Source organism: Triturus cristatus, chromosome 2_1, assembly GCF_964204655.1.
Source record: "Triturus cristatus chromosome 2_1, aTriCri1.1, whole genome shotgun sequence".
NCBI lineage: Eukaryota > Metazoa > Chordata > Amphibia > Caudata > Salamandridae > Triturus > Triturus cristatus.
Window position 1 is genome coordinate 209,692,567 of NC_140581.1, and position 72,089 is coordinate 209,764,655.

The window sequence follows — 72,089 nt, forward strand, 5'->3', positions numbered from 1 at the left end:
AAGGGCTCTCCCCCGCCGGGTGCCGATCGCCCCCAGCTCCCCCAGGCACTGGCTCCACCCCCTGCTGGGTGTCTGGACACCTTCATCCCGGACCCTCCGACCTCCATGTGCGAGGGTCCGGACATCAAAGGGCACCAGCCCTATAAATGAGGCAGCTCCGGAGCAGGAAGGCAGTTGTATCCTGGAGTCGAGAGACACCGAGTGAACTCAACCGTGACGGTCTACTGGCGCTGCCGTAGCCGCTCTTGTGAACCATCGTCCTGCCTGCTGGCGCTGCCGCGGCCTTCTGCAACAGTCATCTTCCTGGGACCTGCTGGCGCTGCCGCGGCCCGTTGTAACGACCATCCTTACCGGGACCTGCTGGCGCTGCCGCGGCCTTCTGCAACAGTCATCTTCCTGGGACCTGCTGGCGCTGCCGCGGCCCGTTGTAACGACCATCCTCACCGGGACCTGCTGGCGCTGCCGCGGACCGTATATCTTCCGGGGACCTGCTGGCGCTGCCGCGGCCCGTTGTATCGACCATCCACACCGGGACCTGCTGGCGCTGCCGCGGCCCGTACCACCTAACCACCAAGCTCGAGGATTGTGAGCTCATCATCCTCTCATCAGAACTACCTGATTGGTAAATAGACTGCCCCGCTACCTCCTTCCCTACCTTGCGAGACTATAATCGAGGGGACCCCTGAGTCCAGACCTCCTTGTATCATTCCACCGTACCTTAAACAAGTGCTTATAAAGAACACTGAACCTTATCCTTGTGTGGCATCTGTCTGTGGGGGGGAAGTTACCTATCTGTACGATCGCTGGAGACGGCTCTCCCCGGAGACCTCTCCTCCTGACCCCGGCCGACCCTCCCGGTCCGTCTACCTTTTCTAACAACCACACACACACAATCACACACACACCACACACACAACCACACACACAACCACACATACAACTACACACACACAACCACACACACACAACCACACACACACAACCACACACACAACCACACACCCACACACAACCAAACACACACACAACCACACACACAACTACACACACACAACCCCACACACAACCCCACTCACAACCACACACACAACCACACACACAACCAAACAACAACCACACACACAACCACACACACAACACACACACAACCACACACAACCACACACAAACCACACACACACAACCACATACACACAACCACACACACAACCACACACACACAACCACACATACACACACAACCACACTCACACAACCACCCACACAACCAACCACAAAACCACACACACAACCATACACAACCACACACACAACCACACACACCACACACAACCACCCACACAACCACACACACAACCACACACACACCAGCAGCCACACACACACACAACCACACATGCAACCACACACACAACTAAACACACAACTACACACACACAACCACACACACAACCACACATCCTCACAACCACACATCCATACACATACCCACAACCACATCCACATCCACAACCACTCCCACAACCACACTCACACAACCACACACACACAGCCACAACCACACACAACCACACACACAGCCATACACACAACCACACACACAACCACACACACAACCACACACACAACCACACACACACACAACCACACACACAACCACACACACACAACTACCCTCACACAACTACCCACACACAACTACCCACACACAACCACACACACACAACCACACACACATAACCACACACATAACCACACACACAGCCACACACACACAACCACCCACACAACCACACACACACAACCACACACACTACACAACCACACACACATAACCACACACACATAACCACACACACAACCACACACACAACCACACACATACACAACCACACATACAACCACACACACACACACAAACACATAACCACACACACAACCTCACAACCACACATCCACACACATACCCACAACCACATCCACATCCACAACCACTCCCACAACCACACTCACACAACCACACACACACAGCCACAACCACACACACAACCACACACACAACCACACACACAACCACACATACACACAACCACACACACACACAACCACACACACAACCACACACACACAACCACACACACACACAACTACCCTCACACAACTACCCACACACAACCACACACACACAACCACACACACATAACCACACACATAACCACACACACAGCCACACACACACAACCACCCACACAACCACACACACACAACCACACACACTACACAACCACACACACATAACCACACACACATAACCACACACACAACCACACACAACCACACACATACACAACCACACACACACACACAAACACATAACCACACACACACACACAATCACACACACAACCACACCAGGCATTGGCATAGCCAATAGGTCTCACCTTTGGGAGCTTATAAGTGTTTAGCCACACAACAGTTGATGTGGTTGCACCAAGGATATTGTGCTGCATATCTAAATACTTAGAAGGTCCCAAAAGTGAGACCTATTTTCTATGCCAATGCTTGTTGTATTTTAGTGTGCTGTTCATGATGTTCAGTCTGGCCACAAATAAAACCTGCAGGCAGAGGTATATAGCAGGGCTGTTGTTGCTCTATGTTGTTTGGTAGAGCACTTGCACTATCTTTTTTTGCCTCTGCATTGTGAGCTCGCCCACCGCCCTCTAGCCAAGATAAAGGCAAACCTGAACTCTAGGCATAACTAGCATCTGCTGTTGATTTTTGTGGGCGTCTGATATTTCATTGTAGAAAGGAAGCCTGCATGATACACAGGACTATGAGCGCATCGGTGATGAGGAAGAGCACCCTCCAGCCTGCCTTCTGTGATATTCTCCATGTAACTATGCACTGCTCTCTTGACTCAGACAGGGTGTCAGGAGTGTACAACAAACGTTTTGTATTCTTCCAGCGATACCCATGCCAAAGAAGTGTACTGTTTAATGCATACTATACCTCTGCGTCAAACCTGTAGGGCCCCACTATTCTTTGCAGCTTTATATACTGTCTTCTTCCTTAAATAGATTTATGTATGTACTTTTACCATCGCCTTCTCACACAATTTATTTCTTGGAACCCTACACATATTATGGGGGTCATTAGCATGGCGGGTGGATCAACACCGCCTGACTGGCGGTGGCGATCCGCCCGCCAAAACACCCCCGCTGGACGGTCTGATACCCCCCCGCCACATTAGCATGGCAGGGGGTACCACGGTGGATGGAAAGACTGTCCTTTTCTGCCCGATAGGCAATCGTGACGATTGCCTACCGGCGGAAAAGGCCCACAATATGGTGATGGTGCCTTGCAGGCACTGCTATCCATATTATGATGGCAGTTTCATGCCATTCCATGCCGGAGACTCCGCCATGGAAATGCATGCGGGAATCGCTTTGGGGGCCCATTTTGGACCCCCGGGAGGGTGGGGGGCTGCACTTGGGGGTACCCACGGTACCCCCCTACATTGGCATACACGAGGTGGCAGTTCATGCATTTACAACATTGTGGCGGGTGCTGCTCACAGCACCACCCGCCACAATGTTGTAGATGCGGGATGCGACTGCCACGGTGGCGGTCACATCCTAATTGGTGGTGCGGGACTGCCGCACCACTGGCAGCCGGTCCCAGCACCGCTAGGGTGCGCCCGCCATCCTAATGGACCCCTATGTGTTTGTATTTATTTCATTGCAGAGTTTTTTTGTAAAGCAACACATCCTAGTACTTATTGATGGATGGCTGTACTTCATGCCAAGCCACTGATCTGCAGTGTGATATTTTTATTGTTTGACAAATCCTAGTATTTGAGGTGCCCCTGAATGAAGTGCTCACTAAGATATATTGTCTGATGTCCAGGTGACGGTATTGTTGGCGCTTCTCTTTCAATGTGTAAACATGTCTGCATTTTTCTGAATTTCCTCTGCTGACTGGGCACCCCATGCATCTCGTATTCTCTTAATTCCACCACTTTAATGTGAGCAAACAAAACTTAAAATTTAAGTTTTCATCACAAAATACTACTCATTGCTGCAGGTCACAATATTGCTTAGACTGTATTCCCTCAGATTTACCTACAAGTGTTAGAAAATTTCTGAAGTACGACAACCTTGTCACAAACCCCCAGTCCCTGAGAGCTTGCAAATATCATAGTGTTGGACATGTTTGCATCAAAACTGACCTCCTCTTTTTACTTCTGACACACAAACATGGCCAGACAGTTTGTTTTGCAACTATGTTTTGTCTACTAAGTTTCACTCATCCAGAAATTAATGATTGTGGCTTTCTGTAACCAAGTTTTTTTAACTTCACATCTTGTTAACAATAGCAATATTATTCCCAGTCTCCAGTTTTCAGCCATAAATCGCAATATTTGCACCACCATCTTCAACCTTCTGAAAGCCCTTAAGTCAAACGCTGAGTCTCACATCTAACCTCCTCCTACAACCTCACTCTGCAGTTGCAATATCACAAACAACCTCACTGACAGTTATGGTGTTATTTGCACTTGTCTATAATATCTGTGCCTTAACCACTTCCATGCTCATGATGGAACGGTTCCGTCATGAGCACAAGTTCAAGTGTGCTCATGGCGGAACCATTCCGTCATGGGCACTCTTTAAAAAAATTCCTCTGCTTTAAACAGCAGAGGGATTTCCCATTTTTATTTTGCTTTGGGAGGTGGGGAAGAGCTTACCCAACCTCCGAAAGCATGGTTAGGGTTTTCATTGCAATGACAATCGCGCACATGGGGCGCTGTCGTCATTACAATGTAAATGAAACTGAAATTTAGTTTCAGTTTCACAGTTTCACAATTTCGGTGCTTGTGGGGCTATCTCAGCCCCCCGAGCACCGGAAAACATGGGACAGGTATTTTTGGAAAGAAAGGAATCTCCCCTTTCTAATGACACCCTTCCCTAGTGTATTCCTGCTTGGGGATTGCCCCAGGAGGGCAATCCCCAAGCAGGGATCCATCCACTAGCCACCAGGAATGGCGGAGCGGCCCCTTGGGCAATGTCTTTGCTCCCCTATACAATTTTGCAATCCGCCCCCCGGGAGCAGAAAGCACCCCAGAACCAGGGATATTTTTTTATAGGCCAGGGGTGGGAGCTGCCCAGAATGGGCATGTCAATACCCCCACTTTACCCCCCAAAGAAGACATAAGACCATAAGACTTTCTGCCCCCCCTGGGAGGCAGATGGGGAAATAGCCCCTTATCTGCCCCCGGGGGGGGGGGGGGGGGAGCAGAAGGCCCACTAAGTACCAGGGAAATTTTATTTCTCTAAAGTTCGGGGTAGGGGCTGCCCAGAATGGGCATGCCAATGCCCCTACCCCAAAAAACGTTTTTACATTCTTTCTGCTCCACCTGGGAGGCAGATGGGGCAATAGCCCCTTATCTGCCCCCAGAGGGGGCAGAAAGTATACAAGGCACCAGGGATTTTTTTCTCTAAAGTTCGGGGTGGGGCTGCGCAGAATAGGTATGCCAATGCCCGCACCACCCCCCAAAAAATGCCACAGTCTTTCTGCCCCCCCAGGAGGCATATGGGGCAGTAGCCCCTGATCTACCCTCCGGGTGGGGCAGAAAGCCCACTAGGCACCAGGGATTTCTTTTTATATACTTAGGGGTGGGGGCTGCCCAGAATTGGCATGCCAATGCCCCCACCCCCTCAAAAAAATGCTATTGTCTTTCTACCCCCCATGAAGCAGATGGGGCAGTAGCCTATTATCTGCCCCCACCCCCCAGGGTGCAGAAAGCCCCCTAGGAACCATGGATTTAATTCCTGTGAAGTTCGGGGTGGGGGCTGCCCAGAATGGGCATGCCAATGCCCCTACCTCTCAAACAAATGCCACAGTCTTTCTGCCACCCCCCTGGAGGCAGAAGGGGCAGTTGCCCTTGATCTGCACACCGGGGGTGGCAGAAAGCCCACTAGGCACCAGGGATTTTTTTTTTTTTATACGTAGGGGTGGTGGATGCCCAGGATGAGCATCCCAATGCTACCACCACATTCTTTTCTGTGGGGGCCACAGTCTTTCTGCCCCCCTTGGGGGCATATTGGGGCAATAGCCCTCGATTTCCCCCCTCACCAGGGCGGCAGAAATCCAATAGGCGCAGACATTTTTTCAGAATATGCCTACCTGTGGATTTTGGGTCCCAGCGCAAAGTTTGAGTTTTGCAAGGGATTCTGGGTAACAGAACCTAGTGAAAGCCAGACAAGTCACCCCATCCTGGATTCCCCTTTGTGTCGCAGAGCTAGGGTTCAAAATCTACAGCTAGGCACTTTGCACAAAAAGGGTCAGTTCTCACTGCGAAAATGTGGTGTGTCCACTTTGCGTTTTGGGCTGTTTCCTGTCGTGGGCACTAGGCCTACCCACACAAGTGAGGTACCATTTCTTTCACAAGACTTTGGGGAATGCGGAGTGGGTAGAACTTTGTGGATCCACTCAGATTCCAGAACTTTCCACCACAGAACCTGGTGAGAGCCAGACAAGTCACCCCATCCTGGATTCCCCTGGGTGTCAGAGTTTTCCAAAATGTATAGGTTTGCTAGGTTTCCCTAGGTACCGGCAGAGCTAGGGTTCAAAATCTACAGCTAGGCACTTTGCAAAAAAGGGTCAGTTTTCGCTGTAAAAATGAAGTGAGTTTTCATTGCGTTTTGAGCTGTTTCCTGTCGCGGGCACTAGGCCTACCGACACAAGTGAGGTACCATTAATATCGGGAGACTTAGGGTAACACAGAATTGTAGAGCAACTGTTATTACCTATTGACTTTTGATGCACTTCTGCCTTCCAAATGAAAGACAATGTGTAAAAAAGAAGTCACTTTGTAAAATATCCTTTAGTTCTCATTGCTAGTATGGCGACTTACAATTTCAGAAATGTGTAAATAGCTACTGTTTCTAAACACTATATTTTGTTCCAATTTCAGAAATACATAGGTGTTTTTCATCCCGATTTTTCACTATATATATTTTTCAAAATTAATTGCTGTATACCTGGTACATAAGAAAAAAAACATTACAAGACGCTGCTCGGTTATTGGCTCTGGGTATCGTCGGGTTCTTGGTGAACCTACAAGTCCTATATATCCACACAGCCAGAAAGGTCCAGCGGATGTAACGGTATATTGCTTTCAAACATCTGCTATAATTATAAGAAGTTACATGTGAAAACTTTGGTACAAATGGCTGCTTTTTTTAACTCATTTTACATTTTTCCTATTTTCAACTGTTAGTTTCTATAAAGAAACCTTGAAGGATCTACACAAATGACCCTTTGCTGAATTCAAAATTATGTCTACTTTTCTAAAATGTATAGCTTTCCAGGATCCATTATTGCTTTCATACCCATTCCTACCATTAACTGAAAGAAGGTTGAAAGCACAAAAAATAGCAAAAATAGGCTATGTCCCAGTAAAATGCCAAAACTGTGTAAAAAATGTTTGTTTCTTGACAAAAATCTGTCAGTCCCTGAAAGCTGGGAAAATTGTGATTTCTGCCGCACAAACCCTTTGTTGATACCAATTGCCGGGAAACAGCCAGAAGCTTTCATTTGTAGCCCTTTTATTCCCATTTTTCGAAACAAAAAGAAATGTAGCTGTATTTTGGCTAATTACTGGGTCCCCTCCAAGGGAATCCATAAACAATGTGTACCTTTGGAATCCCCATGATGTTGAAAGAAAAGAACGCAAATTTGGCGTGGATACCTTATGTCTTCAAAAAGTTACAGGGTCCTAAGCGCAAACTATTCCAAAGAGCACAAAATGGCTTAGCACGGGAGGGGGTGAAAGGCCTGGCAGCGAAGGGGTTAAATCTTGTAATTAGCATTGTTTACTCAAAGGACATGATAAATAGAAACAGACAAACATCTTCATGAATGTTCTGAAGCATACAAGCAGTTTTCATTCTCAGACGCATTTGCCTGCCTCTTTTAATCCTGCTTACTAAGAAATCCATGATGGTAGAAATTGAAATTGTTTCCTCAGTTCATTTGAAATACTATGAAGTGGTTATTATCATGCACAGCCCGTGACAGACGCAAGTGTGTGGCATGCAGATAATTCACACCAGTTTATTTCTGTGGAGCTGGCAGGATACGGAGTTATATCTTGAGAACTCGTTGGGTATATTGTCAATTGAGTCTGTGAATTTGCAGGTTTGGGTTTGTCTTCAAAATTTTCAAGTCATTTTCCATCAATGTCAATTCTAATTCAGACCCTAGGTAGTTGTTCTTGTTCTTAAGTGACAGGCAGGTCCTGAGACAGTAGGACCGCTCCTTGGCATTGTTCTGATGGCTGTCTCAGTTAAATAATCTGCTCTTGACAATAACGTTACAAATGGCGTAGTTTCTATGATTGGAGTGTTTCTCACTTTCTTATCAGAACTTAACAATTAAATGTCAAAGGTTTCAAATCAAAATATACCAGATTTTTTGTCGGCGGGGCAAAGTGGTAGGTGGTGGGCCGGGGGGGAAGGTCCCTCTGTGTACTTCGCAGGCGGGGGCCCTCAAGTTTTGTTATGCCACTGAGATGTAATGAAATGAAAGAGACACTTATATAGCGCATGGCTACCCGGGGGCCTCCCAGCGCTGTGCTAGACTAGTGACCAGTGAAGTTCATCCGAACACAGATTCCTATTGGCCTTGTAGGGGCGGATCATGGTCGAAATTATCGGCCCGTTCCCATGCAGAGACTTGTGGACTGCACAGAGGGCCTTAAAGCTAATTCTTTCTTTCACTGGAAGCCAATGAAGGGAGCGAAGGGCAGGTTTAGCCAAGAGGCGATTGGACATTCCTGACAGAAGTCTGGCAGCGCAGTTTTGGACCGTTTGCAGTTTTGTGATTACTGCGATTGGGCCCCTAAGTAAAGTGCATTTCCATAGTCTATCCTTGAAAGTATCAGAGATTGGACTAACATTTTTTTGGCCTTGGGAGGAAGAAGAGGAAGCACTTTCCGGGCCATTCTGAGCAGGCCATAACAGGTGGCCACCGTCTTCCTTGCTTGCACCCTGAATGTCAAGTTCTGATCTAACCAAATGCCCAGACTCTTTATCTCGGTCTTAGGGACCAGGACTGGGCCCATGCATGCTGGCCACATAGTCCTCAATGTAAAGCTTGAGGGGTTGCCCAGGAACATGATCTCAGTCTTTTCACCATTGAGCTTCAGGTTGGACGCTCCCATCTACTTAGAAACTTCCTCTAAGCATGAGTAAAGGCCATTAGGCAGCTGCTTTGATTGATTAAGCACCACGACCAATTGGGCATTGTCGGCATAGGTCCCCATATGGATTCCAAAAGGGGCCACGATAGCTGCCAATGGGGACATATACACATTAAAAAGAGTCGGGCTCAGCGACAAGCCCTGAGGGACACCACACAGCAAAGGCAAGGGTTTCAAAGCCATGTCCCCTTCAAATATCTGGAAGAATCTTCCCTCCAAAAAAGAACGCAACCATTGCAGTGCAGTGTCAGCTAGCCCTATATTTCTGAGACGGTGAATCAAGATACGGTGATTCACCGTATCAAATGCTGACCTCAGGTCAAGTAGTATAATGGCTGATGACCCTCCTGAGTCCAGGATCTTTCTGCTTTCTTCTACTACCGCTAACAGAGCAGTTTCCGTACTTTGTCGTGGGCGAAATCCTGTCTGGGAGGGCTGAAGCAGATTATGGGATTCTATAAAATTTGAGAGGGTATGGTTAACATATTTCTCAGCGATTTTGGCAATCCCAGGAAGAAGAGAGATGGGGCGGTAATTGCTCAGGTCCGCTGGGTCCAGATTGGATTTTTTCAGAAGTGTCTTTACCATGGCCCTTTTCCAATTGGGGGGGAATATTCCTGTAGCAAGTGAAGCATTAATCACGTCCGTGAGGGTAGGGGCTATTATGGGTGCGGGATCCCTAGGCGAGCCACTTTTCACTGAGGAAAGCAGAGTCAAAAGTGTTTCCTGGGGGAGAGAAAGAATAGTCTCCAACAGATGTCTAGTTAGAAGTGGACCCCAGCCTACGTGCTCATTTAAAGTGCCACACTCGTCGTCAATTTTGGGCAGAAGTTTAAGAATATTCTGTATTTTAGTGGTAAAGAACTCTGCCTGTTTATTGCATCGTTGACCCGAGGTATCGGGGGCGACAGGTGGAGCAGGGATTTTGAGGAGTTTTTTATGATAAGGAAGATTTCTCTGGGGGAGTTGGTGGCTGACAGGATTTTTTCCTCGTGATAGGAGGCCTGTGCTTTTTTAATTTCTGCTCTATAAGTGCTGATGGCTCTCCTATAATCCAGCTTCTTGCTTGGTGAGAAATCTTTCCTCCAGCTGCTAAATGTGATAATTTTGCTGTATGGTTTAGCTTCACAGTGATTAAGGAAGACAGTAGTAAAGAGCAATTGCCTTGTGCGCCTGAGAGCATGTTTAAACATTTATATATTAAAGAATTTGTATATGGCACTATGTCAACTTCGAGTGGTGGGTAGAAAACAGGAACTACAGAAGCTGCGCATTCGGAGTCTCTTCTTGGTGGGCCTCAATTTAGTAGCAGCCTTTTCAGGAGTTATCCGAGTTCTGATTTCGAGTGTAGAGCCAGGGAATCAAAAATTAGCTAGTATTCGCGCCAAGAATTTTCAATTCTATTAAGGACACGGAGGCGAGGATTATGCTTCTCTTTCTATTTATTGCTACTCACAGCAGCCAATGAAAACTTGTGTTATGTGAAAAAACAACAACATTTTTCATGATGCATACATCACATCACTTCCTGCAGGGCCCCATAAGAGCCAGCCACACCGGAACCAGTCCTCTTTCTTTGCTCCGAACAGAAGTCCGATAAGTATTAAAATTCAACAAATATTAAAGTTCAACAACAACAGCTTCCAACGTGGAAGAACACCAGACCAGCTGGGAAACACACCATTCTGTACACTGGATCAATCCATCTTCTTGTCAGATCCTGAAAGAATAGAAATAAACAACCCGTAACTTCTGTCAAAACAGAGTATATACAACACGGGTGGGCAAAAATTACATTACAGTAATTTAACCGGGTGGGATAATCCTCGCCTCCGTGTCCTTAATAGAATTGAAAATTCTTGGCGCGAATGCTAGCTAATTTTTGATTCTATTACAGGACCGGAGGCTTCGTATTATGCTAGTTTAACGCTGATGAAAAACAACAGAGGATATATCACCCACCGGTTTATAATAAAATTGTTTAAACGTGGATTCAGACGACCAGTCTGCAGAACGCATGATATCTTGCACCGTAGAACCCAGCATGAAAGTCTTAGAGGCCATGGCGCCTCGAACAGAATGTGCGCCAAACACTTGGGTATTCACCCCTGCCTCTTGCATAACATTTTTTAGCCATCGGGCTATGGTAGCCGCAGTAACAGGTTTATACGGTTTTTGCAGAGCTATTAACAATTGTACCACACCATCAGGCCTGAGAGACCTGGTACATTCTTCGTAAGCCTTGAGACATTGAACCACACAAAGTTTAGCATTACCTGGAAAAGCATGATAATCCACACTACGTGACAAGGTTTTAGTTCTAGATGTAATATTAAACGAAACCCCCTCTGGAGTAAATACTCTACCTGTAATATCGAGCGCTTTAACATCCGAGGAACGTCTGCAAGCCGCTAGGCAAAGTAACATGGCCAGTTTGGCCGACAACTGTTTCCTGGACAACATATTTTTATCCGGCCAGGTATTGAAGAGGGACAGAACCAGCGAGACGTCCCACAAAGAGGAACACTTTGGTTTGGGTGGATTGGCTACTCTAATGCCCTTTAGGAGTTTACAGATTAAAGGATGCATCCCGACAGGCTTGCCCTCGATCTGAGAGTGGCCTGCCGAGATGGCGGAGCGGAAGTTATTAACCGAGCGGTAGGCTAAACCCTGCGACGCCTTCTCCGAAAGAAAATTTACAATATAGGGTAATCCTGCCCCCACGGGATCCACATGTTGTCCCATGCACTAACGAACCCAGCATCCCCAGGCCGAAGAATATCGTTTCCTGGTAGAGGGGGCCCACGCTTGATTGATAAAGCTCGCAGCCTGGTCCGAAAATCCTGGCATTTGCCAACGCTGCCTGAAAGTCTTCAGGCCATCAGGGTCAGGTGCCCCGATAGCACCATCGGGTGTGTCTCCCCCTGAGGGCCCTGGAGCATGGTCGAGGACCAAGGGATCCGCCTGGGGAAGTCGCAACTCGCCTCCATCAGCAACGGGAACCAAGGTTGCGACTTCCACAGGGGAGTCACCAGTATCACTTCCGCTCTCTGACGCATCACCTGAGTGAACACTCGGGGAATGAGGATGAACGGTGGAAACGCGTAATTCAACTGCTGAGTCCACTCCTGTGCCAGGGCATCTGTCGCCAGCGCCAGAGGGTCCGGCCTCCAGCTGAAAAACTGCGTCATTTGACGGTTCAGCCTGGAAGCAAAGAGGTCGATCTTGTAGCGTCCCCAAACCTCCTGTAACCAGTGAACCACTCGTGGGCAAAGTTGCCAGTCGCTGTAGTCCCTGAGGTGGCGAGAGTTCCAATCCGCCACCACGTTGGACTGACCCGGAATGTACTCCGCTACCACCGATATCTGGTTGGTCAGGCAGTAATGCCAAAAGGCTTTCACTATCTCCACCAGCATCGAGGACCTCGTGCCCCCCAATTTGTTGATGTATCGGACTGCCGACACGTTGTCCATCCGAAGAAGGATGCAACATGAGATCTGCCTGGGGGCCAACGTCCGGATCGCAAAGGATCCCGCGAGGAGCTCTAGACAATTTATGTGAAGATTTAACTCTTCTAGGGACCAACGTCCCCCTGTGGAAATATTTCCGCAGCGCGCTCCCCAACCCCAACGGCTGGCGTCGGACTCTATGACCACTTCTGGCAACGAGCCGAAGATTGCTTTGCCGTTCCATGCCTCGACGTGGGCCAACCACCATTGCATCTCCTCCCTCACCTCCTGGGTAAGAGGGACTACGTCTGTGTAAGAAAGGCCCTTCTGTAAGTGTTGGATCTTTAGGCGTTGAAGGGCCCTGTAGTGCAGGGGGCCCGGGAATATCGCCTGAATGGATGACGCAAGGAGGCCCACTATGCGGGCAATCCCCCTGAGCGAGACCATCTGTTTGGACAGGAAGGAGCGTAGCTCTTTCTTGATATCTCGTAGCTTGGAGCTCGGAAGGCAGAGCTGGGCCGTCTGAGAATTTATGACGAACCCCAGAAAGTCTATCGTCTGCGTGGGAGAGAGGACTGATTTCGGTTCGTTGATCACGAACCCCAGGTTCTGCAAAATATGAATGGTCATGCGCAGATGCCGAGCCACTAGCTCTGGAGATTGCGCCATAATGAGCATGTCGTCCAAGTAGACAATCATGCGAACCCCTTGTTCTCTGAGGTAGGCCACGACCGGCTTCAGCACCTTGGTGAAGCACCACGGTGCTGAGGAAAGTCCAAAAGGAAGGACCAAATACTCGTACCACCGGTTCCGCCATTGAAACTGAAGGAATCTGCGGTGGGGACGATATATGGGAACGGACAGATAAGCGTCCTTCAGGTCCAGACGGACCAACCAGTCCCCTTGTTTCAGTAAATCCGCCAACAGATGGATGCCCTCCATCTTGAAATGTTTGTAAGTGAGAAAGTGGTTGAAACCCTTCAAATTGAGTACCAACCTGTAACCGCCTCCTTTCTTCTGTACCAGAAAAATATTGCTGCAGAAACCGCGAGGGCCCTCTTTGCAAGGAGCTATCGCGTGTTTCTGCAGCAATGCGTCTATTTCTGAATCTATAAAATCGCACTCGAGTTGGGAAAAAGAAAGCTGCCTGGGGCGCTGTACCTGACGGGGTGTCTGAAAAAACTCTAGGTGGAACCCTTGAACAGTCTGTAGTACCCAAGCGTCTTGTGATATCTGAGCCCAATTGTGAAAGAAATACCGAATACGCCCCCCCAAGGGAAGAGGAAGTAAATCTGGAGCGCTCACCTGAGGAATCGGCGGCTTGGAATCCTCCACGGTAGGAGCCTCTGTTAAAGCGCCGCTTGTTGAAGCACTATCTGGTGGGGTAGAAAGTGCCACCACGGGTGGAGTCCCAGTCACCCCTGCCGCGTCCAAAATCTCCTCGCTGGGGACCTTGGGAGTGCTGACGGCCAAACGAGCGTCCCCGCCCTCGTCCGGCCCTATTGAAAACACCGGCGTGAAAAACGCGCTTGATCCCGGCTTGAGCCTTGTCCAGGGTAGTGAACGTGCCCACATACTTCGCAACGTCCTTAACAAATCGGTCACCAAAAAGGTTCCCGTCCGCCAACGGTCCAGGTTCCGACGCGGCCAGCTCAGTAAGGTTGGCATCCATCCGCATTAGTATCGATTTCCTGCGTTCTGTAGATATCGCGCAGTTGGCATTCCCTAGCAAGCAGATAGCCCGTTGGGTCCAGCCTGCTAGCACGTGGGGGTCAATCGTACTCCCTGATTCCTGCGCCTCCAGGGCCATCTCCAAACTTTTTGCCAGGGGCCCGACCACGTCCAGGAGCTTGTCCTGGCAACCCCGCCAAGCGCGATCAATCCCTTTCTTGGGATCCTTGGCGAACTTTTTCAGAAATGTTAGCATGCTGGGGTCAATGTCCGGCGTCTCCGCCACTTTGTCTGAGAGGTCCGGTCTTGGGCATTCCGATCTTAGCCTGTTGCGTACCTCCTTATCAAACCCCTTGCGTAAGTTCTCGTGCAAGTACGCAGCCACCTCCGGAGCCGGTAACCAGTCCGATGATCTGGGGTGCACAATATCTGCGGGGTTGAAAGTAAAGGGTGTAGGAGCCGGCGGGGAAGGCTCCGCATGCTTAGTCTTCCTGGACTTCTTTTTTGGAGGGGAGTCATCCGGGGTGTCAGAGGAGGTGGACGTAGACTCTGTGTCAGTGTCCTGAACCTTCTCACGCTCTCGATTTGGACGCGGAAGCGCCTCGTAGGACTCTGAATGCGGCCAAGACTGACCCCGGGAGTCACCTGACGTCCCCTCTGTTTGCTTAGGGAAGCCATGCTTCTTTGCAAACCTCTCCAGCTGCTTAGTGATGGGCTTTAAGGCCGTCGCCAGAGCTTGTTGTACAGTTCCAGGAACTGCTTTTTCTAGGGCCTTGCTGACCGACTCCTGGACAGAAGCATCCAGGGCCTCAACAATATTGTCCTCAATGGCAGGTCCTCCTACCTCCTCTTCATACAAGGTATCATCCTCCTCATAGTGCACCCACGTATCCATAGTGGAACCACACTTGTAGCGGTAATTACTCATAAGGTAATATCAAGGAGGAATCCAAGGGGGGAGCCAACCCACAGCACAGCAGCACCGGTACCTAGCTCCTCAGCAGCAGCTGTAGAACAATTATTACAGCCCACAGGGCGTAATGGAGCCTAGAGCAAAAAATCAAATACAAGGAGGTGTGCTCCCTCCAGGCCCAGGTCGTTTTTGCAGCCAGCCAGGCGTCAGCAGTGCTCTTCGAGTAAAACTACAGCCCAAATGCCTAAAAACGAAACTAATCGGGTCGTTTCGATGTGCGTAGCCCAAATCCTACTAAACCTACCAGATTGGGCTACGCACGTGGAAACACGAATGAAACTAAAACTACCCGGCTCCTGGCGTCAGCGGCGTACAAGGGAAGCCCGGCGCCCATAAATCATGAATGTTGAACCCGCCGAAGGCGGGACGGTACCTGGTGCTGAAGGGGTAAAGCGCAACGCGCTAGCAGGGGCATGCGAAGCGGCCGAGCGCCGCGGTTGATTTATGTAAATCTGAATAACATGCGCTTTCGCGCCTCGGCCCGCTCGCCGTCAAAAAATGCCTCCGATCATACCGCGCTCCTCCGCGGTGACCACAAAGCGCCGCAGCGCGATTTAAAACCCCCGCAATCCAAAGGTTGCACGCAAATCAGGGCGCGCGCGCCGGGAACATAGACAGTATCGTAGCATAAGCGGCTGGCATAAACAATAGCTATCGCTAGCAGAAAACCACATATACATCAAAATCAATCAAATCGAATCCAATTCCCATCAAAATCGGAGCTGTCAACTTAACTGTCTGCGTGAGCAGCAAAGAAAGAGGACTGGTTCCGGTGTGGCTGGCTCTTATGGGGCCCTGCAGGAAGTGATGTGATGTATGCATCATGAAAAATTTTGTTGTTTTTTCACATAACACAAGTTTTCATTGGCTGCTGTGAGTAGCAATAAATAGAAAGAGAAGCATAATACGAAGCCTCCGGTCCTGTAATAGAATTTCAGATTTTGGTCCCTTCAACTGCAATGTTTTACTCTTTTGAACAGTTACAGTGGCATCAAATTCAAGGCGGGTGATTCATGAGCTCTGGCTGTGTCGTAGGGAATGGAGTATTTCAGTATAGCCTGACCTTTACCACCATGTGATGCACTGCAGTTCCTAACCCTCTCAGCAGCTTGTGAGGTTTAGGCAACTCTGCAGTTTATCAATATGTTTCCTAGACAGCCACTGTAAACAATCGTGTAATAAAAAAGCATTTAATGCTTTAAGGTTGGTTCCTTTTCTATTGTTGCCAACATTTGAAAATAATTTTCTGGGCTACTTTGCAGCACATCTATCCATTACTTACTTGAAAATGTTCCACTCACACTGCCCCAAAGCTCCCCCCGCTCTGTCCAACACACATCATTAGCATAATTTAACTCCTCCTAATCAACATAGTGCAGATTATAGGTCTACTCGGTAAAGAGAGAATTCAGGGAACTGAGATTCAAACTTAAGTCCAAGGTAGCTGAGTTGGAAAAATTCTCCCATTCAGCTGGGTTGAAGAATTTTTCCAACTCAGCTACTTTGGCCTAAAGTCTGAAATTCCCATCGCAATTCCCTGCAATTCTTTCTTTATTGAGTAGACCCTTATTGCGGGACTGTCCGGGCAAAAACGGGACAGTTGGCAGCTTTGCTTTACCCCTGCATTATTATGGTGAGCAAAAGAGTGATCCGCATTTTATGTGAAAAGGTTTATGTATTCTTAAAAAATGCAACTTGGAAAAAATACTCTAAAAAGACTCAATTGTCTGTAGCAATAATGTTATTCTTGCTTCCCTTTTGTGTAAAAGCTTTCCATGCCGCCTAATGCGATGTAAGTAAAGCTTTAGCCTACGAGATTTGTTTAACCTTCCTTAGAAGAATGGCATTTCCTATTGGTCACATCCTTTATTTCTTGTGCTATTAGTCTCTGTGAGGCTGCTTAATACAGAAACTCTCTTATCTGTCTTTGTGTTTAGCTGTTTGTGTCCTGGAAACAGTGAGCTTTGTGATGGCCCTGAGATTCACGCCCAAATTCTGAAAGGTGTCAAGCAACGCTGCACAGAACCAAAAGATGCTGGGCTCCGTTGCATGACAGGGAGAGAGAAGGAGAGTGCCATACTCGCAGAGATATGGAACTCACCTCCCCTCTTCCTTGTGCCGGGGCTGATTTCCCCTGTTGTGCGCTAGGCACACAATTTAGCGCCTCGTGCTAGGGTGTGTGCCTGAGTCTAGCATAGGTTTTATACAGGAAGGTTTCCAATACAAAATACTATGCCTAGATAAGTTTAAAAGCTGTTCCTACTTTGTATGTGTGCTGTACAGTGCAGCACAAATGCAAAGTCAGAAAAGCACAGAGAAATGCAAACATTTATCCGTTTAACATCTGCTTTTCAGTGGCATTTATTTTTGGTGCTAAACCCTTTCTACTAACGATAGTGAATAGGGTTTAGCATCAAAAAGCATGGGTGGTTGCATGGAAACACCCATTTACCACACTTTTGAAGCAAAGTAATGTAAAGCAGCGTTCTGGTCTGCTTTGCGTTACTTTTATATACAAATTAGCATTGGGTTTACGCTGAAAAAGTAATGCTAACCCAATGCTAAACCTTTGAGAATCTGGGTCTCAGTTCGTCCCTGCTCTGCTACCATAGATATAGTTACCTTCCCTTTCTTCCTCGTTATTTGTTTATAAGTCAGTGTAAGGATCACAAATTAAGATATACCTTTTTGGATCTTGCAAAGAAGTTTTTATATACGCAAATTAGAAAGATAAGAAGTATTTGTCCAGAAGGGAGGCAGACTAGAATTGAGCAATAGTCCTACACCCCATTTCAGTCATTCACATTGCAAAATACCTGGTGGCACTTGCAGATTGGACAGGAAGCATGGTGCATAATATTGCAAAGCACACAAACAACTTTTCTTAAAAATCAGAAGAAAGCTTAGAAAATGAATAATGTAGACACAATCAACCATCTTAACATCATAACATTTACATGTTAAATGTGGAAGAACCTACTTACACCTTAAATGCGTCAACTTCGTTTTACAAAGTATTTATGTGTACAGGAAGTAGTACTACAGGAGTACTCTTCTACGTACTCTTACCTACAGTTATCATTCCTCAAGAAACCTCGAGATCCCTATTAGTAATAGTGCAAATTGGGCACAGTCCTTTACATTTGTGTGACTTTCAATGAATAGTCCCTGAATGTTCCACTATTTCATTTCTATTTTAGATGCATAAGAACCAAGTAGTACAAAATACATTTATTTAGACCATGGTCTTTTAAAAATGACACCTCATAAAAATATTATACAATGATTACAAACATGAATAAAAGTCATAATCAGTTCAAATCAATAAAAACTTTCAGTGAGTTTACAATTATTAAAAATCTGACCACAGCACATGTAACATCTAAACATTTCATACCAAAAAACAACCTTATAGCTTCCCCTCATACTTTAATCCTATATTTAATTAAATCTTTTAATAACTTAAGCTTTAGGCCCAAACATTTGAAATACTCACACAAGATGTGCCCAGAAGAACATCGCAGTCTGAGGCTGCAACTACTCATTCCGTTCTTATCCACAAGCTGATTCGCCGACATCCCACAAGAACAGAGTGGATTGAACCCTAATCACAATTTCCTTAGGACACAATGAATAACAGGAATTGATGACTCCATCAAGTACGGAAAGGTGGTAAAATTCTCCCACAAGGCTCTCAAGTGAACCATGGATATTTTGAGGGACAAATAGGCAAGATCTTTGGCCCTTGACTCTGCCAAGCCTCTAGCATTTAGTTCCTACTTGGATTGTAATTTCTGGACTTGGCCCTTTCAGCAAGGTCACCCCAAACCTTTGCCTTCACTCTCTTCCTTTGCTGAACCTGTGTTTGTTGGCTTTTAGGACTCTGTGAACCTTACCACTGGAAATCAGTGCGTAAGTGCTTGTGCTCTCTCCCTAAAACATAATACAATTGTCTTACACTTTATTGGTACATATTATTTTCCTTCTAAGTCCCTTAGACGTAGGCATGTTTTAAACCGCAATTTTGTCCTGGCAAAATAAAACATTTGCCAGGTCTAAATCTTCCTTTTATTAGTTATAGGTCACCCCTAATTAGACCCAAAAGGCTCATGGGGCATTTTTCTAAATGGTTGGACATGTGGGTTTAAGTTTTACATCCCCTGTAGTGAAAAACTCCTAAAGTCATTTTTCACTACTGTAAGGCCTATCTGCCCCATTCACTAATACTGGGTTACCTTATTATACTTAACAAGCAGCAACATTGGATTGGGAGCAGCTAGAGATATGCTGTTTCGACTCAAATCAATAGTAATTTAACAACCTTTTACATGGTAAAGTCAGATTTTAAGTCACAATTCTGCATTTGCCACTTTTAGAAAGTTGCCATTTTTTTTCCTTAACAATTTGTGCCTTCTGCCAATATCCTGGGCTACATGACTGTATATGGCTCTGTTGTTGGGGTTTGTGTCTTACTCATTACACCGATAGAGAGATAGAGGTCTCAGCCTAGCATCACCTCCATTATTCCGTATATCTATGCACCACAAACGCTAGGGAAATGGCAAAGGTCCATTATTCTTCAGCCCCTTCCTTTCGATTTCCAGAGATATTTGGATCGGTCACCTCACCTACTTGTGTCATTGCATGCTTCATCATAGGTGACAAACCACACCATGGTAGGAATAATACCACCACAGTGAACTCAACCGAATTAAGACGGACTTAAGCAAATTATAGACGTTCTTATATAAATGGTATTGGATAGAGACTATGATTCAATCCAAAAATACCTCAGGACATAATTCTGAGGTTTTCCTTTATTAGTTGGGTGACCCAGGTATGATAAAAAACTGAAGGTATGGATAGTGATTGGTATCTTGTGTATCACCTACCCAGTCATTAAAATATTTTCATCATATATATTTTATTTAGACAACATGTTTGAGCCACACCAGTGGCAGCTACTTGAGGGCCTTTAGGTATGCGGGCCTGCACCATTCCCTTGTTGAGGGTGCGACTACAGGGTCTAACCCATATTTGTGGCGTGACACTTGACTGAATTTTCGAGCTACATGGATAACCATCCACAGCGCTCTCCCTACTCCTCGAGGCCACCTGCACAGTGAATGGAACTCTTTGTGCCAGACTTTGAAAAGGAAACTTTTTCAGTGGGACTAACCTGCTCACTGTAGCTGGCCCACGCTCCAACAAGGTCAGCCGGAACTTGTGACTTACCTCCCATTCTAGCACAACCAGATAACATGAGTGGGTCTTTGTTCTTTAAGGTGCTATACTTACCTGAAAAATGCTTAATTGCATATCTCCTAATCTACTGCTTGCATGTTTGTCATTCTACTGTCATTTTATTGTTTACAATTTACTCTACTTTGCAAAATTGGTTTAGCATTTTTTGTTGTATATTATATTTTCACTTTATCACTGTTTGTGTGCTGCAAACATTCTTTACACTTTGCCTCTAAGTTAGGCCTGACTGCTTTTGAGCAAAGCTACCAGAGAGTTAAGCACAGGTCAATGTAATGACTGTTGTGGTTTAGCCTGACAAGGATTGAGGTTGTTGTCTGAGTGGGGCTTCCACCCAACTCAAACAATAACTCAACTACTTACAGCAATGGTGAATTCTGAATATTATGAGTCTCCAATTTAAGGAAACTTGTGATCCTCCAAAGGAATTCATTTAATGCCATTGCCCACCTTAATTCTCTAGAAATATTTTAATTTACACAATAACTTGTGACTTTTAAACTTGAGGAATCTAACTGTTCGTGCGAATACTTAGGATTTTTGCAGTGCAATTCCATGATTTTAATTGGGTTTCCATCCTATTTGCTTGAACCATTGTACTTTAGGGAGCTCTAAACGTTTTTTAAGGCAGCATTCTATCGTCTCCCAATCAATTTTGTCACTAGGCACAATAATTCAGCAGCATACAACCTTGAAACATCTGAAATCTTTCCTAGCAGAGAGAACTCAAGTTATAACCTTTCAAGCTCTTGTGATTCCCAGGTTGGACCATGGGAGTGCAATCTATGTGGCCTACCCAGAGCTAAGCTGACGCCACTAAGGGCCTCTCTCAGCTCTACTGCTAGGCTTATTGAAGGTTCAAAAAGAAACAATCACATCATTCCTGATCTGAAATCTCTTAACTGGCTTCCATATGAGCCAAGGATTCATTTGAAAAGTGCCTGCATGACCCATAAAGCCCTCCATTTCAATATTCCGAGATATCTTGCACAAAAACTAGAGCTGTCTGGTGGTGGCAGAGCATCTAGAGGCACTATCTCTCTACTGCTGAAACCACCAAAAGAAAGCATATAACCACGCCTTCACAGGCATGGCCCCAAGAATCTGGAACACCCTTCCCCCTGAAATCAGAATGAATTCCTCAACTCATTCAAGAAAGAAGTTAAAAGGATATGGATGAACAAATTTATGACACAGAATGCATTAACTATACCCCAGGTCATGATTTATCCCGTAGCCCACATGCATGCTTATTTCTCACAGTCTATGTTCTTATGTTGTTCTATGGGTTGCTGTCTGCCTGGAAACCTGATGTTTTCTCACTGGGGGATTCTACAATACCCTATCACTCCTAGATGAAGTTGTTATTTCCATTCATGTCTACTTGATTATTCTAAAGCGCTACGATACCCGCAAGGGTCATGTTCGCGCTATATAAAAACTTTATAAATAAATAAATAAAATCATTTTAAATTGAGCTCCTTTGTTTGCTAAGCATGGTACGTCAGGATTCTCCCTACATCCAACATAGTTTAATCTATATTTATCCCCTCAAGCCAAATTGATTAGATCCTTCAGTTTACAGGTGCTCTCATACTCAGATGACACAACTTTAACAACTGCACAAAGGCGGTTGCCAATTGGATGAGGGGAAAATTGTCTGAAATTAAATTCAGACCAAACAGAAGTCATCATTTTTAGGGGTCAACCCTCTATTTGGAATAATAACTTATGACCAGATTTGTTGGGAACCCTGCCAATACCCACCAATCGACAAAATATGTGGGCGTTCTGGTGAACCAACATCTTTCATTCACTTTGTAAGTTAACTGAACTGAAACAAAAAAAAGAAGGCCCTCTTGTTCTGAAGTGAGATAACCCCATATAATATAGGGAGAAAACCCTTTGGTTTTCTAATAAAACCCTCACCCACCAGGGTTGCCCCTTGGTGGCTGGCATGCTTCATAATTGGTTTCCTCCCATTTCGCTGCGACCTGCGAGATATGTGGGAGCACTGAGTAGTATACTATCATGATGGAAGCTAATAGAAGTGGAAGGGGTCCTACATAGAAGGTTAAAAATACCTTCCTGCTAGGTTAGTAAATACTTTAATCTGTCCTCCCGGCGGTATGATTAAAAACGGGTAGAAAATGGAAAGTTTAGGTGATAATGTTTCAAGCGAATCTCCAGGGCTTTCAACTCTCTGATTCCACTCCTAAAGTAGTGCTTACATACAATCCCAGCATAAACTCGGTCCCAGGGATTTTCCTTAGGTTAATAGGCCAAGGATATGCTTTGGAGTAAGTGTAATTACAAGCACACCTTGCCACCGGAGGACCCATGAAGCATACGTTTTGCCATACATGATTATCAAGCGGTAAAACCAAGTAGGTGCAATCAATCTATATTATCATGAGCATGTAGAGTGTGTGCTGGTATTTCACAAAAGCTAAAATTTAGGAGGGGAATCAGGGAGTTCCTGATATGAAAATGCTCCATATCTTTATTCTGTCTAGCCAGTCAGGATGAGGGAGGTCTGGCACCCAGTGATAGAAACCTTTGGATGTGTCGACGTTACACATTATGGTTGTGGTAGGCTTCTTACAACCCACAGACAACACTTGAGACCAAAACACAGGTAGCTTTAGCCAGCATTTTGCTTGCTGTTGCTTCTTGTTACTTCCATGTTTCCAAAATGAATTACATCTGTAATACGTCCGTGGGTACCAAGAATCCATAGAAAACCCATGCAACTCTGGTACTCCTGTACCCAACAGAACCACAGGAACAAAGTTGGAAGCGACAGCCTGGGCAAGGATATGTTCCTGAATGTGGACGATAGGAGAGAATTATCATGTTTTGGAAAAATAATTGCCAAAAGTCTGACAACTGACATGTTCATCATGGTCTTCCAGCTATCCAGTAAGGACAAGGAAGATCTGTGATTTCTTAGGTTTTATAGAATGAAAATTGATATAGGTTTTCTACTTTCCATAGAGTCCTGAGTTTCATAGTTGTCATCAAATGAACAGTGCACCATGACCAGTGCTCTGCACTAATATTGCATAATTTATTGCGTAGCTTACTGTCTTCAGAAAAGTTCACATTTGGCATTTCTGGATTCCAGACTTCCAGGGCAACATTTATTGGGTTAGTATTCTAGGATTTATGTTTGTCAAAATTAGAAATGCAACAACATATTTAGAAAAATTGTTATAAAATAAAAAATGTCTCCACATTTTTCATTATATGTTCAAGCTGTAATGAGATCTAAATCAGGCCCATCATTGTATGGGTATGCATAGAGACTAAAGGGGTTAAGTGTTGAAACAACTTAACACAGGTCCAACACTGAAGGGTACAAACACCTCACTTAATTAGCGAGTACAAATCAACCTAACAACTTCAACCTCAACAAACTACAACCAAATTAACATTTAAAATGAATCTAACTTTTCTTTTCATCCAACAAAAAGGGAAACACCTGCACCACATTAGAATGCCCCCAACGGAAAAGCTGCAGAACCATGTGACACATATTAGCCGAACATACATGTAAGCATACAAAACATGTAGATAACAAACGTACAACTTTAAATTATTGTATATATTTATACTATTACACTATTTTCAGATACAGTGACTGAGTCAGCAAAGTGCATCACCTCTCAGAATAGAAAGCAGTTACTAAATCATATGAGCTACACCTACAGCCAAGAAAGTGCAACTACAGAAAATATAAACTGGAAATATTATTGTAATACATGCTATGGGTGGGGAACTACAAAAGATGATGTTGTAATTCATGTAAGGGAGCACAACTACCCCCAAAATGTGACAGCAATAGAAGTAAGGGAGATATTATAAAGCATTAGTGAGGCAAGAATTAGTCCTCAGTAACCCACAAGCAAAATATCGAAATAAATACTGCCTAAAGTCTCTGAACACATCCCCGGCCAACCACCACCTGTTCCCAATTTTAAATGTTTATTTGCACAAACTAAAAAGGCCACCAGCCATACTCCTTTTGCCCCCAGAAGAGATCAAGGCATACAAATACCTGACCATTTAACAATGTCACATAATGAATAACCTTTCCTTTTACATGACTACCTAAAAAATGATAAACAAATCCTGATATTCTCTACAGAAAATAACTTACTAAAACATAGCCAGTGTAAAATGTGGATGATGGATGGGACATACATAGGGGCCGATTCCGATCCTGGAGAAACCGGGTACGAACCGTCGGTCGGAGCGTTTTCCCCGTCCGACTCGTACCCGGTAAAAACACCATACAAACATGCAAGTACGATTCGTACAGAAACACCATTTCCGTACGAATCGTACAAAACACCGACCGACACAAAAACACATACAAATGTGATCCAGGACGGCGCGTACGCGACATGCGGACGGAGTTAGGCAGCTTTTTACGTACCAGCAAGAACGATTCGTACCGACAGCACTCCGGACGGTTATATGTTTACGGCACACGAAAAGTGCCGGAAAAGCTAAGTACGCCGCGAAGCGTGAGGAAAAGGGGGCCCGGTACGCGCCGAACACCCCCCCAACCCCCGTATGTCCGTGCCGTACCCCCAGCCCCCCGTATGTCCGTGACGTACCCGCACCCCACCCGTGTATGTCCGGTGCGAACCCCCACCCCACCCCGTATGTATGGTGCGTACCCCCACCCCCGTATGTATGGTACGAACCATCAGCGCTACGCGCTGGGGGTTCGCACCATACATATGGGGGTGGGGGTACGCACCGTACATACAGGGGTGGGGGTACGCACCGTTCATACGGGGGTGGGGGTACGCACCGTACATACGGGGGTGGGGTGGGGATTCGCACCGGACATACACGGGTGGGGTGCGGGTACTTCGCGGACATGCGGGGGGGCTGGGGGTACGGCGCGGACATACGAGGGGGGCTGGGGGTACGGCGCAGACATACGGGGGGATGGGGGTACGGCACGGACATACGGGGGGGCTGGGGGTACGGCGTGGACATACTGGGGCTGGGGGTACGGCGCGGGCATACGGGGGGTGTGTTCGGCGCATATGCGGGCACATGTTTGGACGTCTCCATGGTTGCTATGGAGGTTCGCTCCGTACGGTGTTTTTACCATACGGTTGTGGATTCGGACGGACGGGACGGATCGTACTTGCGCGTTCGGACGTCGCTTTACCGAGTTGTACGTAAAACCGTCCGGGGACGTGTCGGACACTGTTCCCGACCCGAGGACGTGTCAGGGTATGTTCCCAATGCGATTCGTATGGAGTTTTTTACATACGAATCGTACTTGCCAGTTTATACGGGACTTGTACGATTCGTACGTAAAAAAATACAGATACGATTCGTACGGGGAATATTTCTCCAGGATCGGAATCGGCCCCATAATGTGTACCAAAACATTCACTCAAATATACACCATACATGGTGATTATCAAAATGCAAATACACCTTTTATTTATGCCTTACTATTAAATAAACAAAGCAGCACTTACTACAACCTCTTAAACCACATTAAACAAAAAACAAATAAACTACAACCCCCACAAAATATCCTAGACTTTGAACAAGCCATGATTCAAATGATCTAAAAAATGTACCCCCACACAGCCATACAAGGCTGTTACCATGATTTTAATCAAAGCATATGGAAACACCTCCATAAATCTGTAGAGTGTTGAAGATTGTACAAACAGTCAATTTGCATTTGAAATAAAAATTGATAGCACTAGCCCATATCTTTGACACCGAGGTAGACAACCACTACAATGTATCAATAGAAAGTCATTAGAAAGTCCTTACCACCACTAAAATGAAGACATACTAAGCCCCCTAATGGGATAATTCAAAGACACTTGGGTTGGCGGACTGCATCTCTCCAGACACAGACGACAAACCAAATTCCAAATACCAATGTGGAATGCCTATGACAGCACCTTGACACAGGACGGCAAAACAAGCAACACAATGGAAGGATGGCAAAAGCCTTCCAATCCACACAAAAAACAACCTACACGCTATAAATGTCTAGAAAATTACAAAAAGAGAAAAGCTACCAAGAACTGCGAATGCGACAATCTGTTAGCCATATTGCCCCTAAACTTAGCAAACAAACCAAAAGAGTGTACAACATGCTAAAATGTAAACTCAAAATCTTCATAAATGACAAAGGAGTAGATTGCTTTGAAGTGATAGCCAAAAGCATATTATAAAATAAATAATAACCAACCAAAGTCGTAAAAACCTATGACAAAATGTAAACCAAGGTAACAAATTATGTTTAAATATAATTTCAAAATGAATGGAGACTGAAATAAGAAACTATTATATAAAATATTATTAAAACAATGTAATCATCACCAACCAAGCAACTAAAAACAAACTCAATCCATCCAATAATTTAATTACAACACATAAAACACACAATTCTTAAGAACAATCATGTAAGGGCTGATTATGAGTTTGGCAGTCCAATCGACCGAGAACCGTGTCTGCGTCATCTAAGACACTGCTGTGCCGGCAATCTACCACAGTCTGCATTGTAGGCGGTGCGTCTACCAGTGCCGCCAGGTCTGCATTCCACCCACAGAGCTTATTATGACTACACAGTCAGACCCATGGTCTTCCAGCGGTGGTGAATAAATGGTGGTTACCCAACGGCAGTTACCGCCACGGTACGTGCCAAAAAACAGTGACCATTGGATGAATTTAAAAACTACACACCTAATTTCAGTTGGCAAGTGAACATACCTGCAAATCACATTATTAAACACACCCCATCTATGACCAGCATCCTTTGCGTCACAACTGCAACCCACAAGACAGGCAGCAGCCTTTTCTGTGGTTTTAGATAAGGCAACCCTTTTTTTCATCTTTCAATTTAGCATTCTCCACCACCTGTAATATTTTGTTTTGCACCTTTTTACCTTTAGCACTTCTTTGTTTTTTATTCATATACTCACTCACATTTAAATTTTTTGCCATGCTAGGGAAAAAAACACAAGCTTCACTGAGCAAGAGTTGATAGTCGTGGTGGAAATCATTAGAGTAGAGCCACACATTTTTGGAGCCAAAGTCCAGCAGACTCCTCTCAGAAGGAAAATTAAAATGTGGGACATGATAGTCAACATAGTGAATGCTGTTGGTATCACCCTGCACACCCAGGGCAACATTGGGAAGAGGTGAAACGACCTTAGGCTCTGGGTGGGTACCAAGTGCAACAGCCATCACATGGAGCCTCGGAGGACTGGCGGAGACCCTCCTAGTGCACCATTACAACTCTTTCCGTGGTAGCAGAAGGTCTTGGCGATCCTGCATACTTAGGGCTTGACAGGAATAGAGGGGGGAGTGGACCATGGTAAGTTACACTTCAATAACTGCCGCATTATCAAAATGTCCTTTTTGCTCTCAACTCTGCTTTTTCTATTGTGTTCTCTATCTGCTTTCCTAACATGCAATACTCAAAGTATCAGAGATGTTGGGTTGTCTGTGGCAATGGGTATTGCTGCATATTAGAGCATATGTATCCAACTCCATGACATGCCACATGTTGCAATGCTGTCTGTAAATGCATTACCATCAAAATATCAATACAGGACCCATGATATGGTTTCAAATGTAAATGTATAGTCCATTTCAAATGCATATTGCCAAAAGCTATGGATTCTAATGGAACTTCTGTATAACATGTCGCTCTTCCATGGTCTGTAGGTCTGAAAATAGGCGGTACGCTGGAGCCTGACGCCGCCTCCCTCACCCAGGGTACCTATGTGTGGAGTAACACAACAATGTATATTGGTCACAGTGTGAAGAGTAACATATGTGAGTAAGGCAAAAGTCATGTGTCTGAACATGAATGCTTTATGAGGCACTACACATTTTACATCATCAATGTTAAATCTTAAACATTCACCAGTTATCCCCAAGGTGGCCTTCACAGGTCTGTTACAGCATTGTGCACATCATCAATTCAGAAAAGGTAAATTGACACTATAGTCAGGGTAGCATAAGTTTCCATGTGACATACCACTAACTGCGGTGTACAGTGTGCTGCGCACATTTTACCTATGTGCACAGTAATGCACTACACTGATTAAGTTTTGTCCTGGACATGACATGGGAATGGAGCATTTCAAATGTAAACATGTTTCTCCTCATTTGTAGTGGTGGTGATGCACTTAACTGTCACCAATATAGTGTTCCCAACCGCTAACATGACGGATGCTTGAGCTCGCTAATAGGACTTGTTGAATGTACGCCGGCGGCGGCAGTCTACCATGCGGTAGGCGGTTGAATGCATGGCAGTCACAGCCAAAGGCCACCACTGGGGAAAGTAGCGGTCACTGACCAATGACTGTATGTGCCGATGCTGATGACCACATATGTGGCATACATGTACACAGCAGTTGGAAAACATTCTCAGTTGCCTCCTTACACTGCTACTATCAACACATCCTCCACTTTAGCTGCTGTTTGCCACCTCAAGGAGCAATCATGGCATGCACTACATAGAATAGGGCCCCATCCTTCACTCCAGAGGAGCTGGACGCATGTTGGACAAGGTCCTTCCCTGTTTTTCAAACTCATATTGCTATGCAGGGATCAAGTTCATAGTAGGTACAATTAGTTCCCAAATCACATCATGGTATATGTGCATTGTTATATGTAGACTTTACACCTTGAGCCATGTCTGTATACTGTTGTTGACATTTGAGGATGATGTTAGCCAAGTGTACCGTCCCACTGATCACTCAGCCCACATCAGACTTTGTAAAACAGTTGTCTGAGGGGTAGCTATACCAAATAGACCCCTTCAGAGTTCCACACCAATGTATGTTCACATATGAAATGGGCAGATGTTTCACTTTTCTGTATATAATTCTTGGAAATGTGAGGTTCATGTGGATTTGTAGCCTCAGTCTGCAGAGAGCAAGGCCTAACTGTGGCAGGAGAACTGTTGCACAGAGTAATGTACCCGTAGGCCTGCTTATCCATGGGTGTTCCCAGATAAAATTACCTGTACCACTAGTAGCCCTGATAGCTGTTACCAGGATAACATGAGGCATGGTGACTTAGATGATTCCCTGACCTGATACTTCTTTCCATTGACCCACAGTGTCAATGTGTGTCTGTTACTTATGACTGTCCTCTTAATCAGACAGATCTGTTGACACTTTTTTAATAGTGTTGTTTATACTGTACAGGCCTATTGCACATCTAAGAAATGAACAGTGTAGATAGTGGGTTACTTTTGAATAGATGTAGAAAGGTGAATCATCTTTTTATAGCTGTGCCTAGCATGTGACATGGACACATGTATTTTGTTGTATTTTGGATGAATGTTTGTGCTAAGTGTTAACAAAATGTGTATCAAATATACACATATTCTTACAGTTCCGGTTACAATCTGTTTCTACATCTATTGCATCCATACAGGTCAACTCCCATCAGAAGAAGGCCATTTGGAGAGCTATCGCCCGGAATGTTCGGACCGTGGGGGTCTATAACCGGCGTAGTGCCCACTGACAAAAGAGGTGGGAAGACCTGCGGTATTGGACCCGGAAGATCATAGAGGTCCAGCTGGGGAAGTCCTCCCAAAACGGAAGGGAGTGCGCCGGACCCTCACCCCCATGATGGCCTGCATACTGACGATGGCCTACCTGTACATTGAAGGTCAATTGAAGGCCCAACAGCAGCAACAAGGGTGTGTCAGATTGCCAACTTTGAGTGTTACGAACAGGCATTTCACCAACCATATTGGTGGTGCCCATGTGCCACACACAAGATGAGTCTTGTCAGTGTAAGTGTGGTAGTAGGTGTATGCTGCTGTGCTTATTGTCTTTCTGACCTGGAAGACAAAAGAGTCCTGCTCACATCCAATTCTCTCCTTTTGAGCAGACACCTGACTGAGTGAAGTGAGCAATCATCTCATGTTCTCAGTAAATCTGAGTGACAATTGTACCACACTGGCAACTGGCCTTGCTTGTATGAGGAGTGATGTCCCCTCACTATTGTCTCTCATGTGATGGTGGCCTTATTGCATGTGACATGACATTAGTAGCTCAGTACGTGCAGTGACTGTGCAACAGTTCCCATTGGTAAGTTCTGGTTCTACAGTGAAAATAGAGTGCAAACATCACTGGTGCCATCAGCAGTAGTGTCCACATGTAGGCCAGTGTACATTTGCCAGTTGATGGTTCACCTGCACTAGTGTTTCAATACACTCATTCACTGCTGCCGTATTATGAGTTAGGTGGATTGGCTTTGCAAAGACCACTACCAAGCCTCGACACTACCAGTCAACTCCAACAATGGTGGCCGCGGATTGGCCCTATGAGGCTGTGGGAGGCTTGGACCACCAGTAAAACCATCCGTCCAATTACGAGTTGCTTTACAGCTGTGGTGACCGTGGTGGTCTAACCACCACATCTGAGACGGTGGAAATAGAGAGATATAAGGGAACAACTCATCTCTACTTGTCTTCTACAGTTATGGACCCCTTCAGACACATCCTGCTGCTGCTCTACCTGCTCGACCACATTTAAAGCCCAGTCTGTCACAGACAAAATCGGTGGTAAGTCACAAAAATACCTGTTTCTGTAGACTCCTCACCAAAACAATGCCCCGTCAAGGACCAGGCAAGGGAGTTGGGATCCATAAGTAATTTGCACATATACAGGGACCCTGCCTGGGATTGTTTCATAACAAACATCAAAAACTACATTTGTAGGAAGGCCTCCTAGGCCAAAAAATAATTGGTACTGCACAGGCACACTGTACACAAATGGACATGTGTTTGCAAATTATATATAGTGATAGTGATGTGTGCAGTGTTTTGGGTTCCACAGCAGCACCGCCTCAAAAACATCACACCTATAAATGTCTGTCACACATCTTTTGCACTTTCTCACTTGTCTTCTATGTTATTACTGATCTTCACTATGATGTTGAAGTGACTACAACTACCATGGGGCCTTGTACTTGTAATTCTAACCAATATGCTACACTCCTTGTGCCCCTTCTGGCTGGTCTGCCATGTTATAACTGATACTGATATTCACTTATCATGCAGGTTGCCATTTGTTAAGTGTTGCCAAAGTGACTTTGAAGTGACTACAACTACAACTACCATGAGGCCTTCTGATTGTAACTCTGACCAAGATGATAGACTTCTTTGCCTCTTCCTAATTGTCTGCCAGGTTACAACTGATCTACACTAGTCATGTAGATTACCATTTCTCAAGTGTTGCTAAAGTGACACTGAAGTGACTACAACTACCATGAGGCCCTGTCACTCTAATCAAGATTCTATACTGAATGTGACACACTCACATTGCACACATCCCAGGTCCTGTTTTAATGTCAAAGAAACATCTGTACGGATGTGTCATTAAATGAAAACACTACTCTGTTTTGGACTCACACATCACTCACATGAAAAGGCAATGTCAGTCAATGTGATTACAAGGATCAGTGTTAGAACCATTCTACGGGCACAAAGGAAACACTCTCTGCCAAATAGCTATACCTCTACCAGGGGGAACCGTGAAAGGCTGGGGCACTGGGGCACAGTACATTTTGCACATCTGACAAACTCCATGTGCACTGGACCTGGGAAGGGAAATATATCAGGGACAACCAATAGTAGAACCAAGTGCCATGCATGTGTAGGCAATGGATAAGTGCAAATTATGAAAGCAAACACAGCACTAACAGTATGTGGCACACATCTAGCTGAGGTAGCTGTAAGGTCCATGCAGAACTCCACAAAGGTATGACAAGTTGACACCCTCAGTGGATACATTGAATATCTAATTTCAACACATCAAACACATATTCAACCTACATCATCGGGAGAAGTGCAACCTAAATTACGTTGACAGTGGACAGGCCATGCTGAAATACTTACCATATGTTGTCTGCCACATTTGGATTTTATCCCACATAGACATCTCCCCTTGTAATGTCTAACTCCAGCACAGGCTCCAAGGTCACATCATACAAACCACTTCAACTGGACAGCAATCAGGGATGAAACAAACACAACCGTACTCACTCATCACTACCTATAAAATAACAACAAATAATTAGAAACGTAATGGCAGGACTACTATTTTCCAAACTGTCAAAGGTTTTATTGAATGGATGGAAAAACTCATCAAATCAAACAAAGGCCAATGGCCACTCCATATCTTTGAACCTGTGCCCAGCACAGTGCTGTGCCAACACACTTGCCCTTTCCGACAATGCCAGGGACCTCCTCACAAAAGGGTCTGCATAGCAGGCACCCCAAAGATGGCGCTTGGGAAGGGGGGCAGAGGTTTAGGGAGGGGTGGTTTTGTCCTTTGGAAGAGACCTACTGGGTTTGAGGACTTTGGGGCTGGGTTTAGGAGGTTTCTTTCCTTTTATTTTACTTTTTGGGTTGGGTTTGGGGGTGGTGAGGCTGTTTTTCAGAGGTGGAGTTGGAAGTGGAAGGGATGGGTTTGGGTGGGAGAGAAGATTTTGGGACTTTGCAAGGGGGGTCAGGTGTCACAGGGTTAAGGGCAAGAGTAAACAACAGATCTTCGCTGGGAAACAGGTAGGGTGTTAGGTATAGTGTTAGAGTTGGGAGGAAGAGGTAGTGGAAGTATGAGGTGGGTCTGCTGTCTGCACTGTGTGTTGTCTTGGTGTCTGTTGAGTAGGTGACTATGAGCATTTGCGTTTTTTAGGTGGGAGTGATATGGATGTGCTGGATATTGTGGAGGGGTCTGTCACTGTTGGTGTCGTATATGGGGATATGGGTGTTGTGGAGGGGTCTGTGGCTGTTGGTGCAATGTCTGGGATATGGGTGTTGTGGGGGTCTGTCGCTGTTGGTGTGGTGTCTAGGGATGTGGGTGTGAGGAGGGGGCATGGAAGATTGGGATGGGTGGAGGGCTGCCATAACGGAGAAGGCCAGACCCTAAAAAGATCTCTGTAGGGCAGACATCACAGTGTGAATGCCTTTCCGGTAGGCAACCACCTGGGTCAGCTTGTTGTCTTGCTCCTGGATGACATTCAGCACTGCAATATGACACACAGAGATGCTCCTCAGGAAGTCAATAGCCTCCTCACTCAGGGCAGCTGGGCTAACAGGGGCAGGAGCTGAGGTGCCTGGAGTGAAGGAGACCCCTCCCTTCTTAGGGGAGTGGGAACAGCCAGCTGGTGGGGGAACAACATGGAGGGTGGTGATGGATCTGGGGGTGGCGCACAAGGAAGAAGGTGGATCTAATCCTGTTGGGTCAACCCCCACTTGGGAGTGTCCACCAGAGGATGATTCTGAAGATGACAAACTTGAGCTGATGTCCTCCGTGGCATTCCTCACACCCCCCTGATCACTGGGTCCCACCGTGTCTGAGGTCTCACGTCCGGAACCGCGGTGACCAGCTTTGTCCCCACCAGTGTTGGCTCCTTCTCCTCCTCTTGCCCTGGATGTATCTGAAATGACATGTAACATGAGTTTATTGCAACTGCATTTTCACACCTGACCATCACAAATCCACTGAAAACATTCAAGAAGTCCCCAATATCACACCACCTTCATTGTTCCCTCAATAGGCTTCTAATTCAGCATGAGCACATGTATGCATGCTACATGACCTGCAAACAGTTGGGTCCACTCATGTCATAACCCCAGACAGGCCTAAACTCATTGATGGAATTCTGTACACTCCATCCTTATGTCCATACTACCATAGTTGATCACCTTGCATACTTTGGCACCTGTTGTATACCAATGTAAATAGATGTACCCAAATAGGATGGATCCAAGTGTGAGATGTGTACAATGCTCACGCAAGGCCCAGATTCAAACACTTCTAACTATTACTCATAAGACATCATAATGACATGAAGTTGAACACCAATGCACCATCAGTTGCTATTGTGGCAGACATCATGTCACATGCAACTGCTCATTGCACATTGATGAAAATTTGCACTTCAGAATACATCATATGTCCACTACCTGAAAAGTCAAATGAAAGCTGTACATTGAAGGCCAAACATTTGGTAGATAGTTACTCTGATTTCACACATCACAACACTCCATTTAGTCATATGAACATCTCCAATGCTGCTTGATACAGGTGATGACACCAGTCATAGATTGTATATCCACAAGTCATTACACCTTTAAAGGTTTTGGTTTTCTCAAACAATATATGACATGAAGATATGGGATCACTAGAGTCCGAATGGGCAGGCACATCACACCACTCTTTGTTATTAAACACTCAGATTGCCCTGAAAGGATCAGTGCATGAGTGTCGGACCGCTGAGTTCACCAGGGTCAGACCTCCACCACCGGTACTGCTGTCTTGGGACCACCAAACTCGTAATAAAGCCCATAATTTTTACGTAAGTGATATAATATGACATTTCCCACCCAAAAGAAATTAATAAAATAAAACGTACTGTTCTGTAGCTGCATATCTTCCTCGGTATCCACTTTGTAAAAAATAGTAATCCACCAAAATCAAGAAAGATTTTGTCCAAACAGCCCACCCAAAAATGCAAAAATAAAATGAGTACAATACAAATCCCTCGAAATAGTTCAAAGTATATTTGGAACCCCCAAAAAACACAGAAAAAGTATATAAAAAAATAAACACCTCAGGAAACCTTAAAAAGGTCAAAGTAAAAAGCATTGGTTTTTTGGAACCCAAAATAGATTTCCTTTTTTACAAAAACCCAGAAACTCCCAATACCTATAGGGCACGTTCATAGAGAAAAACCTGTAAAGTGCAAAAACCCAAATTATGGGCCTGATTATGATGGCGAAAGGCCCGTCACCGCAAGCCATGCGGTGGCGGGCCCTCTGCCATAGGACAGCAATTTTTCTCCTGCCATCGTGGCGGAGGGATTTGTTCCAGTACTGTGGCGGTCGTAAAGACCGCCCGCCACCGTTCCACCACAGGCAATCGTTCCGATTCAGCATGTGTCAGAATGTGTAAAATGGTGGAGGTGCCTAGCAGACACCGTCCGCCATATTACGATGCTGGCCGCAGCCAGCCTCTCCGTGGCGGGTAAACTACCATTGAAAGGCTGTCGGAGAATGCATTCGAGGGCCTGTTGCGGGCCCTCCTTGTGTTGGGGGGTGGTGGTGCACTGTGGGGGTACTCATGGTACACCCTACATTTCACTGCACTAAGTGGCAGGTACTTTGTGATGACTGCCAGGTAGTGCAGTGAAAAGCATGACTTGAATGTTTAGCACTGCAGCGGGTGCTGCAGCCAGCAGCACCCGCCACAATGTTAACCATGCATGATGCGACGGCCATGGTGGCGGTAGCATTGTAATCTGACGTGCTGGACCGCCGCGGTGCAGGCGGGCAGCCCCAGGCGCCGCTACGTTGGCGGGCGGACTCGAGTCTGCCCGCCATCATAATGACCCCCTATATTCCCCAAAATACACATACATCAGACTTAGGCCCAAGTACGAGTCGGGCAATCCATGGACTGCTAAACTCAAAGGGGCGCAGGTGCGGCAGACGCCCAACCGCCCATTTAAGAGTTGGGCAGTGGGATTGCAACATCCCAGCTACAGCTGCCGGGAACCACTGTTCCCGGGCGTTTCTGCGGTGGACAGGAGGCAGTAATATGCTTGGCGGGACCGCCACGGTTACAAGTTTCCTCTCTGCTATGATTTTGATGGCCTTGGTGGAGAGGAAACAAAGGTGGTCTCCGGTGCCTCATGTCCTGTGGATTCACACAGGGGGCACAACATGTGCCCCACTGTGTGCATGCGCACCAGTTCTTCCGTGGCATGGACTGTAGAGTCTATCCCATGCAGGAACTGTTTTTGGCGTTCCCATTGCGGTGCCCATTTTCAGGGCACCACAGTGGGAACGTCAAAAACAAAGTCTGCAAGACTGGAGGAAACTCCTAATCTGACAGGCGGTCTGACCACAGCTGTTTACGCTGCGGCGGCGGAGTGGACCCGGCACCACACCACCACAGTGGTGATCAGGCCCTTAATAAGGCCCTTAATCATCAAAATATATATAACATACACAGTTAAACACAAATTACTAACTAGTGAAAAACAATACTATTACATCTAAATACACCAGAAACTCACAAACTCTATCACTAAAATATAGACACCCCCCCCTAACCTCCCGTATACTCAAAACCCATAAAATATCCTTAAAAAAGGACTTACCTGTTCCAACCAACAACAGCCCCTTATTGCAACCTGTTTTTGGGAAAATAGACAAAAAATAACACAAATAGATTACAAAATAGAAACTAGAGGTAATTAAAAATGGCCGCTAAATGAAACTAAAAAAAGTACTAGTCCTCATTGAAATGGATGGCAAATAATGTAAAAATGTATTAAATATATAAATAAAAATACAATGTAAAATATTTAAAACATGTCAAAAATGTTGTTGAAAAATGTTCCAAAATTGTAAAGCATAAATTAAATTGAAGTATTAAATATAAAAAAAGTATACATACAAAAATATGTTTAATAAATGTAAAACATAGTTAAAAATTGTTAATTAATGTGAAAAACATGACACATGCAATAGTAATTAAATATAATGATTTTCTTTTTATTTACAAAAAAATGAAAACATGTTGATTTACTTAACTTTACATAAATGTTTATTTAAAAGTTTATATAAATATCTATGTTTAAATTTGCAAATGTATACAATAAGTACAGGTTGAAACCATAACAAAATGAGAAAATGTTGTTACCTCTTTATTCCATATAAAATGTAAATAATAATATTATTACCTACAAACATACACATAACTATTTTTATTATATTTCTAAACACCAACAGTATTAGCAATATTAAACAAAAACGAAGGGCCTTATTATGAGTTTGGCAGTCCACTAACCACCGTAACCGTTGTCGCGGTCCGACCGCTGAGAGCTCTGCAGTCAGGACTGCCATATTACCACATGGGTGGATTGCATTGGTAAAGACCGCGGATGAGCCTCTGACACTGCCACCACATCGCATACCACCAGAGTTGCGGTCAGGCGAAAGCAGCTGCAAGAGGGTGCTACAGGGTAGTTTCACTGCCATCGGTGTGGTGCATACACACCCCTTTTCTGTTCTTTCAGTCGGAGTTCAAATTGGATCCCTTTTTTTCAGGTCCCCCCTTTACAGCAACCTCCTCACCTCGAGGATTACTATCCTGTTTGCGGTGATAGGCAGGTGAGTCCTTTGTGTACCATAAACTCATTGTCTGAATTGCTCACTCATGGGCCTGACTCCTGCGGTGGTATTTTTCCACATGTTGCTTGCATATGTATGCATCCGACACATATGCAGTCAAAATGCTCCCACAGGCATCAATACATCTGGAAAAATAATCACTACCACTGCAAGATCCCTGCAGCCACACCGCAGTCACCACAGTAAACTTATAATACCTTGGTCAGAAGACAGCTGGCGCTGCGGTCTTCTAGAGACCATGGCCACGGTGTTTGGGTGGTCGGACTGCCAAATTCATAATTAGGTCCTACATATACTTCATAGAAATACAATTAAAATAAAGAATTTCAGACAAAATAATAAAATTAAAAATGACAGTCTAACCATATTAGGGTGAGATGTAGGACACTAAAGGAGACACCCTTACGATTCCCCCTCCAGGCTAAATATATTGAGTAAGGTGTTGGACACAAAAGGGGTGGCGAATATCATTCCCACTTTAGCCTAACCATATTGGGCAAAGGTGTTGGACACTAAAGGTGACATTTAGTATTACGATTTAAGTCTAACCATATTTGGGAATGTGTTGGACAGTATAGAGGTGGCATTTACTATTCTCAGTCCAGTCTAACCATCCTGGGGAAGGTGTTGGACAGTAAAGGGGTGACATGTGTTATTCTCACTCCAGCCTAACTATATTGGGGGGGAGGTGTTAGACATTAAAGGGGTTGCGATAACAATTCAAGCTCCATCCTAAAGTTAGTTGAAGAAGATGATAGACGTTAAACAGTTAACTGTATACACTTCAATTAATAAAAGTTTAAATTGCGCAGATATAAAATAAATATTTTATATACACAATAAGTACTCCACTCCAAACACAATTTCTTAACTATAAAATACAATATTATTAAATTTAAAACACACTATCCAAAAATGCAGTCCAATATATATATAAATATTTGCTCCAATTTGCCCACATCGACACTTTGAACAGCACTAGAATACCGAAGGTAAGGTGGCAAACCTTTAATTTCAGGTTATGACTGGTTACAGCCGGCAGCTTCAATCAGACAGTCAGTTTCGCAGTGACCCTGACGTGTTTCAAAAGTTTGCTTTCTTCTTCAGAGGCACTCGCTTAGCTGATTGCGTGCACCTGGTCCCGTTTTCACAATGTTAATGCCACGCCCCTGGATGGGCCTGCCAGATGGCAACGGGGCATTGTGGGAACCGCAGTCCAGGTTGATATCTAATCCAAATGGTGGCATTAATAACTGTCGCATTTCAAGCCCCCAGATGGGCTGCCGCCAGCAGTGGCCGATCTAAATCCCTCCTTCGTGCTCCGCATAGCCGCTCGGTACATATCCAGCCACGCGGCCCCCGATAATGGGGTGGTGCAAGTTCGACGGCTGGACAGCCGCCCCAAAATATTCCCTCCAATTTTCCCACATCCACACTTTGAACCATTATTTAGATATCACAACAAATTAATGATGTCACTAAAAACACAACCAAGCATATGCAATTAAAAAACAATAATAAATTACATTAAAATGATCAAAATGATATTACATACATTATCTACATCAATATTTTTACAACGATATTAAAAACAACACTAAAAACGGTATTTTTACCTTGATAGATTTCTTTCCAGGATATTCCTGTAATCCTGATATTCTAAACTCAATATCACTATATTTTTTTCCCCGATATTTTGTCTAAATACCATATGTGGCACCTGAAGATTGTGCATGCGACAAAACAGCCTTTGTTAAGTTGAGACATTGACTTCTAGAAAGATTGCGTTGCTGGCAAGATCTTGAGGTAATCACAGGGCTATATCAACCATGCCCAAGCATGCTGAAGCCACTTTGCACATTGGCTCTTGGATATGAAGCTTCGTTATGCTTGACTGCCAAACGATCCTGTTATATCTGCCTTTTCTGTTCCACACAGATCTGTAGCCTGCTGATTCACCAGTAGAATGTCAACACATTCAGGAAAATATTGAGGAACAAGGCGAATTCGACATTCTGTGCTCAGCAAGACCAGCAGACAAAAAGGAACAGCTGACATTGCGATTACAAATCGAAACCTGGATGTCTGGTACCTACCCAAAGCTAAACCTAACCCCTTCAGAATTCCTGTTATTTGCCAAGAGCAATAAACATGATACAGTACAAACCTGCTCAATGACATGAACCTTCATGACGTCAAACCCCAATTTTACCAAATGCCAAGTCGCGTGCATTCACCTTGGACACCAACCTCACCCTCAAGGCCATCGCCAAAAAACAATGACAGCCTGGTGTAAGCTCTCTTCTAAAGCAAGTCAATCCATTTCGTCCAGAAAACAACTTCAAATCTACTGTTCAAGCCCTTGTACTCTTGCATCTGGATGGTGGCAATGTCCTCCTCCATGACCTTCCAGGCTCCAAACTGACATACCTTAGGGGCATCCTCCCTGTGCAGGCCTGCACCATATTCAAAACCAGCTACATCATTTGCAAAGCTCTCATGAACTACAACTCCACTTATCTTGCAGATAAGCTCACCATCTGAGGTGGTTTTCAGTGCAGCATGGATACCATTAGACTGAAGATTAACAAGTATAAAAAATAAAGAAAGCATGACTGCACAGCATTTCCAAGATGCATCCAGGATCTAAAACAACATCCCCTATATCTATTAGGACTTCCCCAATGCAACTCCAATTTAGGAAAGAGTTGAAGACCCACCTCTTTAAAGAACAGGGCATCACACTGCAATAACCGTACAGAACTCAGCTTCTCCTCTTACTCATTAAATCTATCTTTCTTCTCTTTGTATTTTCAATTTCTTAGAGCATACTTCAGTGCTAGCAGACAGTGTTAGTACCCGACTGCTTGCTGTTCATCTAATTTTCACTGCGTCACATCCAATCCAGCCATTGCCTCTAAATTAGGTGACTATCGTGGGATGGTATTTTCCATGATTTAATTGTTTTACCATTGCTAGATGGCCAACACATTAGTCCTAAATGTAGCAACTATGTTGGAACTTTAAAACAGTAAAATGCTATAAATAATTCCATAGCAAGATGGCCACCCTCTTCTATGTCTAATTTAATATGGTGTTGCACTTAATCTTGCATATATTGGTGAGTTTCTGTGTTTGTGTTTTATTATGGTTGTGTGAGTGGTTGAATGTAACAATGAGTCAGTGCGTGGATGCATGAGTGCAAGGATGAGTGACAGAGTTCATGTAGATTGACATATTGAATGCTTAAACCCATTCTTGACAGAAGAGGCACTATTGTATTTAAACCACATCTGTTTATTGACATTGCCAATGCACTGTTTAAAAAATGCACCTTTGGGAATGACACACACACCAACCACCAGGAAGTTTACTTTTTTTAAAGCTTTTTCGGAAAGGATTGCTGAGTGTTGTCACGTCCTACAAGTCAGTAAATATGCGCTTGCTGCACAGCATGCATGCAGTGCCTGTATCACCAGCTGCAATAATTTAATTTGTTTGATATTTCATAACTTCATTTTGTTTGCCCTTGTAGATAAAGCAGCCAGTCTTGATTTCATGCAATTCCTTAAGGTGGAGTGAGTAGAGGAATATAAAGATCAGGTTGACATGGGGATAACAATTTTACATGAGAGTGAGAAGCCAGCTGAAAAGTAGACCAGGTCTGTTTGTTTTAAGTGTGGTGCCTGTGCATTTTCGTAAGCCAATCTGAACTTTACTGATGCTACCATTAAGATGCAGGTGGTCGAAAGTGAAACCAGACGGTCACTTCAGCTGGATTCTGACAGGCTCAAGGAACCCGGAGCCCATCGGCCAGTTGGAGGCCTACCCGTATTCCCTATGGATGGCATTTCTGCCGTAGGGATAATGATTTCAGTTTCCGAAAGGCTTACCATGTCGGGCTTTTTGACATGGAAAGCCTGTCAGAAAGTGTCATTGGGGCACCTAGCAGGGCCCCTTTCACCTTGTCGCCTCCGGTGGGAGTTGATGGGGACCTGTGGTAAGCCCCTGTTAATCCTTGCACCTTGTGGCAGGCACCCTGAGGTGCCTGCCACGTGGTGCAGGGATGAACAGATTCTCCCATTTCTCTATGGGAGCTTGTCCTGTGGCCGGTTTGCGACCACAGCACAAGCTCCCATTGACAAATGGGAGTATGCAACCGCTCCATGTGCAGGCGCATTGTAATGCTGCGGTCGGGACCCCCGACCGGAGACCGGTCGGTTGTGATTCGGCAATGGTTTGGGCGGATGTGAGTCAACCCGACATCGTAATTAGGCCCAATATTGACAACGCTGGCTCTTATGACAGACTGGCACATGGTGACACTGTTTGATTTATTTAGAGATGAGCACAACAACACTTGTTCATCAAACATGACTAATATCTACCACCCAAACCATTTCTATAGCTTTCAGGTCCTTGAATAGTATGAATTGTCACACATATAGTAGATATGTTTGTACTGGCACTGAGCACTGGGTAGTGCAAGCTGCATCAGCCTCCTGACAATAGCCCTGGCACTTATTTTTTAACAAATTAAACACTAACTATGCCTCCCTCATAGTTGCATTGCTTTAGAGATCTTGTTACATTGTGTTGCATAAGAAGCCCTCCAGATTTGTAATTGAAACTAGCGCTGTCATGGCAATGGCATAGTCATTGTGTATAGGCCCTAGTGCAAGGAAGGAAATTGACCTCTGGCTGCTGTTTGAATTGCAAAAACATCAATAAAGAGTGTTCAGTGGATCCCTTTAGCCAATGGAGCCCGGTGCTGATTTATTCGCTGCACCAATCTGAGATAGGTGTTGGTGAGGGGGCAGGTCAGGGACAGAATTAAAAATATAAGGAAATCTGTTATATGGGTTGCAATTTATCCAATATCTTATGGCCACTAAACCTCTGAAGGTATGTAATATGCCCTGTTATTTTCTTATTCTGAAGTTAACACTTCTGTTGTCAGCATATCTTTTAATTGTGGTGCTGACCGGTTATTCATGTCTTTGTGCTATCTGTTTTAAGATCTGTGCCGCTGCAATGCTTAAGGAAGGTTCCATCCTTGCCTCCAAGCAGCCAGACTGGGACGCTTTGGCCTCTGTCTCACAACAGCCAGACTGGGTGGAGAAGCATTTGCTTCATTAAGGGCCACATGTACAATGCATTTTACTGATCGCAAATAGTCCATCGGTCATTTGCGACGAGTAAAGTGCATTTTCAAAACTATCCAATCCCAATGTTACGAGGCAGGAGCCTATTGCTGACTCGCAAAATAGGGTTTGTGAGTTGCTATTAGGAAGGGATGTGCTAAGGGTGTCCCTTCCTAATAGGAAGCCACACTGTTATGTAGGATGTTTTGTGACTGTGAACATTCAAATTCAAATTCAAATTGGTGGCAAGCCATTTGCAAATGGGAAGGGGTCCCACAGGGACCCCTTCTCCTTTGTGAATAGGGGCATGCCAAAAAAATTTCAGAAAGCGCAGAGGTCCTACAGACCACTGCCCACTCTAAACAAATTAAAAGAAAACTTTTAATTTTTTGTTTTCGAAAAGCATTTACTTTAAGGAAAAAAAACAAGGGTGGAGTGTGAGTGTTCCCAAGCATCAACCCATGGATTTTGGCACAATCCTAGATTTACTATTAGTGGTAGACCTGGGAATGCGTCAAAATGCTACGGCTCCTCAGGTGAGGTGTAACGAGGAGAAATATATTTATTTCTCCGCTTTTTTCCTCTTTCTATGTGTGCTGCATTCTGAAGCACAAATAGAAAAAGGAGAATGCATTTTAGGATTGATTTTGTGCAGGAAGGTGTCCCTTCCTGCACAAAAACAATCCTGCCTACAATGCAGGCACCCTTGCACCATGACGCAAGGGTGCCTGCATTGGCACTAAGCAGTCAAAAGTGCACTGTGCTAAAAAAGGACCGGAATGCCCCAAATAATGGTAAATACTGCACATTCCTGCCCTTTCCCTTTCATGCAGTGCAGTGGAGCAATGTGGCTTGCAGTGTTGCATTGCGTAAAACATTGATAACTCTGGCCCTAACATTTTACCGCCTCCCCAATGGAGGTGGTAAGCTATTCACACATTGGAAAGGCTTTTGATCAGTGCTGCATTGTGATCGCTAGATATGAACTTGCATTAATCAGGTACGTTTGTGTTAGACCTGGGGGTCTCTAGTTGGCTGAGGTAGGTACCTTAGCCCAAATAGGGACCCTTGCTTCTAGTCAGGGGAAGGAGGGACACCCTCTTAGATTACCCCTGCTCACCCCACAGTAGCTTGGCACGAGCAGCCAGGCTTATCGCCAAGGCAAGGTGTAAAGTATTTGTAACCACACTCCCAGTAACACAGTGATAACACCACAAATGGACACCACACGGGTTTCATAAAAATAGCGGTATCTTTATAAAAAGGAATACGATGAGACCAAAAGACAGAAATCCAAGATATGCGTATTCGTAATCTTACACTTTGTCAGTTATTAGGCCAGCAATGACTTATAGGTTCTTGCGGTATTAATGAGCAGTTCACAATGATCTAATGCAGTCCTAATGGAATGCTATGCAGTTCGTAATGTAGTAATAACACAGTCCTTAATGCACGTACTAATGCAGTTCGTAACGCAGGAATGATGGGATTCGTAATGCAAGAATCAGGCAGATCGTAATGCAAAAAATAATGCGATTCGTAAGGCAAGAATCAGACGTATCGTAATGTAAGAAATAATGCGATTCGTAATGCAAGAATCCCGGTTCTTAATGTAAGAATCAGGCAGTTCGTCATGCAAGAAATAATGCGATTCGTAATGCAAGGCAGTTTGTAATGTAAGAATAATGCAGTACGTCAATCTGCGCGGTCAACTCGGGCCTCCACTCGGCCCCAACATCAGAGACAATGGTCATACGCTTAAGGGGCGGCCCCGGAAATGCTGCACAGGTACGGGCCGCTCGGGACTCAGCGTGTCTAACGCGGTGCAGCGGGACAGAGCTAGGAGCACTCCTATACTCCTTCTTTACGCCTCCCAGGCCACACATGCTTAAGGCTCCCGACCGGAGTCCAAGCCTTACCTGAGGGGGTGCGCTGCCTCGCTCTCTCTCTCTCCCCGCTCATCGGACGTCCTGCTGGGCGGCTCCGATGATGGTGAAGCTCCGTTGTTAGGCGACGCTGTAGCCAGATGGGTTACGGCGCTGTCTTCTCCTTCGTTGACGATCTTGTGCAGATTCCTCTCGGTGAACAATGATCACAATCTCTTTCACCTTTCACCTTTCCTAGCTTCAAGAAATCCTTTAGCACGTTGCAGCTCGGGCCGGCGGCGGTGATCCTTACTCACAGCCTCAGTTATGATGACGGCTCGGGCCACAAACAGCAATACAGCAGCATGGACGATGTTTCACGCTGCAGGGCCAATGCGATCAACGGGCACCTTGTAAACAGTACCACGGCCCACATGGCAGTCTTCCAGAAATCCTGTAGCACGTTGCGGCTTGGGCCGGCGGAGGTGATTCTTACTCACAGCCTCAGTTACGATGACGGCTTGGGCCTCAAACAGCAATACAGCAACGTGGACGATGTTTCACGCTGCGGGGGCAATGCGATCACAGGGCGCCTCGTAAAGAGTACCACGGACCACACGGCAGTCTCAGGACTGCAAAGGCACCACGCACCAAGCGTCGCTGAGACACGGTTGGAAACTTTAATATTCCTGAGTTTCCACAACAGGGGACCAGCTCTCCTCGGGCCCTTATAGACACGCTACTTCAGGACACAGCACACAGCAAAGTCCTCACAAGCAGGGGGACACAGCGCACAGCAAAGTCCCTTGGCCTCTCCTCAGTCAAATCAGCAACTGCAGGCCAGCGACAGAACACACAGCAAGGGTAGTCCTTCTCTTCAGTCTCTTCAGCTGTTCTTCTTTGGCAGAGGTTCCTCTTGATCACAAAGTAGGTTCTATCCTTTTTCAGTATGGATTTCAGTCTTGAGTTCAGGGGTTTCAGCTCTCACATTTATACCCCTAAATGCATTTGAAGTCTTTGTGTTCAGGGGGCTCTGAGCCCAGTCCAAACCAGTCCTGGGTGTCTTCTTGCCAGTGCACACCCTCTTCCTTTGATAGTCAGGGTCTGGGGCCAAGACGCTCAGTAGGAAGTGGAGCCATTCTTTTGTGGCAGCAACACAGCCCTCTTCACATCCAGGGGGCTACTCCTCCCTCCCACATCAAATGCAGGCCAGCCTGTTGCTGTCTCACCTTCTCCTCCCTGGGGTCAGGACACTTCCCAGACCCTTTCACATCCCAACCCAGATGGTCAATACACAAACAGGCAGAGGCACACAGGATTGTTTAAGACAAGAAACCAGCCACTTTTAAAAATGTGGTTTCTAAGCACACAATTTAAAAACTATTTTCACAAAAAGATGTGTTATTAAATTCTGAGTTCAGGCACACTAAACTCCATCTCTCCATCTTATACCTATGAGAAGATAGGCTGGAAACATGGGACACAGCATTCCCCATTCTGTCCTATGGGCAAGATGGCCTTGCAACAGTGAAAAACGAATTTGGCTGTATTTCACTGTCAGGACATGGTACACACTTCAGTACATGTCCTACCTTTCACATACACTGCCTGGGGGGTACCTTGGGCATACTATATGGGTGTCTGATGTGCATACAAGGGAAGGTAAGGCCTGGCAAGTGGGTGCACTTATCAGGACAACAAGGTAGTTAACAAACTGCGTGCAGGCACTGCAGTGGCAGGCCTGAGATCTCTTTTTAGGGCTACTTGTGTGGGTGGCACAATTAGTGCTGCAGGCCGACTAGTAGCATTTGCATTACCAGCCCTGGCACACATAGTGCACTTTACTAGGGACTTTATTAGTAAGACAAACATGCCAATTATGGACAACCAATTACCATAACACTTTATACAGGGAGCACTTGCACTTTAACACTGATCAGCAGTGGCAAAGTGCCCAAAGCATCAAGTCGGCAACATAATGTCAAACAAGCATTGGCATAGCCAATAGGTCTCGCCTTTGGGACCTTATAAGTGTTTAGCCATGCAACAGTTGCATAACTAAATACTTATAAGGTCCCAAAAGCGAGACCTATTGGCTATGCAAAGCGGCCCTGCGGCCGCAAAAGTGATCGCGAGCGCAATCAAACATCAGAAGGCCGCGCGGCCGCGAAAGTGAAAGTAATCGCGGTAAAGCGCGACACGCGCGTCCGCGCACATGCACTGTAGCTCTAGGCTGGCCTGGTAGCACTTTTTGGAGCCCTCTCAATAAGTCTCGCCAGACCAGCGCATGCGCTGGTTCAGGCGAGACCTAAAAAAGGTCTTGGAGGAAGGCAAAAAGTTTAAGGAACTTTAGCCAAAAAGGGCCAAGTCCAACAGTTTGCATCTGCAAATGCATTGCTATGGAATGCTGCTGCCTTGCACATTAAAAGCTGTGTTATCAGTATAAAACGGGCCACTGTGACTCGCAATTGTTATGTGGTGCAGGGTACACATTGCGAGTCCTTGCAAGTTGCACTAGTATGGGGACGTCTAAAGGTCATCTTGTCTAAGGGGTTTATTGCATGTCTGGTGGTCCACGGACCGCCAGACTGATGGGGGCATGGCGGTAGCGGTCTTCCAACTGCCCTATTATGACAGGGCAGTTGGGCCGCCCTGGAACCATCGCAACCGCCAGGGATCAGCGATCCCTAGCCGGGTTGCAGCGGCCTTGAGGCAGTATTATGCTTGATGGGCCGCTATGGCCCGCCAAGCATATTATAAGTTTCCGCACTGCCACACTTTTCATGGCGGTGTGACCATCCATGAAAAGTGTGGCAGTGAGGAGACACAGGGCCCCCTTGTGCCTCAGTGTCAAGTAGATGCACCAGTACCAGCACAGCATGGACTGCAGCAGACCATGCCATGCAGTTACTGATTTTGACGTTCGCATTGTGGTGCCTATTTCAAAGGCACTGTTGTGGGAACGCCAAAGAACCGCCCGCCAGACAGGAGAAAACTCCTAACCTAGCGGGCAGTTCAAACATGGGTTTAGCGGTGCGGGACGGGTCCGCTCCTGCACCGCCACACTCATAATAAGGCCCTTAGTGACTTGCAAGAGAATACATACATGATATGCAATCGTACATCTGGGCCAAGGGGGGGTTTAATGACTAAATTTACGTTTATAAAATTCTACCTAGAGTCGAAACAGAATAGGAGAATGCAGCTGGCCTTTAAAAGATACTTTCAACAAGAACCCGGGGCAATCGTGAAAAGAAAAAGAGAGCAGCCTTCATTTTAAAACAGATGATGTGTTGTTGCTAAAGAACATAAATCTAATTGATATTACATGAATGGACTAGAGGCCGCCACCCTCCCACTGGCACTTTATACTGCAATCACTCATATTTCATTTCACAGGGACTACACAAGCATGCCATCTGTAGTTATCGAAAAAAGGTATTGCCCCAGAGGACACGTCCATATTAATGGACTCGAAGCCCTCTCTCTTTGTGCCTCTCAAACTACCAGACGCAAAAAGGTGTTATGTGGGCCCCCAAGCTATCTTCTGCAAAGCCCTGCCTGTAACTGGTGCAGATCAGGCGTGGATTTATTCAAAGGGAAGCAGTTGCTGTATGCATACATTACTTTTATGGACTGGTGTTCATCGCTGAAACGATTACCCTTTATAATCATATTCGAGACTGCTAGTCTGAGCTGCTGGCAAGCTTCCAGTGCTTATACTTTCATATTTTCGATTTTCTGCAACAGATGGAAGCAGCCGGGCTACTAAGGCACGGGCTGGTTATTTAAAGCCAGAATGCATTTGGAATATTGGATTCTGGGGGTGCAGGGAAATGTGAATTGTTGCTGTTTTTTTGTTCATATGTTTTGCTTTGCAGTACTCTTGTTTTCTGTATTCCCTGCAGCTTGCAAAGAGGCAATTGTGCATTTGATAGAGAAAATAAATGCACTGGTGAATGAAACGGCGAAAATGCTTAGTGGGAAGAATCCTTATATTTTCAGTGCAAAAGCCCTGCTTTCTGAGTTTATGTGGAATCACAAAGGATCAGAGATAATGTAGTTGATTAGATTAGCACCCTGAAATGGATATCAGCCTCCTGTCCAGGTGTAGACACCATTTTCTTTGCTTGTTTCCTATCCACAGGGGCGTCAGGGACAGTTATCGGTTGTGTTGAATGTCACCCTGGAAAAAAGGCAAGTGCAGCTGCAATTGGTAATCAAGCGCATGTTGACACGGTGCTCCCCGCACCCCTCGACCACAAGGGTAGAAGTATCTCCTTCGACCAGTCACATCACACGACATGATGTACAACGGAGGAAACAGTGCCATTGACACTAACGTGTTTTCAGCATCATGTTTGGGCAGAAACAGGTGAGAGTCACTAAGCTTGTGCTTGCCACGCATTCAGCCGTCAGTTGCACAGTCCCAGGAGATCCAGTGCTATAAGGCAAGCTAAGGATACAACGTTTTACACAAGTCTTCAACATAGCCTTCGAGCCCTCTGTAGTGGGTTCTACTGGACATTAAAGACCCGCTCCAGCCGGGGGCCTTTAACAAGGGAGCGGGCCTTTAATGGCCAGTAGAGCCCGCTACGGCTATTAAAACATTCCGCCCCTAGAGGGCAGAATGTTCTAATTTGTAAAACAAAGGCCTCACGGAGCTCGAAGGGGTTGAAATCCCCTCAGGCTCCGTGAGGCGTTTGTTCAGCTGTGAACAAATGTCGAATGTTGATGCTCTGGGCTTCTACCAGCAATTAGAAGCCCGGACCACTCCATTGTTGTCAATGGAGTGCTCAAAATTCTAAGGTTCTAATTACCAACCCATTACCCATATTTATTGAAATACCGCATGAGTGTCTGCATGATACTACTCTTGATAAGCGACACAAATGACAGAAACAATGAACTTTCACGTTCACTGAAAGATTACACAAATGCAACTCTAAACAGCACTGCATAGCGCCATACCTATAATAATATGTGTGGTGCGCATAAGAGTAGTAAACAGCACAAACTCTTCTTAGATTCCACAAAAAGCCAAATTAACTAAAGCTGTGCACAGAAATGTGGCCTGGCTTTGGTCAGATTTTTTTGGGTTGGGGGTGGGGCTGTTTTTCTATCAGTACTTTTACTCCATTGCGCTGACAGCTGTGCCACCCGCCAAATTTAGAAACGACGATCAACCTGGCGGTCATTTCTAAACCATTGGCAGGAACCAGCGTCACAGCAATCCCCGCCTCAATGCTGTTTATAGTTTGGTGGGCGGCTCCATCAACGTGCCGGAGCCCTGCACCAAACTATTTTCTTTTTTTCCCCCAAAACAAATCCCTAGCAGGATTTCCTTTTTGAAAATAAAAAAGCTTGCCATGTTTGTCCTCTCCCATGGTGAGGGGAGCATTTAGCAGTTTTCACTGCCAATTAATGTCAGGGTTTTCCTGATTCTGAAGGACAGTGAAAGCTGACCTCTATTTCCACCCATCTGAATTAGGTGGGTGGAATTAGAGGTCTGCCTCCAAAGGCCCCTAATCCATAGTGCTGTCAGACAGCTTTAATCATGGCAGAGATGGAGTGGTCTCTGCTGTGATTAAACCTAGGGTCCGCCTGCCTTTAAATTTGGCGTGCAGACCATTATCCATACCACCAAGCAGCCACGGCCCGCGCGGGTAAGAGCGTGGGGAGGTGGGGACGGACAATGACGAGGGAAAATTCAATTCATAATTCATGTTCCCTTGTCATCGTCTGTCGAAATTGCCCCCTCCCGGCCCCACCGCTCCACTGCTCTTACCTACACAGGCCGCGACTGCCACCAAGATATAAATCGGCCCCTTTGTGAAGCTCTTATCACCAAATGAAAGCATGCACAACTAATGGACGAAAGGAAAATGTGTGATATTTTCACATTTAAGGCATATAACTGTTGCGAAAATTAGATTGCCAGGGTCATCTGCATGAAGGGATGTGTACTGGAGGGGCTGCTTCATGCTCAAGTCTTATTGAAGATGATGCTTGCTTGCCTTTGCACGTTGGGATAAGTATAAATCATATTCAGCATTATACAGATACAGCATTAATGGTATAAGCAAGATCGATGCAAAAGGCACATTGCAAATATGATGGATCGTGATGGATTTGATGCATGCGCAATGCACAATGATGTCGGTCTGCATGTCTTTCGAATCACTGTGGGACCGCCCTTCTGAAGCTGCAACAGATTACAGAGCATGCTCTCCACCCATGCCAGCATGACCACCAGTGTCAGCTCACCACACACCCCTGCACAGACAACACACTAAGGACATCTAAGGTGGTGAATGTGGAGAACAGGGCCATGGTGAATAGAGAAAGGCATAAATATGGAAAGTACTTCCAGGGCCAGACATATCAGTTATGCTGCACTAGCCACCCCAGAACCAGATATAGCAAGTAGCCCTTCCGGGTCAGGACAGATAAAATTAACACGAAGACCTATCAAGCTGTTTTGCAACACCAGGTGTTGCAACACAATTTACGATTCAGGTTGAACACGGTTTATTCGTCCCATCACATTTGCTCCTTTTCCCTTTCTCAGTTCCCTCCATTTCCCATTCCATTAACTTCCGGTGACTTTTTGTGGACCCTAATTATGTTAGCTGTATCTCCATACTCAGAGGGTTCTTCCTTATGAGGGCTTCCATTTTATCCCCTCTCACTCTGATTCTTGAGTGGGAATCCAGGTATGCTTGTGGGGAGTTACAGTATGCCTGCAGTCTGCACTAAGTGGGCGTAGGTCACCACTTTGTGTGTGTGTTTATATTACTTTGGAGTGTTCCCTACAGACTGTGCTTACTTCCCCAAGGAGGGGAAGTTGTAAATCACCTAATACTTGTCAAAGACTCAGAGCCATCACATTCCAGTCTGGTGCCTTAATCAACAAACCTGATGGACTTAGTCTCTCATTCTCTCTTTTCCCCCTTTCACTTTACTCCCAGATCTTCTTCACAAACCGTGTAGTTACTACAGTGGTTAAACTGAGGCATAGAAGGAGGAGGAGAGATTGTCCTTGACATCCTCAATGCCTGCTAAGTTCAAGTTGTGACACTTAGCACTCGGATATTACCACTCCTAATTTCATACAATATCTAAATCTGCATCTCTGTTATCTTTTTGTGGAAGGCTGAGGGAGTGCCCCTCTATTGTCAGGCCTCCCTCCTCTAAAGGCACTTGCACCTCATCATTGGCAGCCCCTTTCATTTGGCAGCTCAAAAAGCTCTTCACTGATTTTCTTCTTCTCAGCCATGACAGCGGTCAGCTGTCCAAGCTACTCTCTCTTATGGTACAGACTCAATCAAGAAGTATATGGCCTCAGTCGCAAGCATCACCTGGATAAATATTAAGTTCTCATTGGGCCCCATCGGGGACAGCCTGTGGGGCCAAAGGTTCGAGGCAAAATATCCTGGCTATGAGGAGCCCTGCCATTATGAGACCCAGGCCATCATTCAGACAGTGCATCGTTCTGGCACCTGAGTGATGTCTCTTAGGTAGATCAGCAGATCGTCCGCGTATAGTGACACCACGTGTGTGCCATCGCCCAGCAAAATGCCATTGCGTAATTGTGTTCTTAACGACTCCGCCTGTGGCTCCATAGCAAGCGCGAAGAGGAGAGAAGGCAGCGGGCAGCCCTGTCTCGTCCCACGCCTCACTGGAATGGCAGTGAGACGTACGGTCCTAGTTTTACTCTGACCACGGGGTTGGTATAGAGTAGGCGGGTCAATTGCAAAAAGTCAGGACCTAATTTGTATTTATCGAGGGTTGCAAACATATAGTCCCATTCAACAGAATCGAATGCCTTCTCGAGGTCGAGTGCGAGACAGCCTGCCCCATGCCATTCACATATGGAGTAGGTTGCGACTCGAACAAAACAACGCAGGTTAAGCGAGGTGTTTTGGGGCAGCACAAAGACATTTTGGTCTGCGTGTACAAGATGAAGGACTGCCTGTGCTAACCTGTCTGCCAGGATTTTCGCTAAGATTTTGTAATCAGTATTGAGCAGGGCAAGAGGTCGATATGAACCCATGTCTGTTGGATCTCTGTCGGGCTTAGGCAGTGAGTTAAGTTTCCTATAATAGTAGCATGGAAAGCAAAATAACTGCACTAGTGGTATGAAAGTTAAATGTCATATGTGGGCTGCAGTGCATATTTACAACAGATCATTGCCAGAAGCACCACTTCACCTTGACTGGGATGCAGTTTAAAAACACTGCAGTGACCCATTGAAAGGAAAAGTACTTTGGCCACAAAGGTAAATCTGTTGTTACACATTTTAATAATTTTCCCCCCAAAAAGTGCCTTATAATCCCATAAGATTTGGTGCTCAATTTATAAAAGTTTCACTCTACATATTGGAGATAGTATGCCTTCATGGTGAAACCCAAAACCTGTCTTCAGTTTGTTGTTCAGATACATTCTGCATGAACAGGCTTAGGTGTGAAAAAAGCTTACCTTCACACCTTAATATTGATAGAAAAGTGATTTAAAGTTATCTTCTATTTAGTTTGAAAACTTTAATTCAATGGGAAAAACGTTTTTCATATATTTACTGGAAAGGTAACTTCATAAAAATTTAATTTGTGCAACCTGAGACAAAACTGATTTGAACCATGTCTGCCTCTTAGCCCACCCCAGAAGCAAAAAAACACATTCCTGGCTAGTTAATGACGCTGCTACAAGAGGAACATGGTTTAGCCTCTAGATCCAGGAAGAAAAGGGGTTGTTGTCAGCAACTCACCATTTAACAGGAATAAGCCATCTTTGAGGTACATAGTAACAACCTTTGGACTTCTTTTTACTTTGAAATAATAACTGGTGCGGGAAGGATCTGGTACCTTTCATTTCTAGGACCCTTCTCGACCATTTGGATCCAACTCAAGCATCAGGTGGACCCGGTTTTTGACTCTGAAAGAGAGTGGAGATGACCACATATAAAAAGGGAGTAGCTAAGGGAAAGTAACAGTCCCTCCAGATGGAAGACATGTGACAGGACCCTGCAGGAGCCCTGTCTGGAAAGAGACCTGTAACCTAGAAGCCTGACCTGAGGCTTGTGGCAGCAGAAAGTGATCTACCAGCAGTTGAAGAAAAGTGAGACAGTAATTTTTCAGCTCTGGAGGACGTGGAGCAAGTAAGAAAGCTTTTCATGTACGCTTCACAGGCTGTTCTCCAGTCTTAGCCTTTATCTTGAGTGATGCTCCTCACAGTAGAATTGCCTCCAGGTTGGAGAACCCACATCAGAAGCCCAAAGAGGTGTGGGCAGCCTGTACCTATCAACAGTCACACTTAATAATGATCAGGAAAAGAGACAAAGGCTGCTTTTAAAGCTCCAATCACACCCTAACACAGAAACGGAGTTCCATCCTTTTCCCTGCCAGGCACCAAATGGAGTTTCAGGAAGTTTAATCAGCAGCTGTCTGTATCTCAAATATCTAAGAGGTAGCCTGTCTCCTCTTTTCCCACTTCAGTGCCTAGGTTCCAACCCTCCAGTTTAACAATTTAAGGGATACCAGAAATACACTTCCATTGGCTGAGAAAGCAACCTCGCCTTCATCAAGTGTACATGAACAGGCAAGGGGCTTCCAAATGGAACCCAAAGGCCTGTATCACACTGGTTCACTCAGGCACTCATGCAACGCATACCAAATGATCAAGTTACATTACTATCATGCCACCTTTTCAGTTCGAAACTCTAACCGCAGATTCCTCACTTTGTGAATTTTCCTTGCTGCCAGTCTAGATCTGAAAGATATTCATAGCAACTCCCTTGTGTGCCAGTAAGTGGAGTCTTTCAGCTCCACACTGGGTCCATCCACCTCCAGATGTGACATCAGGGCCATTACATCTGTGCCACCCCATTAGCTAACGTTAGTGTCTTTCTGATCTTTTTCCCCGCTCATAGAAATCAAAATATGTCAGTGTGCTCATCTCTAATTTTGGGATCTTATTATTGGGCTGTATTAGTCAATTCCACATGATGTGAAGGAGACTGAGTCAATGAGGAATCAGCAGTTTCATAAAGTTTCTACCAGAAAAGGTGTTAGCAAAGGTAAGTAACTTGCTCTTCTGATAAGGACTTCTAACGGCAGATCACTCATCTTGTGATTGGAAATAGTAATACCTTCACAAGTGGTGGGTCTGTGGAATGACCAGCAGCACAGATCAGGCAAAGTATCCATTTCACCAGACCTGTCTGTCCAGTTCGTGAATTTATAGAGGGACACTCCAGTAGTAGTCTGGCAGATGTCCAAGACTAGCACACCTTGTTCCAATGCAGTGGGAGCAGCCTTTGCTGTGGTGGAATGAGGGTGCAAACCTTCTGGGAACTATTTCTTACATAGCTGATAGCAGATCTTTATGCATTATGCAATCCATTAGGAGACAGTTCTCTTTTGTACACTTTTCCCATTTTTGGCTCCAGCAAAGACCATAAAAAGTTGGTTGTCTAATCGATGGTTCCTGGTCGGATGGATGTAAAAAATAAGTTGCACTATTTTCAATATGTAAAGTGAACTTTTATACACTAAACAGCCAGTCGTATGGGATTATAAGTCATTCTTTAGAGGTAAATTATTAAGATGTAAAGTAACAATGGGGGGAGTTCACTCACCCATCGTGCAGAAGCAGTAGCGATGAGGAACACTGCCTTTATGGTCACAGGACATCTGTGCATCGGTTCAAAATGAGTGCACATCAATTAGGTGAGAACAAAATTGAGGTTCCACTGCAGCATCACAAAACGTGTTGAAGGGACAATGTGGATCAGCCCACCACCAGTGATTTGAAAAGGAACGGCTGATTGGGCAACCATAGGAAAGCCATAATGGTCGAAAGATAACCCTTAATTGTTGCCACAGCAAGCCCTTGCTGGGGTAGAGAGAGACAAAACAATAAAATGTGAGGCAACTTTGCCTGTAAATGCAGAATGTCACAAGAGGAACAACAAACTTCTCCCAGCTTCCTGCATATACAGTTTTGGTGGAATGAGCCCTGGCTGCGAGGGTGATTCCATTTACTTTGGGAGGACAATCGACAGCCCTCAGCTATCGCCATTCAATCTCCACGCATGAAGGTGTAGCTTGTGCAGGCCCAAATGCAAGACCCGGTCCTCCAGAACGGGAAGATGAATCGGAGGGCAATTGTAAATGGCCAGAAGTTTCAAGTACTGTGCTCTCCTCACCCAGTCCAGAGCCACTAGGATGACTTTGGCCTAGTCTTTCTTTATCTTTTTCAATACTGTCGGTTGTGTATGTAGGGGCAGACAGGTATACAGGAGTCCCAAGCCCTAGCCCAGGTGAAAGGCGTCTCCAAATGAGAAGCACCACGGGAACTCCAATGCCCAAAAACTTGGGCACTGCACATTTTCTGTGGTGGTAAATGAGTAGTGACAGTGGTGTCCCTTTTGTTTAAGACACCCATTACCACCTCAGAGTGTAACTGCCATTCGTTATCTCCTAGGGAACGTTGGGTGAATTTGTCCACACTGGTGTTTAACGATCTTGCCAAGGCGTGGGTGCTGAGGGAGATGCCATCCGATTTCAGCCACTTACATAGAAGCAGAGGCTCCTGGCACAGGACCTATGAACTCACACCTCTCTGTATGTTGTAATACCATATGGCGGTCATGTTGCCTGTGAAAACCTGTACTTGTTCTCATCTGATGGTCAGAAGGAACAGCTTCAGTGTCAAGTGAACCACCTGCAGTGCCACCAAGTTGATATGGAGGGGGTATTTACTGGAGGCTATAGTCCTCTGATTCTCACCTCTCCCAGATTATCTCCTCAACCCAGCAACAAGGCATCTATCACACTGTTAGTTCAGGGTGGATTTAGGAGAGGCATTTGAAACTGCCCTATAGCAGTTGAATAACCACCACTGCAGGTCTTTAGCAGTCTCCTCCAACACCCAGATGGAATCCAAAAGGTTCCCTTGATGCTGATCCCACTGAGACTTCGAATTCCATTGCAGATGATACATGTGCAACTGGTGTGATCTGCAAGAAGGATGCCGGAAGACAAGAGGCCAAGAAGTCTCAGAGCTGCTCTCAATGAGAACCAGGTCAAAGGTTGAAACTAGGCATGGGTACATTTTTAATTAAGCGAGAGTAATTTGTGCTATTTTGATAATTTCAAGTAACAAAGTGTATGCTTTTGCCAATAAGACATATTATGTGATTTCAGTGAGAAATTTCAACATGAGATGTATCGTTTGTGTTTGGTAACAGCATTTCAGGATTTTTTTTTACCTGAGCGAGCCGTTCTGGTAATATTTTAGCACTAAAGGATAAACCAAACACCAATGTCAGTGTTCTGAATGCAAGCAGAAGTTACTGTAACGTGACTGGTCAGCAAATATTTCAGGAGGGTTTTTGTACCCAAGCAGCCATTCAAGTAATTTTTTAGCACAAGACTACAAATTAGAATGTGAGTTTTGCACGCAAGCAACCAGAAACCAACTCAAAATCACATTACTATAAATTTTGGAGTGAACAATGCATTTTGAGTAATTATGCACAATTTCACATAGATGTGCCGCAATTTCAGGTAATTATGCTACTCAAAATTTCACGTTTTACACATACCCCTAGATGAAACATTGAGTAGATCACAGCCCAAGTGTCCTGGACATGTTGAGGTAGAGGGGAGGCTCAGAATCACACCATATCCAGAATTGCTTTGATGAAGGGGAGCCATTGTGAAGAGTCAGGTGTGACTTCGGCATATTGATCAAACAGCCCAATGGTTTTCAACAAGCTGGCGATCTTCAGGAGGTGGTATACCACTGTTTGAGGTGAGCCCTCCTTCAGCAATCAGTCATTGAGATATAGGAAGACTGGCATTCCCAACATCTGCAGGTTAACTACATCCACTACCATAACTTCTGTGAACACCTGAGGTGTACGGGTATGGCCAAATGGAAGCACCAAGGGCTGAAAGTGCTCTTGCCCTATGTGACACGGCAGATAATGCCTGTGTGTCTGCAGAATGGGAATGTGGAAACAGTCATCCTGCAAATCAAATGCCACCATCCAGACTTCTGTATACAAGAAAGATGGAACACGGATCATGGTGAGCATTTTGAACTTGTCCTTCTGAAGGAAAAGGTTCAGAGGGCTAAAATCTAGAATAGGGTGAAGGCTTCAATCATTTTTCGGAACCAGGAAATAAAATTAATTTCAGCCAGTCCCGATCTGTGATGCTGGCATCCTCTTTATGACTCCCTTGGCTAAGAGAGCCTGAACTTCCCCTCAGCGTATGGACAAGTGATACTTTGGGAGGTGTTATGTAGTGGGTGGGTATTCAAGGGATGTAAAAGGAAGGGTAGGATGTAACCATTTGCCACAATCTGTATCACCATTGGTCAGTTGTGATGCTCCTCCACTTGGAGAGGTGAAAGGTGATGTGACCTCCCACAGGGATACCTTGAACTGCACAGGGTGAATTAAAATGATTTAAAGCAAAAAGAGCAATTGATGGACAGAATGCAGAACAAATCCATACATTTACCCCAGTACAGGGATCTGGACTAAATCCATCGTTTTTTTTGCTCAGTATGCCATTCCAGTTTGAACCCAGCCATATGCAAATCAGTCTTGACCCTGTGCCCAACAGTCTAGCTCGAACTGCCAGGCAAGGACCTCCCTGGACTGGAAGCAAGCATCCTAGGACCGATTTCGGGTTTTCACCACTCATCAGCCAGGGTAGCTTGACTTCAGTGGCATGGAGGGCACAGGACCCACATTGAGGCATACCCGTCCCACTCGAAGTGACAAATGAAAAAAGAACAATTGATGGACAGAATGCAGAACAATGCCATACATTCGCCCCAGTACAAAGATCTGGACCTAAATCTATACTTTTTTTGCTCACCATGCAATTCCAGCCATCTGCAAATCAGTCTTGACACGGTGCCCAATGGGAACAGTCCAGCCCGAACTGCCCGGCCACCCCCTATGTGGGAAGGGTATGCCCAGACGTAGGTCCTGTGCTCACTACACCACTGGATTCAAACTAGCCTGGCTGATGAAGGGTGATGCCCTGAAACCGGTCCCAAGAGGCTTGATTCCGGTCCAGGGAGGACCTGGCTTGGCAGTTCCAGCTGGACTGTTCCCACAAGGAACAGGGTCAAGACTGATTTGCATATGGCTAGGTTCAAACTGGGGTGTTGTGGTGGGCAAAAGTATGATGATTCCACCCAGATCCTTGTGACTGGGGGAGAATGCTTGCATTGTCCAGCATTCCATCCATCAATTGTTTCTTTTGCTTAAAATGGTTTTAAAGCAGCTGCTGGAGGAGGGGCTAGGGTTTGGGTAGATGATTGACCCGGCGACCTGGACACTGGTGGCCTGATCCCTCATCTCTACTTTGAAAGGACTGAGAGGCCTGCCTTCTCTGAGGTATGTCCTAGTGTTTGCTTTGTTGGTATCCCCTCTCGGACCCATTAGGGGGGTGAATGTGTGGGATTTGGAGCACCGGTGGTGAAAGCCCAAGAGAGTGTGCCTTTGCCTTTCTGTCCTTAAAACTCTCTAAGGCAGAGTCCACCTTGTCTCCAAAGAGACAGGTCATATCAAAGGGCATATCTATCAGTGACTACTGGATGTCACTGAAGAATCTGGTGGAGTGTATCCAAATTTATCTAAATACCACACTGGTGCCAACTGCTCCACCCTGACAGCCGCTCACGTCAGGTCCTGATATAATGGAATACATCACCAGATGTTTTCAACCTTAAATATGGCATTGGAGGTTTGGCCTTAAATCACCCAGCACCATCGGCAAGATATCTGCCAGCAAGTCCCATAGCGCGTGAATGTATCGCCCCTGGAGGTAGCTCGTATTTACGCATCTGAGGGCAAGTCTGGCTGAGGAGAACATCCTTTGGCAAATACCTCCATGCGTTTCAACTCTCTGTTTGATCGGGTGGTTGGAAACGCATTGGGATTCAGACGGGTGATAGAGGTCTGAACAACTAGGCTTTCTGGTGATGGATTTTGAAGGAAAAATCATGGTCTCCCTGAGAAGGCCTGTGCCACCTTGTGATCTATCAGATGACTAGTGGGCATTTTCCTGGTCTTGCCCAGGTTTCCAACAGTATCCATTTGGGCCTCCTAGAAATGTAATAGAGGCTCCAAATTAGTTTGTCTGAAATGTAGCAATTCTGTAAACACATTAGTCTTTTACTCAGCAGTGGGTAGTGTTAGGTCTAAGACTTCTGCTATACTCCTTATCACTGTGGCAAAGAAAGCAATCTCTTCTGTGGCTACATTTTGTAGAGGAAAGTGGAGGCCAGTGGTGTCCTGCATGTCCAGAAATAAGTTTTTCTCATAAAAAAAACACTGGATTTGTCATTGCCTTATTCGAATTCCTGTTTGCCATGAAGGAGTGATTAAGGGTCAGAATGAGGGTAGAGGTATGATCAGTGTGAGGTGGTGTAGTTTGCTCTGGGTTCGCCTCAGAGTCAGAGAGGACAATAAGCTCCCCCTCTGGCATTGACAGCTTCAGTGCTGACATCAGTGCTCAGGGTCCACGAAAAAGCATTACATTGAGCTGGAAGACTGTTTCGACACTGTATGGCTGGCACAGCCAGCGTAAGGGCTGGACCCACCAACAGTGGTCCTGCTGAAGGCTACCTTGGATCGTTGGAGCCTGAAGGCTCATCAGAGATGTCAGGGTGGGTAGTGAAAATTCAGACCATAGCTTCTCTAAATTCTCAAGGCTGTTGTAGTATTGCAGCAGAACCCATAAAGTCGGGACGAAGAGGCATGAGAGTCAAAATCAGTTCTGGGGATGGGGACCTATTTTGTAGTTTCACGGTACCCGGGTCCACACATGACTCTGATTGATGGGAGTGGCAGGATGAGCGAGAGACATGTTTGCACCTCTTATGTTTTTGACTCTTTTTTAACTTACCTTACAACCTTGATTTTGAGGTTAAGAGGTCACGAGATAGGCCTCAGAAGTGAGAGAGACTTCATGCTCTCAACTGGGACTGGGCCTTCTTTGACTTCTGTTAATGTTCCGTAATGTACAGCTTGGCTTCACGTTCATGGAAGTCCTTGGGATACCTGTCCCAGGATGCTGAATTGTGCTTAGAGCCAAGACATCAAACCCAGACCTCATGTGAATCCATCACTGACTTGCTTGTGGCAATCCTTACACGGTTAAATCTTGTAGTCTTAGGTGGAGTCTTCCCATTGCACACTGGAAACTTTTTGAGAGAAAAACTCTGTCAAGTCTGACAGACTCAAGCGAGCAAACTCCAGATCTGCATCTGAAAGTATGTAAAGAAAGGAACTAATATCAGTGCGTAGAGGTCAGGTACATATAGTAGCCCCAAATATCACATTTAGGGTTGGGGTGGCCCCGATGGACAGCTGTATGAGCCACATACCGGCACGCAAGGGATTGGCTATGAAAATCTTCTGAATCCAGTCTGGCACATGGGGAAATGCACAAAGTGAGAAATCTGTGGTTAGAAGTTTCTTTCAGAATTCCATGCATACGTGCACAGGTGCAGGCACACAGAATTCTCCACTCTAGGATTCATCATTAGCAGAAGAACTTTAGGTGAATCGGCCAGTAGGCTCCTATTCACACGGCCCAGCAAAAAGACCTTGTCATAATATAATGTTTGCAAACACAATATGATGCCACCACCGTGCTACATGCATAAACCAGTGATAGGGACAATAGTCTTCTTTTTTCTACTGATGGTCAACTTGGTGCATCCCTTCAGGTATTTGACAGGGTCCACATTTTTTGTAAGGGCGGTCCCAGGCCTTCATTCACCCGCTATGTTAGCGTGTGGCTAGAGTATAAATCTGAAAAACAGGATGCCAGATACTAGTAGCCAGTCATGCATGGCAAGGGTCATGACTGTACACCATGCAGGGGAAATTACTGTCCCAACAGAAAGTAACCAGCCTCTAATTAAAGAACTTAAATACATGTAATAATGAACAAATAAAGGGGCTATTCACAAATGTCACTTCACACATCTAGATTGTTTGAAATTGCCTTCCTTTGTGTGGTGTGCACCCAGATTTTTGGCTTGACTGATTTTGCCAGTTGTAGAAATCTGCACATTTTACCTCTTCTAACCAGTGGTAAAGTGCCTGTGCTCTCCCTCTACACATAATGGAATAATTGACATAACCCTGATTGGTATATTTTACTTACCTTTCAGTCTCTAGTATATGGTGCAAACTGTACCAGGGCCTGTATATTAAATGTCACCAGTGGGCTGTAGAATTCATTGTGACACTCACTGCAGTGACAGTGGAACAATTACAGCTTAACATTTGTAGCATGGCTATGCAGTTTTTAAACTCCAAATTCAACCTGTCAAACTGACCCTTTTGACTGGTCAAAGACTTCCTTTTAAATATTAATAAGTCACCCGTACATAGACCTTATTGACCATAAGGCAGGGGTAAGATATGTAAAAGTTTAATGTCGCAATGGGAAGGCCCCAAAACATATTTTTCTTTTGGCAAGGCTGGCTGTTCCATAGGAAAGCATTGGGATACAATATTAAATTCAATAATGTTAGCTCCGACTAGGAAATGCCTACAAAATTAATTCTTGGACTTTCATGAAATATTTATTAAATGCCCAATTCAGTGGTAAAGTTGGATTTTAATCAAAACTTTGGAAACAATACTTTTAGAAAGTTATCTTTTTCCTTCCTATAGCATCCGTAAGTAGATCAGCATGAGCTCCAACGGTCACCTTTTAGCTGACTAGCCCCCCTAATGAGGTGTAAACCTGTTACCAGAGCCAGGACAAACGGTCTTGCGTACAGTAAGGTGTTGTTGTTCACTTGACAGGATGGCCTGTGGACTGGGCCCAGGAACTTGATTAACTTCAAAGACGTAGGGTACACAAGAAATGCTGCAAATGTGGTTCATCAGCTCGAAAGTTGCCAGTAGTTTCCCTCACTACAAACTGGTGCTAGGCATAAATGTGACATCAGAGTACCTTCTGGGCATGTGGAAGAACAGAAGAGGACTTGATCTGCTGTCTATAACAAGGGAAGAACCAAACCTGCTCTTGTACCCAGGACAAAAAAGCAGACTCCAAGGTCCTAAGGTTAATCTCATGTTCAAGCTACAGGGACACAAATGCAACAAATATCCTGCTGACCAGTTCCAAATGCACCTATCACAGACACTGCTGCTGGTCTCTGCTAGAGTTAATGAATTGCCAAATGCTGTTCCCAAGGTCCAGGCCTTTCTGTCCTAATCAATCATGCAGCTACAATCCCTTAGAAAAGTCATCAACACAACCATCACCAACCAGCTATTGCACAGATACAGAACAATCGATCCAGCTTCAGCCCAAAAACCAGCATATATACTGTAACCATTCAAGTGGTGGGTGACACTGTGAAGATTCTAGATGATGATTGCCTTTTTATCCTACTTTACCGCTCTACAACTTTCAACACTACTGACCACCAAACACTGTCAGACTCTTTTGCTCACCGATTGGGCAACTTCTAGTGGAGGAGTAAAAGACAGCATTTCAGGGTATGTTCAAACTTCAGCCAGACAAAAGCATTTTCGAGTGGAGCCCACTACTTTTACAGAAGAGCCAACTCTCTGGCCACTAAAATGTAATACTACCCAGAAACAGAAGGTATGCTCAATAAAGCATAATGTTGTTTGGAGAATAGGGCACAGAACCTTGATTTTTTAAATGTCCTTTTGACTACCTCCAGTAGGTCACTCTAAACAGCTAGACCAGGTCACCACATCTGGTATTTCATTGTAGGAGAGGATCATAGTTCGCGACACATTTATAGAAGAATAATTGAATGAGAATACAATAATAGCTTACACCATGCACCTACCCCTCTTCTGTAACATCGCAGGTAAAATGGTCTGTGTAGTAAGCACTGTCAGAGGCTGACCTGTCACCGCCCACTTAAATTCGATGTGCAGAATTACAGGTCAGTTTTCACTGCCTGTCACTGTCAAGAAATGGGCGTAAGGGGTAATGAAAACTGCTAAATACTCTCCTCACAATGGGAGATAACTCTTGTGGAAAGAGGAGCATTGCATTTTTTATTTTTGAAAAGAAAATTCCATTTTGCAATTTTCTTTTTGAAAATAAAAACCGAACCTGTTTGTTACAGGGCTCTGTCCCGCTGACAGCGCATTGTACCAAACAGGGAAGTGCAATGATAAGAACCGCCGTAATGGTGGTTCCTGCCTAAGCGTTGTAAATGACCATTAGCTTGGTGGTCATTTATAAATTTGGTGCACAGAGTAGTCTCCGCCTGGCCGACGCAAAGTCTTTCACCAAACCAATGGAGATTACTCCTTCTTCCAATTATCCAAACCAGGCCCTAAGTCCCTAAGCTGTATACACTTGTTGATTGTGTGTGCTAAGAAAAGTAACACACTTACGGCACATTTGTCTTGATTTATAAAGTAATAGGAGTACAATGAAACAACATTTGACTCCAATTCCATGCTATTTATAGTTTTCAACTCCTTTTCAGAATCTGCACTTTACACCTGATTTTGAGGATTGTTAGACCTGGCACCTTGGCGTGAGTTTCCCTTCCACTTTTTGCTGATGTGCCTCATTGTGTTTTGTTGGTGTTAGCTGCTCAGGGCACTGTGCCACTGCTAATCAGTGCCACAGTGTAAGTGCTCCCTTTTGAAAAGTGTATACATTGATTGGTGTCCATGTTTGGCTTATTTGGTTTACTATCAGCCCCTAGTAAAGTGCACCAGGAGTGCCAGGGCTTGTAAATACAAATGCTGCTGGTGGGCTTGCAGCACTGGTTGTGCCACCCACAGAAGCGGCCTAGTAAAATGTGTCTAGGGTCTGCCACTGCAGAACCTGCGCGTGGTCTGGTACTGTCGTGCTGATTGTGCAAGTACACCTACTTGCCAGTTCCCAAACCTTCACTTAACTACATATTAGTCACCCCTCTGGTAGGCCCAAGGGCAGGGTGCATTGTAGGGATAAGGTAGGACATGCCCTGATGTGTGTGGCATGTCCTAATAGTGAATTACAGCCATTTTCGTTTTTCACTATTGAAGGCTACCTGCTCTCCATAGGCCAGAATGGGCTGCTGGAATTACTACACGCTGTAATCCCAGTGGACTCATAGAGCATGGTAGAAAGTTATATTTAGTATGCCTGAACTCAGAATAATAAAATACTTCTTTTAGTAAAGTTTATTTTAATATCCTGTGTTTGTAAATACTACTTTTAGAAAGTTAGTATTTACTGACCTGGCCATTTCAGTCTGCCTCTGCTGTGTGTGTGTGTTCTGCCTAGTAACAGGGAAGAGCAGGGCTGGGGAATTCCAGGAGACAGGCTGGCTGCCAGGTGGTGGGTAGAGAGATTACACCAGGATGGGTGGGAGGAGTACACCTTTGACTCTGAATAGACCTGTGCTCTGCCACCACAATGCCGGCTCCGCACCCTGTGGAGCGGCTGATGTCTCTGCCCTGCTGCTGAAAGGAAAGAGCAGAGTCACCACAACAAAGTGCTCCAAAACTGGACTGAGCCAGGCCCAGGCCCCCTGGCGACAAAGAACAAAAGAATTGTGCTATAAAAGAAGGAGCCCTGCTCCTAAGAAATCAGATCCTGTTTGCGCCAAGACGAACCTCTGCCTGAAGGAGAAGGACCTGGAGAAGCTGAAGGAGGAATACTATCTCTCTGCCTGAGAGACTGGCCTGCAGTGGGTACCTGTCTGCTGGAAGGAGAGGAAAAGACTAAAGGAAACAGACTGTGCATCAACTTGTGCTTTCAAACAATCTCCAAGGGCTTGCTTGTGAACTTGCCCCCTGAACTGCGCCCCAGGAACAGTGGGCGCTACCTTTCCCCCAGAAGAGGAGAAGCTGCTGGAAGCGATCCTGTGAGGCTGACCCCCAGAGAACCTGTGTGCCCCCCTTTCTCTTTCCAAGCACCGCGACATCTGCCACCTGGGGCTACCACGAGCACCGCAAGGACCTGTCCACCTGGTCCCAGCCCTGCAAGTAACTGCCCCTCCGAGCCGTAGCTCGCAACGCGAAGAAAAGAGCCTGAACGTCTAAACACCGAGCCTCTGCGACCCTGAGCCGCCGAGATCACCGCGAGGACCTACAACGCACTGGTGATCCCCTGGAAAGCTGACAGCGTGACGCGCTGAAGAGATTGCCCCCGAGCGACCCCTCCTGCTCTTGCCCATGATCGTGTGGCCGAGACTGTCCTAGAGCACCCCACGAAGCACCGCCGCCCACTGCCAAGAAGGGACGACAACGCGACGTGGGACGCTCCTGCCAGGACCCCTGAAGCTGCTGTGATCACCCCCTGTGCGAGGAATAAGGTACTGTGTGCGAGCGCGCTGGAGTACGACCCGCCCGTTGCTTGGTTCGGGCCGTACTAGCGCTGTAGACCCGCTACGCGACGAACGCGTGATTTGTGCACCTTTGTACGGCTCGAAATCAGCTGTTCGCACCGTCCCACCGAAGGTACGGCTCGTCCAGCTTGGATTACATTGATGGCGCTCACGCGGGAAGCGTGAGCTTTGGAGGGGCGTACCAGACGTGTACGACACGTACCTACGAGGGTACGGTCCATACTGTTCACTGCCAGCGTACTCGTGCTCACGCGAGAAGCGTGAAGAACGGCAAGCGTACTCGTGCTCACGCGAGAAGCGTGAGAAATGGCAAGACACCTCTAAAAACTTGTACAAAGCGTAACAAAGGCGCTACGAAGCGCACAGAACCCCTAAGAAGCCTATTTTAAGTATAATTTTGCCATTTTAAGAACTGTGGACTGCCTGAAAGCCTTCAAGAGTAACTGGAACCTTATTTAAGTTCAAGACTGTATTTTTGACAACCTGCCTAAAGAAATCTTTTATATAAAGAACTTTATTTTGATACAAATACAGCCTTGTGTCTTTGTGTGGTGGGGTGGTGATTATTGTGTGGGACACTTTGAATGCTTAACCTAATGCCCTCTGGAAATCTAGCCTGACTGCTCGCGCCACGTTACCTAGAGGGTGAGCAGGGGTTATTTTTAAAGAGGTAATCCTTTGCCCTGACTTAGAGGAAAGGGTCCCTGCTTGTCGCAAGTGCATACCTGCGCCAACCAGAGACCCCGGATTCTAACAAGGGTCTAACAGGCTTGAGCTTGCCAGGCCATATGAGCACTGCAAGGTCCCCTTATTCCCTATCAAGTGGTTGGGTACAATCTAGGACAGTGATACCTGGGAGACTTCAGTGTGTTTGTAACTTTAAGAAATCTAGAAACAAGGCAATGAATCACAGGCTGATTTATAATTTTGCTGGTGACAAACCTGTCTTGCAGTGTGACTGATGCCCTTCTTATTCCACATTAATGCATTACAATCTGCATTGTCTCTAGTTCTCTGCCACTAGTTTTGACAAAGTATCACTTCATTGTGGTAAACGTGATTGTGGAGCTAAAGGAATGACTCAAACTCATGGGGTGGTCTGGCAGAGTAGTAGACCGAAAATGTGCTAATTATATTGTCAGTGGTGCATTACTGTCCCCCTATAAATAAAGCCCTGAGTTTGATCTCCTTGCAAGCAAATGCTAATTATATTTTATCTTTTAACTCCCATAGCTCATTTGCTGTAATGTTTGTATTGTCTGCCTGACTCTTTGGTCATCTACTGATTTGTAGAAGAAATTGTTTGCTTTAAGATCTAACTTTCTGAAGAAGAAACTCACCATAGATAAGTCAGCTGTCATTCGGTATCAATCTTTTTTAGGAGTATTTCTGGATTAAAATAACACTGTCATTGATGAATGTGGCAGTCTGTGATTTTGAGCATAATGGTAGCGAAGAGTGGAAAATACACTTTAGTACACTATGTGGTATGATTAATATAGTTTATGACCATTAGACCCTGCAATGCTTCAACTATAATCCAGAGTTTCATTTATTTAGGTTTCTCTGATTTTCTGAATACGTGTATCTAGATGATATGTAATTATTTTTTTTTTTTACCCTTTGATCATATGAGGTCTTTCAATGCCCATACGAGACTTAGGGCCACATGCATCAGAATGAGGAATTGCGATTCCTAAATAACAATTTTTAAGGAATCGCTAGTGAGGAATCGCAATTCCTTATGCATGTAGGAATTGCAAAATAAATTGCGATTTCTAAACATTCCCTAGTAGCAAATCGCAAATTGCTAGGCCCATAGGAATTAATGGGAATTAATCGCAATTTACAATTATCAAATTGATAATCGCAAATTGCAAATGCAATTCCAAGGGTTCTATGGGGCCTAAGGCCCCCCTGATGCACCCCAAAAAAAGGTAAGTGTGCTCATGTGGCGCACATACATGCCCAAATACCACTTTGAAAAATACACTTTTGTGCATTTTTCAAAGGGTTTGCAAATTACCATCAACTCGAAGTTGATGGTAATTTGCGATTCCTAAATGCAAAGTCGCATTTTTGAAATGCTACTTGCATCGCATTTAGGGAATCGCAAATTGCGATTCCCTAAATGCATTCGCAATTTAGGTAATCACAAAAATTTGTGATTATCTAATTTGAAAATTCAAGGCCTATGATGCATCGGAAAAGACCTTTTTCCGATCGCAAATGGGCCAATTCTGCGAATCGGCCCGCTTACGACCGGAAAAAAGCTTGATACATGTGGCCCACAATTGTCAGTTAAACCTGAAAAGTGCGAATTTGAAATGAAGGCTGTGTAGCATATTGTCTTTTTTAAAAATTGATGGGCTTGTCTTTGATAGTTGTAAAGTTGCAGTTGTAAAAAACTAGCCTTCCTTGAAAAAAGTACTGCTAAATTAAAAAGGAATTCAATATTTTATATTGTTCTCGTTTTGATGCAGACAATTACTTAAAGACGGTTCTTGTTATTCATCTGTTGTCACACATCTGTTGTAAAATCAAAATGCCTAGAAAGGAATTTTATGGATGAGATGAAGACAAAGACTTTTTAGATTCTATATAAGACTTTTGTATTTGTGATAGTGACACTTCTGACATAGCTATTTGTGCCATTTTGGTGAGCACAACATAATGAAGCGACCAATTTCAAGTTGATCTGTCCCATATCCTTTGTTATGATAAACCAATGCAATTTTCACCTGCAAATTTGAAATTACACATTATGCTCACACAAGAATCATCAGCCTTTCTAAAGCCGAGTTTTTCTTTTATAGTTCTAAATGCCTCCCATCCCATAACTTTCACCACTCCTATCCACAGCCACCCAACCTACAGTGTTATTCAACTATCACACAATCAGTATAGCCCGCATACAATATTTCACTGTGTGACAGATCATTCTGCAGCCTCCACAACTTTCAGCAGAATTACAATAAAACAGAAACATGAGATTGGACAATGTCAATAAATATTTTCTCACCACAAAACAAAACATATAACACGGAAAATAGATGGGCAGGAAATTATCCCGTCAGCCGTTTCCCATCGAAAGAGTATATTTTGCAGGCTAGTCAGTGTTCATGCTTAACTGTTGGTAATGAAATAATGTAGGTATTCATGGATGTGATCCGTATGAGGCAAGACCTTAGAAACAAAGTAGACAGGGCTACAAAAACTGAAAGTCTTATATTAACATTAAAAGATTCCTAAAAGGAGTTGCAGACAATATTGACTCACCCTACCACTACCCGAAGGGCCTGGAGAACCATGTAGAAGATGCAGAGGGCAGGGAACATCACAACAATGTCTGCTTTGTTGACCTTCTAGTGGTGGCAGGGGGAACAGAGCTAGAGAAACATATGGAAAACTACTACAGAGTTTCATTCTCAGCAGAGACACTCATCATGCTTAGCTCCAGAAGTCTTTTTTCCCAGAGCCCACTCTGACTAGTGTTACACTCAGTACTCAACTACAACGACAAGGATAGAATGTCAAGGAGAGCACATGGAGCAGAGAACACTCTGATCAATTCCAAGCATATTATGATATTATTGATACCCCCAGCACCTTGAGAACCTCTCTGGTGAGGAGCTGTGCTTTACCAGCCCCTGACTGATGATATCCCATGTTACAACAAGCAAGTGCAGCAGTTGCAAAAATCATTTAATGATCTCACACTCAAATTGTAGGCCACAAACTTGAGATACAAACTCATCTACTCATCAAGGCTCAAAGTCATTTTTCCGATTAAGCTGTCCTTGTGAAATACCACAGTCAGCCAGGGACTGGGTGCAATAAACATTGAATCTGGAGAGAAGACCCAGCACAGCACTGAACCACCGTCAATGGCCTGGGACAGGGGTGGCACAACCAAGACACCAAAGACAGAATAGAAATGTGTTTACTACCATAACCCACACAGAGGAAAAATACTACCTGCGCACACAATTACACAATTCCCCTTGAGGTAGGGGATTTATTTTTTCTATGGTGATTCCCTGCTCCATGCTCTCCTTATGTTAGGGATATGGTTATTCCCCATTGACTATTGGTAATATCAAGGGTATACCCTAGTAGCAGTCTGAGTGTCAAGAGTGCACTGTGACTCTCAATTAAAGTCAACAGTGTTCTAGTGCTGCAGTGCTACTAGCAGCAAGTTTTCCTGGGACCTACAGGCCCCAAACCAGTCTTATCCGCACCGGCAAATTTGAAGCATTCAGAGTTCCTCACTGTAGTCTTTTACTGGTTGACCCTCCAGGAATACCAGGCCACCACCACACTACCATGTACGGTCTTCGACACATGGCTAAATTCACAACAGCCCTCGCCTGGCATACGTTTGTCTATGACTTTGTCTTGCACATGAGTGATGACCCAATCGGTGCAGCAGCCGATTTCTCACACCTCACACAGGAAGTCCACTCAACAGCCCTCCCCATTAGACCTCACTCACTCCAGTGCTCTCCTCTTCCTCACATGGCACACTGGTCTTGGCAAGCAGGCAAGCACTGGTGCGCCAGGCTCCATGGCAGGTGGTCTTGGATTTCCTGGGTGATATCTCCTCAACCAGAAGAGACGCTAGCAGGCCTTGGCCTACAGTCCTGGTCACATGTAGAAGTCTTGCAGACCTTCCCAACCTCATGCAGCCCATCTGGCTACTTGGTAGATGACACCTCTTGGGGTCTCAACCTCCCCTTCTCATGGTCCATTTTCAGGTCCTAAATGTGATTTAGGATCTGAGTCTTTGAAATTTTATCTTGTAGTTCTGCTTCTTTTTAAGTGTCTACTCCTCTGCTCCCTCTTCCATATTAAAACATGTCTGTCACAACAGGAGTGTCTCCAAAGCTGATAGTCCCAAAACACAGGACATGGGAGTGACTAAAGTTCACACCTGGATGTCAGCCACAGTGATATGTGTATCAAAGGGTTAGCTAGCCCAGGGCCCCTACTCTTTATGATTCTCTTATCAGGCCCATCTCCTTCCTTTCAGTCCCAACAGTACTATGAACAACTGCATTCATTTGCATCCTCAAAGCAAAGTGTAAACCTTCAGGTTTTTGTCCAGTACACAGTACATAGTATTAGTGACTCAGAAACAGATGATCTAGAGATGGAATTCTCATCAGAAAAGCTCTCAGAGACCCTCGGACCAAGTAAGTAAGAAAGACACCCGGCCCAAATCAACTTCAAGTCGACTTTTTCAAAACTCAAGAAACATGCTGGCTGCAGTGATCGCAGTAATCCCTGGAAGCCCCCCAGATCAATCACCTCCTATCAATCCTAGACTGGTGAAGGTCATCAGGTATTTACTCTAAGTGAACCAAAACAGCTTTATGCCAAGCTGAGCAATTAGACATATCAGGAGAATGTAAATCACTTTGACATATATGGGGTGCCTATCTGGTCTATATCCGTCCGACTTTCATGATTTCATGAAGACGCATAGGGCGGTGGCAGCAGCGGACAAATGGAATTGGTCCGGAGATATAAAGGTTCCATTAGGGTAAAGGTGCTCATATTCCCAACATAGCCATTTTGACAAAGTATTCTGCACTGTGCTCTCAAGCATGAATGGAAGAACGAGGTCGTGTTGCAATCTGATGACTGGGGAGTATAGACAGGACATTACAGATTAGTGACATAGAGATCTCCTGGCCCAGTAAGTGGTGGTGACAGTGTGGATCTCTTTCTGTGGCCTGGGCAGACCCATAGGCCTAGGTGTGGTAAGTATAAAGTAAACACAAATAGATATTGGTGCGTGCGGGAGCCCCCCTTCACTCCCACCCCTCATGTAAAGC

At 45.2% G+C, this 72,089-nt stretch overlaps 1 long non-coding RNA gene across 1 annotated transcript; it reads left to right on the forward strand.

Moving 5' to 3' along the window:
* Positions 1–30,070: 30,070 nt before the first annotated feature.
* LOC146863979 (uncharacterized) lies at positions 30,071–42,604 on the forward strand. Its single transcript, XR_014976595.1, has 2 exons — positions 30,071–31,208; positions 39,789–42,604. It is a non-coding gene; the product is annotated as an uncharacterized LOC146863979 (long non-coding RNA).
* The last annotated feature ends 29,485 nt before the right edge of the window (positions 42,605–72,089 follow it).